Source organism: Apodemus sylvaticus, chromosome 1 (assembly GCF_947179515.1).
Source record: "Apodemus sylvaticus chromosome 1, mApoSyl1.1, whole genome shotgun sequence".
NCBI classification, from domain to species: Eukaryota; Metazoa; Chordata; class Mammalia; order Rodentia; family Muridae; genus Apodemus; species Apodemus sylvaticus.
In genome coordinates this window covers 106,741,006-106,812,429 of record NC_067472.1, presented here as the reverse complement: position 1 = coordinate 106,812,429, position 71,424 = coordinate 106,741,006, and the positions used below count along the sequence as shown (strand labels likewise).

Here is a 71,424-nt window from a genome sequence, read left to right as displayed (position 1 = left end):
GCATAACAGACTTTAAACTTTGGACTTTTAAACAAGTTTGAAACTGTTAAGAGACCATGAGGACTTTTGAAGTTGGACTGAATTCATTTCTGTATTATGTTATAGCTATAAGCCTATGGGAGCCAGGGAGTGGAATGTGGGGGTTTGATTAAGAATGGCCACATAGATTCATGTGTTTAAATGTTTGGCCCATGGGGAGGTATTAGATGTGGCCTTGTTGGAGGAAGTGTGTGAGGAGGAACTGAGGAGCAGGCTTGAGGTCTCACATGCTCAAGCCAGGCCCAGTGTGGCACACAGTCTCCTTCTGTGACCTTTAGATCAAGATGTCAAACTCAGCTCCTTCCTCAACACCATGCCTGCCTGCACGCTGCCGTGCTTCCCACCATGATGAAAATGGACTCTGAAACTGTAAGCTAACCTCAATTAAATGTTTGCCTTTATGAGAGTTACCATGGTCATGGTTTCTCTTCACAGCAAGAGAAAGCCTAAGTTCAAAGATCTAAGGATGACACAAAATTTAGATGCAATAAGAGAAAAATAAGGTACTACATAAAAAATGTTTTAAGCTGAGCAGTGGTGGCTCACGCCTTTAATCCCAGCACTTGGGAGGCAGAGGCAGTCGGATTTCTGAGTTTGAGGCCAGCCTGGTCTGCAGAGTGAGTTCCAGGATAGCCAGGGATACACAGAGAAACCCTGTCTTAAAAAAAAAAAAAAAAAGTTTTAAAGCCCAAAAAGAAACACAAACACACAAACACACACACACATACACACACATACACACACACACACACACACACACACACACACGTAAATAAAGTTTACGAAGTTTCAAAAAGGAGAAAAAAATTTAACACTTTAAAATTATACATTAAGGGGGTTGAAACTGGAGGATTGTCATGAATTAGAGGCCAACCTGTACTACACACTGAATTCAAGGCTAGCCTAGGCTACAGAGACCCTGTCTCAAAAAGTACCAAAAAAAAAAAAAAAAAAAAAAAAAAAAAAAAACGAAAAGCAACTCTATGTGACGAAATGGTCAAGTGCAAAGTCAAATAAAAAAAAAAAAAAAAAAAAAAAACCCTGAAGAAATTATTTAGATTAACACAACAAAAGCAACTTCACTGACACAGAGGTATTCCTAGAAATTCCCAGGAACTGGGAAAGGATATAAATATTAGTTCAGAGGAAATACAAAGAGTATTTAAACCTGGAAAGAACCTCATGCACAAAATAAATGCACGGAAGCTTCAGTAGGGCGCAGGTCTAAGGGGCTAAGATCAGTCGGAGGCAAACCAACCGCAAAGCAGGCACACGGCCAACAGCGGTGCAACTGGCACAAGCCTACAGGCACGGCAACCTGGCAACATCCAGACAACAAACGCCGCATCCTTCAACACAATTCCACTTCTCTGTCCGTGCTAAAAATAAGCTTGCAGGCATGCAATGCGATACACTGATTTTGGATCTTCCTTTGCAGTTGTTGGGAGCAGATAACATCTTAGGCTGGCCTTGAGCTCACTCTACAGTCCAGGCTCAAGCTCTTGATCCTCAGGCCTCAGTCGCCCCTTCAAGGTCTACAGATTTGTTCCCCACAGTGATACTTTTAAAAGGCAGTGGGACCCCGGGCCTCCCCTTCCTCTTCTGAGTCTCCAGGTAAGCAGCCTTTCCCAACAGGAAGTGCTCCCTGTCAGGATCTGTAGCATCACCACAGGACCACAGACAGAACTCGCTTGCAAAATCCTGTGACCCAGAATATTTCACTCCTCTTTGAAAGCTGGTTAAGTGTGTTACAATAACATGAAGCTACTAACACAAACAGAATAAGGTATGGTATGGCTGGTATCAGAGAAAACTACAAAGAACTTTAAATATACCCACCGGTAGTTAAGTTATGGATCCTTAACTTTCTGCTGTGAAAATTACTGCAGAGCCATGAAGAATAAAGAATTTGGTGGCGATGACACAACTGTCAAAACACCACTAGTCTTCAATAGTGTGTATGGTCCCTGTGTTGTCATTTGTGTTTCACAGAGAGAAAAGAAGACAATGATGTCATTCCTAGAAAGGCTTAAATATAAACAAAAACACTACTTGCCCCAGGAAGGGGGTGGGAACTACACACTGTAACCTTACACATTACAAAAAATCTTATACACAAGTTACATGAAAAAGCATAGGAATATATTCCCTACTCTTAAATGAAAGATACATTTACATTTAAAATAAGATGACCAAATCCAGCAATAGTGTCACTCGCCTTTAATCCCAGCACTGGGACGCTAGGGCAGGTGGATCTCTGTGGGTTCAAAGCCAGACTAACATAGGGTCCCGAGACAGCCAGGCTAAACAGAGAAAACTTGTCTTGGGGGGGAGGGCAATAAATCTTTTTTTTTTTATTTTTTATTTTTATTTTACATGCATTGATGTTTTGCCTGTGTGTCTGTGTGAGGGTGTCAAATCTTGGAAATAACAGTTGTGAGCTGCCCTGTGGAGACTGGGAACTGAACCCACAGCCTCCAGAGGAGCAGCCAGTGCTCTTAACTGCTGAGCCATCTCTCTCCAGCCCTCTTGCAATAAATCTTTAAATGCAGACATATGTGACAGCCATTCCCTGCAGAAGTGCGACACAGTGAAAGGAGCTGCAGTGACCCTGAACTTGAGGGATGCTCTATGCTCACTAGTGAGCAATCACTGTCCGTCCTGTCCCACACAGTGTAGACATGTCCATCTGAGCACCTGTGTGGCTTGTTGGAGAATAAAGCAATGAGTGTGAAAGCTCTGCAGAAACAGTGAGGAACTTTATAAAAATGAGCTGCTGGACAGAGGGGAGGGACGTGGCTGTCAGTGAGAAAGGTAAATAAAAGGACCTGGGACTGAAGGAAAGAGATAGACTAGAACTCGTCTATCTTCATACAGACGAGAAAGGGGAAGGAAAACAGACCTCAGACACCAAGACAGTCAATGACTAGAACTCCAGAACTCCAGAACCCTTAATTAACTGTGTCACCGGGTACTTCATGTTTTCAATGGGGGCAGGGAGTTAGAGCATCCAGATTCATTGTTTAATGAGAAAGCCTGGATCAAAGCAAAGGGACTACTCACTTCACTGCTGGAAAGAAGCAAAAGGGAAACTGGCCCGGAGCTCCCGCGTGGGCACCAAGCTGCCCCCAGACACCCTGCCTCAAAACCTGTGAGGCCTCTTGGCCTTTCAGGTCTCATGTATTCTACCCAATGTAACAGCCAGCCATGTCCGTCCACTGTCTTCCTAGCATCACAGACATATGGTTCCGCCTGTGTATCAACTTCCCATTCTGAAAACAAAGGTTCAGGTCCTACTATCAAGCTCTAGACGATTCCGTAAGAAGGTTCAAGGCACTGAGGCGCATTTAGCATGAACATGCTGGTCCCAGGCAGTCTACCGGAAGCCAGAACTTTGACTTCTCCTTACTCCTGTTGCACCCTTCCTTAGAAACTTAACCCATGCTCCTTTACACAACGAGGCCCTCTTGTTCCTCTCATTGGAATCAAGCTTCACTCAACAAGTGCGGGGCCCCAAACCTTCAGTGCTATCTTCAATCCCAGAGTCCCTCAGCAACCACAAACGCTCTCCACCTACATGCCATGTCTTAATAAACCAGAATATTTTATTATCTCCTAACTACTTGCGATTTGCTAGCAACTCTGTTGAATACCATTATTGCAAAAGGAAATCAAAAAGCTCCAGGTACTAGATCACAGCTGTGCACACCACGCCGAACAACCCGCAGGGTGTTTTGGGTTGTTTGGTCTTTCTCTCTCCTTCTCTCTCTCTCCCTCTCTCTCCTTCCTTCCCTCTCTCCCTTCTTCCCTCCCTCCCTCTCTCTCTGCTGGAACTGAACCCACTGTCTTCATGCAAGCTAGGTAAGAGCTTTACCCCTAAGCCACATCATCCCTGGCACTTATAAAGGCAAAGCCTGTGGTCATCCTGGATGGCAGCTGGATCCTGAACTGAAGGGAACCAGAGAGCAGGTCCAGAACCTCTCCAAAGGCCTGTGTGTTAATGACTTGGTCCCTGGCACAGCACTATTGGGAAGCGTGACAAACTTTAAGAGCTGAGATCTAGCGGGAGTCTTCAGGGCATGCGCCCTTGAAGGGATGCTGGGATCCCCAGTCAGGACGGACAGCTTTGAGCCCAGGCAGCTTCACCATAAGGGCAAGGCAATGAGGTCACGGATTGATGCCTCCTAACTCCAAATCTCCAAAAGCCAAACCTTTTCATAATTGATTGTTCTTTTCTTCCTTTTTCATTGTAACAGAACGCTAATACAAGAGATGTTCTGTAAAGGGCATGTGATCAGCTAGCTAAACTGGAATGTGAACTGCAGAGAGCTGCAAAGAACGCACAATCAACTAACTAAATTGGAATATTAGCCACGAAGAGGTTCCGCACAAAAGGACAAGGTGTGATTAGAGAGCAAGAACTTCCGACCTGCAGGAGGGGAAAGGACTGGAGGCTGGAGGAGGCATCACCGACTACACTCACTCAAGCGTGCCTGAGTAACAGAATTACTATGAACCCTGAGCAACAGACCAGGAGATTCTGAACTGAGTACAGGGGCCGCAGGGAGGGTGAGATACCCAGCAGGTCACACAGCCCAGACCCTTCCCCACGCCTTACCATTGCAGTTCTTGTGCTGTGTGCCGTATGTAAGTAAGCCAGTTTGCTGATTGCAGCAAATAACTGAACCCTGGGCAAGGGGGGTGGGAGCTCTCTTCTCACATCTGGAAATATAGGTAACCCAAGAGTTGCAACAGCAGTCTGAAGCAGAAGTTTCATAAGGATCAACCTTCAACTTCCAAGATCTAAGACTAACTCCAGATAAACAGCTGCAGAACTGAACCAGAGAGCCAGGTAAACCATCAACTGAGAGAGAATGGGTCAGAGGGGGAAAAAATCCCTCAGTCGGATCTCAGTCTTACAACCAATCAAGCAATAAACCTGGGAACAGTGGCAAAAGCCTGTCATCCCTGCACTCAGGTGACTGACACATGAAGGTTGGTAGGAATTTGAGACCACACTAAACTACATGGTAAGTTCCAGGCCAGCCTGGGCTGAAAAATGAGACCCTATCTAAAAACAAATCAAAACAAAACAAATCAAAACAAAACAAGAACTTGGGGGGGGGGAGGGGGTACAGACCTTTTTTAATCCTGGTGCTTGGGAGGCAGAGGCAGGCAGATCTTTCTGAGTTCAAGGCCAGCCTGAGCTACAGAGGCAGGCAGATCTTTCTGAGTTCAAGGCCAGCCTGAGCTACAGCGAAAGTTTCAAGGCAAAGAGAAACCTTGTCTCAAAAAACCAAAAGGGGGGAAAAATGCAAGATTGTTCTTTCCATGGAGGCTGAGAACCAGAGTCTGTCCCCATGCCTACATGGTGGAAGAGAAGTGACTCACAAAAGTGATCCTAAGACCATCAAATAGGCACAGAAATACACACATACATACATACATATATACATACGTCATTTAAAATATTTTTTAAAAGTAAAAGAAACTCTGCAGTTCTACAAATCTAATAATTAGCTGGTGTCTTCTGGCGGAGATGACTGAGTAAAGAGGCAGCTGGCTCTTTTCCTATTCGTCCTGAAAATCTTCCACACAGAATAAACTCTGTTTAGTCATTTCATAAAAAAAAGAAAAGAAAGAAAGAAAAGAAAAGAAAAAAAGAAAGCCCAAAATACCTTCCTGTGTGCACAACACACAGTAACGAGCATGGCTCTGTACCGACGACGACACGCAGCCTTCCATGAACACCCACTGACCAGCAGCCTACCAGGCTTGAGTCTGTGAAGCAAAGCTGGGCAGGCTCCTCCTGTGCCAGGAAGTTAACATTTTAGTGGTAACAATATTCCCAAGGACTTTCCTCTTTTCGAAAGGGACATTTTAAAGGTTCCTTATAAGTCTAAATAAAACTATTTTCATTTTGAAGACTTTTTAAAGGTTTTCTAGATTAGCTCTCTTACAAAGAATGTTTGGAATTGAAAAAGAAAATAATCCATATCCTCTCAAAGACACTGGCTGGCTGAGTGGAGACATTCCTCTTCAGGTCCAATGCTCACACAGTCAGAAGGCACTTCACAAATATCTACTGGAGAAAAGGCCCCAGAAGGGCTTTCACACTCAGCACGCAGAGTTGGCTAATATAAACAACTGAATTACTTAAGAGCTCAAAGTTAAACATTTATTCACACAAACTACAGTCCCAGTAAAGATCACCAAGTTTTTCATAGAAAAACAAATCCGAAGCCCAATTCCCAATTTCTGTTATTTGTTCCCTTTTTTCCCTTACTCAAAAACCTATGGACTGAAACCAAAGGCAGACAGACACTACTGTCAGCTTCCTGATATATCTTGTTATTTTAAAAGGTCTGGCCACACATCTTTTAGGATATTCTAACCACCATAACATGAAGAAATGCTACCTATTTTCATGGACCACTGAGTGCTGGGTTCTAATGCTCAACTCCAGGGTTACTATCTTAGCTTCAACAAACACATTTTGTTAGCTTTCATTTTCTTATAAAATGTCCAATAACATCACAACTAATGTCTACAGCCATCAGTGCTAAATATCACACAGAATCAAACTGCAGGCGTGGAGAGACCCGCAGTCACCAGATGTTTTCTGTTTCCGAAACTTAAGGAGGTAGAGAATTTGTTGTTCCTAAGAATACTCAAAATATTCAGAACTGGACAGGTTTGAAGAAGAACCAGGGCAGATCAGGAAGAACAGCCTGGGCGGCCGGGGCATTCTGTCAGTTTCCTCGGTTCACTCAGTGAATGGCGCAGAAGCAGAGAGTGAGAGTTCGGCCCTGCCCTTGAGAGGAAGTCTGAAACAATGCCACAGCCTAGTGTCAAACAATGCTGGGGGGGTGGAGGGCACCACGTCAAAGCCCAGAAGAGTTATAAACAGGCCCTCAGTGCACATGGACCTGCTGAGCGCAGATGCTGGAGAGGCAGCCACTCCCTAGGGCTCTGTTAAACAAAGTCCCTGAGGTCTCTGGAGCACAGTCATGGCCTGGCAAATAGTTTCACCTCTAAGAACATTAGATTTTTTTTTTATGTCTGTAAAATCCCACTACTCCAAAACTTGAATTTCCACATTAAAGTAAAGATGGACAACAATATTAACTACAAACTAGAGGGGGCAGGGGTGGGGGTAGGGCTGGAGAGAGGGTATAGTACCTAAGAGCACTTGCTCATGCAGAAGACCAAGGTCAGATTCCCAGCACCCAAATGGTAATAACTATACATGACTCCAGTTCCAGGGGGCCCATTATCTTCTAGTCTCTGGGGCACTGCATGTGTATGGTGCACAGCCATACATGCACGCAAAACACCCACACATAAAAATAAGAAATTCAGGGGCTGGAGAGATGGCTCAGTGGTTAAGAGCACTGACTGCTCTTCCAGAAGTCCTGAGTTCAATTCCCAGCAACCACATGGTGGTTCACAACCATCTATACTGGGATCTAATGCCCTCTTCAGTCATGCAGGCATACGTGCAAATAGAGCAATCGTATACATAAACAAACAAATAAATAAGGAAATAAATCAAAAACTTTTTAAAGAAATGAAATAAATAAATAAAAATGAATAGCTCTGCAACCTAAGTTCTAATGTCGTTAAACCTGAAGTATACAAATGCAATATTTCAACCATATTTTTAAAACAGATTTGTCTTTGATTTTTCTAAACTAATTCCCAATTTTATAATTCATCATATTCCAGCACACTAAAAATGACCATGATTTCTTGTTTGCTACAGCAGAAGTATGTCTTGGCTTGGAGGTAGAATTGCATAGTGTATTAAACAGCGGTAGCCCACAGTGCTGGTTGGTGATTGCCTTTAATTTCAGCACTTGGTCTCTAAGCATTCAAGGCCAGCCTGGCCTACACAGGGAGGTCCAGAAGGCCAGGAGCTGTCTTAAAGACAAATAAGTAAAAGTAAAATACACATCCGGAAACCTTGAGATGTAAATTTTGTCATCCCCTCACTGCAGACCCAACTTTCAATTCTGCCCTATTTCCAGTCAGTTTCACTTCTGGATTTTCTACCCCAGAACTAAGAAGTGTAATCCTGTGAAGAAATCTTCAGGTAAACAAAATAAGAACATAGCTTTTCCTTTTAAAGCAAAACTGAACATTCTCACAGGAAGAACAAAGAAATTGTAACACAGAAAGCACTTAAGTTCCTGATGGCATTTTCTTGTGTAAAATAATGACTTTAAGATGCAATGGGAAGCTTCCAAAGCTGCTTCCTCATGGTTTGGTTAGAAGAGCCAATCCTGCTTGGAAATTTCGATGCCTTAATTTTACAGATAACAGCTACAGACTGTGTTTCTTTCCTTTGAGTCAAAGAGGCTGGATACCTATTTATGGATGGAACAATGGCACAGGGCAGAGCACCAATACAGCCCAGCTGTCCTCTGTGCCTGCCCTGGCCTTACCAACACAACACACTGAAAAAGAAGAAGAAACAGAAATTAGCATTAAGAAGCAAGTATATACGGTCAGACATGGTGATGCACACCTCTAATCCCAGCACTTGGAAAGCAGAGGCAGTTGGATCTCCGTGAGTTCAAGGCCAGCCTGGGCTTTATAGTGAGAAGCTATCTCAAAAAAAAAAAAAAAAAAAAAGTGCATGCTAATCACAAGCATGTGGGGGAATGAGCATACCACTGGCAACCACAGCAAACATCTGTCTGCTCCGTCATTTTGTTACAGTGTTTCAGTCCTACCCAATCACCTCTCGGTAAGCTAACACATTCTTTAAGGGAAGTCACATAAATAACTAAATACTGAGTTACCGCTTCATGAGCAACAGTTACTAGGGGCAGATGCTGTTGGAGTGGGTGGCTACAGTAAATGGGAAGTGGTGGCCAAGAATGAGTCCTTAAGTGGATGCTCCCTGTGACTTTTGAGAAAGTTACCAAGGCCCTAGGTTCCTCATCTGTAAAAGGATGGGAATGTCCACTGAAGCACTGCAAATTATGTCCTCAAGGGGAGAGAAAGCAAAAACCCCGTAAGTATGGCCTTCACAGAGGGACACAGAGGATCTCAAGGACTGCAGTGGAGAGGAGTGGGGTGGCACAAGCAGGCTTCCAGCAGGGCACCCTGGTGAGCATCGCTGGGGATGCTGTGCCGAGCACCACCTGCTCACTACCTGTGGAGATGCTGTGGTGAGCACTGCTGCTGTGTGGGGAGTGGTGAGCCTCGCCTGCAGTGTGGGGGTGCAGTGGTGAGCCCCGCCTGCTGTGTGGGGATGCAGTGGTGAGCCCCGCCTGCTGTGTGGGGATGCAGTGGTGAGCACTGCTGCAGTGTGGAGATGTTGTGATGAGCACTGCTGCTGTGTGGGGGATGCAGTGGTGAGCACTGCTACAGTGTGGGGATGCAGTGGTGAGCACTGCTGCTGTGTGGGGATGCTGTGGTGAGCTCCACCTTCAGTGTGGGGATGCAGTGATGAGCACTGCTGCAGTGTGGAGATGTGGTGGTGAGCACTGCTGCTGTGTGGAGATGCTGTGGTGAGCCTCGCCTTCAGTGTGGGGATGCTGTGGTGAGCCCCGCCTTCAGTGTGGGGATGCAGTGGTGAGCCCCGCCTTCAGTGTGTGGATGCAGTGGTGAGCCCTGCCTGCTCTGTGGGGATGCTGTGGTAAGCCCCGCCTGCTCTGTGGAGATGCTATGGTGAGCCCCGCCTTCAGTGTGGGGATGCTGTGGTGAGCCCCACCTGCTCTGTGGGGATGCTGTGGTGAGCCCCGCCTGCTCATTACCTGTAGTGATGTGTAGCAAACACTCAACTTGGTATTCAGTCCCTGGCACAGTGTTTTATCTTCTAATTTTCCCCAGCAAAGAGTGCGGAGGGAAATCTTTTCAGGTTTCAGGTTTAGGTCCCTGACCCAGACCATTTCCTGGGAGCACCTTCTGTTCTGTCTAGTCCCAGGTGGCAGGATCCCAGATGGCTGGAACTATCAGCCCCACTCACTCCAGAGGCAGGTGGGTGACTGAGCAAATCACTGATGGTGTCTCAGGAAACCTGAAGGCAGGCGCCCTGAAGACACGAAGGCTCCCGTTCACCCCGTGTTCCCTAGCCAGTCTCTTCCGGCTGGCTGCTCCCCATCTCCTTTACAATAAAACCAATACACCAGAAGGTTTCCCTGGCCTTGTGAGCCACTCTAGCAGATGATCAAAACCTAGGGGACTGTAAACATCCTCCATTTACAGCCAATCGACCAGAAGTTCTGGAAGGCCCAGATTTGAGATTGGCATCAGAAGGGCAAGACGTCGGGACTGAGCCTTTAACCTGTGGACTAGATACTAACTCCAAGTAGTAAGTCTCAAGTTTAATTATAGGTCACGCTACCAGTACCCACTGGAGGACTAAATGGTTCTGGGGACATTCCCACACTTGGTATCAGAAGTGCAATGTTCAGGGGCAGGAAGGGCAAGCGGAGGAAACACCTCAGCTGGCGAGGACAAAAGTTCACATCCCTGGAGATGAACAGTGTGACAGCGTGTATATACGCATTTGCTATGGTAAAAATGGTACTTCACTCTTGAGTCTCGCTCCTCAAAGCCCAGGACTCTAGCATAACTATAAAACACTCCATACTAATGTCAGGACAGGAATATCATACAAAATATCTGCACAGTACACAAAATAACCAAGGGCATCAATAAAGAAAAAAGAGAGTGCAAGAAGCCATCGCTGCTAAAAGGAGGCAGGCCAACTAAATGTCATGTGGGATTTATGCACAGAAAATAAGCGGGTGAAAAACAAGGGTCCTTAACTAGACAGACGAGCACTTCAAACACGGGACTCGCACAGGACGACACGACGACGACGACGACGACGACAACGACGACGACAAACCTTGAAAACATTATGCTAAGGGAAATCACGCAGACACAAAAACACAATCACTGTAAGAATCCACACACCTAACGAACCCAGGCCACCAAATCCATAGAATCAGAAAGTACAAGAGAGTTTGGCTAGGCCAGGGCGAGGGGGAAGAGACGGAAAGCTGTTTTGTAAGGTTCTTGGGCTGATGAAAAAGTTCCAAGCATTTCCAAGATGTTCTTGTTGGCACTGAATTCCACACTTAAAAAATATATATTAATTTATATTTTATTATTAAATTAATAATAATAATGGACGGCTGGACGGGCGGCTCAGCGGTTAAGAGCATTTACTGTTCTTACAGAAGACCCAGGTTCAATTCTTGGCACCCACATAGCAGCTCGCCACCAACTGTAACTCCAGTTCCAGGGGGATCTGACACCCTCTCCTGTACTCTGCAAACAGCAGACACACATTTGATGTGTGTCCACACATTCCGGCAAAATATTCATATATATAAAATAAAATAAATAAATCTGTAATATGTTTTTTTTTTTTAAGTTCAAGGCCTGACTGGGCTACAGATCAAGTTCAAGGCCAGCCTGAGCAATTTAGTTACAACTTGTCTCAAAACAAACAAACAAACAAACAACAACAACAAAAACAAAAACTGAGAAAAGGGTTGGGTATGTGGTACACAACTTTAATCCCAGCACTAGGAAAACAGACACGGGTAGGTCTCTGTGAGTTCCAGGCCAATCAGGGTTATACAATAAGGTCCTGTATTAAAAAAAAAAAAAAAAAAAAAAAAAACGGTAAAGGGTTGAAGCTATAACTCAGTAGAAGAAGAAAGAGGACTTCCCTAGCTTGTGCAAGGTCCTGGGTTCAAGCCCATGATTGTAGTGGTGGTGGTGGTGGTGGTGATGGTGGTGGTGGCGGCGGCGGCAATGATGATGATGATGATGATGATGATGATGATAGCAGTGACCAAGAGAGATAGCTCAGGGGGTATTACCCTGAATCTTGAGAAGGCTTAAGTTATACCTAGAAGTCACATAAAGCCAGGCTAGGTAACCCATGTGCATGTAATCCAGAAACGCCTATAGAAATGGAGACAGGAGACTCTTTGAAGCTTACAGGCCAGCAAGATTGGCTTTCACCACAGAGAAACCAAGATTCCCCTTCTCACACAAGGTGCAAGCCAACCCCTGAGGCTGTCCCTAACACACACAGAAACAGGAGCACATACACACAAAGATAAAGATAAAGATAATAATAAGAATAATAATAATAATAATAATGGCTTAATGTCTCTAAACTCACTTCTCTCAAAAACAACAAAAAAGACAAGAAAAAAAGATTTACAAGACTATAAAAATCAAGCACAACAATTAGAAAAGTGAATTCTAAAAACACAAAAATTGTTTCACAGAAGAAATTAAAGTAGAAAAATGAACCCATAAGCAATGATATTAACATGCATAAGGCTGGGCAGGACAACTGAGAGTATGTGCTTGGTGTTCTGTCCAATAGGCAATAAATGAGGCTTTTAAAATATTAGCCAAGTAGTGGTTATGCACACCTTTAATTCCAACACTTGCAAGGCAGAGGTAGGGGGAATCTCTGTGAGTTCGAGGCCAGCTTGGTGTACAGAGTGAGTTCCAGGACAGCCAGGGCCACACAGAGAAATCCTATCTCAGGAAGTAGGGGAAGAATATATATGTATACATAAGGATGTGTGTGTGAGTGAGTGAGTGTGTGTGTGTGTGTGTGTCCATCAGCTAAAGAAATGCACATTTAAATACAAATACAGACGTGTATGCATTGTATGTATGTATGTATGTATGCATGCATGTATGCATGTGCAGCACACAATGTAGTCTGAATGAATAAAATCAGGTTAGAAAACAATGCCCAAAGCTGGCAAGAATGTAGAGAAGTAGGCTCTGTTATAATTATACAACTGGGGCTGAAGAGATGGCTCAGCGGTTAAGAGCACCAGCTGCTCTTCCAGAGGTCCTGAGTTCAATTCTCAGCAACCACATGGTTGGTGGCTCACAACCATCTGTAATGGGGCCTGGTGCCCTCTTCTGATGTGCCTGAAGAGAGCAATGGTGGTATACTCATATGTGTAAAATAAATAAGTCTTTAAAAAATAATAATAATAGTACAACTGTAAATAGGAAGGTTCCTTTGGCTTTAAACACACACACATTCGGGGAGTAGTAGTAGTACACACCTTTAATTTTACCAGCAGAGGCAAGTAGACCTCTTTGAGTTAGAGACCAACCTAGTCTATTTAGTGAGTTCCAGGCCAGCCAGGATTATATAGAGGTATCCTATCTCAAAATAAGTGCACAAACAAACAAACAGACAGACCAACACACCACCTATCCTGTGTTTTCACTGCTCTAACTTTATCATACAGAACATCACATGTATACAGAGATCCTTCAGGGTAGCCACCCAGGGCAGAGGGATAGAGAATTGCTGGGAATAGTCTAAGCCCTTCACCAAGGGGAGTCACCTGGGGCGGGGCTCCAGGCAGGCGTGACAGCACACACCTGCGACCCTAGCACTGGGAAGCTGAGACAGGGTTACAGAGCAGTGTGCACTAAGACCCTGTCCAAACGAGGGGGTAGGCAGTGTCTCAGGGATGGCGGAGAAGTTGTCCACTGCCCTCCAGACACATGTGTAGCCACATATACACAAACATACATACACTGACAGATGAAAAAGGTAGGTATTGAACATGTATATGGAAGTCCAAAAAAAAGTATGATAGCTAAATTTTGTAACTTTTTTAAATGAAAAGGATTAACCAAGTTATTAACACTCAATATGAGGTCTTCAATTTTAACATCAAAGAAGCCAAAACCTCGTTCAAGATTAGATGTTCATGTGTATTTGTAGATGTGTTTTCTAAAAGAAACCATTTATGAAATCTTTTCTTAATGTTTTATTTTCTTTATTTTTTAATTTTTATTTTTGTGCATTTGTATTTTGCTTGCATATATGTCTATTTGAGGGCGCCAGGTCCCCTGGAAGTGAGGTTACAGACAGCTGTGAGCTGCCATGTGGGGGCTCAGAATGGAACCCAGGTCCTCTGGAAGAGCAGCCAGCGTTCTTAGCTGCTGATCCTTCTCTCGGCCCCTTTTTTAACGAATCTTTAAAGGTACATGTGACCTCCAAAAAGGGTAACAACATAATCACTTAAAACTTCTAAAAAGTCTGCATTCCAACTCTCTGAGAATGGGGTTAGGAAACTTTGGAGGAGGAAAGAAATTCTCAGTTAAGCTTAATATTAAGGACATGGTAAATGTCTCTACCACAGGAGATAAATAACTTTTTTTTTATTTTATCTTTTTATCTTGAGATTCCTAAATCCAAGGGAGCCCAGCATCCTCCTCCTCAGATGAGCCTGTACTGACTCACTAAATGACAAACACCAACCAAAACTGACCGAGCAGCACCACTTCAGAGTATACCACGACTTCTTGCTTAAATAACACTTAAGCGGAGATGACCTAGAAACCAAGGTGACTAAAGATCTGTAGTACTGATCACATTGGAGGAATGGGTGGACCATAGCTAGTCACCAACCAGTGAAAGAAAGGTTCCGCATTAGGTATGTAACTTGAAATAAGGCAAACTAACCCAGGCATAGAGGCACACACCCCTAGTCCCAACCATAACTCCCAGAAGCTTGGGAGGGAAAGGCAAGGGTTTATGAGTTCAAGGCCAGCCTAGTCTACATAGTGAGTTTCAAGATACCCAAGGGCTATATAATGAGACTTTGATTTAATAATAATAACAATAATAATAATAAATATAAGGAAGACAAACCATAAATCTTACACATAATTTTGTGGACTTTCCTGGGCAAACCCAAATCTTTCCTAGAATCAGATAGGGAAGAAGGTAGAAGGAGACCTGTATTATTGGAACTTGTATTATAGAGTAAATTAATATAGTAATCAACAAAATGCTTATTTTAAAATATATGTGCTTCCTCAAACTTGTACATTTTGGCCTAGAAAGCGGAATTAATATCAACTACAGAAGGAATGTGTTTTGTCACATAGGCTGCCTCACAGTTCAAGGATGACACTCCCAGAAAAAAAAACTGTAACTAGCATGCCAAGTGCTCACGCAGCATCCAGCTGCACACTTAGGCCACTGTGCACCAATCCAGCAGCACACTCAGGACACTGTGCACCAATCCAGCTGCACACTTAGGACACTGTGCACCAATCCAGCTGCACACTTAGGACACTGTGCACCAATCCAGCTGCACACTTAGGACACTGTGCACCAATCCAGAAACTCGACAAACACTAACAAATGGAGTTGAATTGAGTCCACGGGCAGTTTGCTTGTTTTATTTCTCCTAGTTGTGAACCGTTATTACTAGAACAGGCTCTAGTCAGGAAATGATGCCTTCTCTTCTCCAACCTGCCTTGTTCTCAAAGTTCCCCTAAACTATGCCCATCTGGATGCCTGATTTCTTCAGGCGGCCTCTAACAGTGCTCACTACTGCTTCTCCCAGCAGGCCCTCACACTCCACCTCCCACACATACAAAAATTCACATTAATGCCCAAGCCACAGACTACTCTTCCAGCCACCCTCTCATCCTCTCCCACGACCTCGAAACGCAATACAAGCCTCATTCCTTTCCAACTCCTAATTTTCTCCACAACTCCTTCTCCAATGGCACTACAAAACCAGGGCACATGCCTTCTGATCTTTTAAATCCTCTCCTACCACAGAGCCTTGTTCTGCAGTTAACGCTGCTTCCCTCCCTACTCATAGGGCACCGGGTTACGGGGGAGGGGGGAGTTGCAACATCGCTCTTTCCTTTACATTCAGATCCACTCCATGTTTGGCCCTCTCTCCCATAGCCACTGCACTCCTGTGTGTCTCCTTCCTGTCTCTGGCAAGGATGGAAAGTTACAGGAAGGGTCTGAGGGCGCTTGCTTGCTCTGTCCTGTGGCCCGTGGTAGAGCAGCTTGCCCTACTCTAAAGCAAACTATTGCTGCTGCTGCTGCTGCACAGCTGGAGTCAGACTCCTGTATTCGGAAATCCAGCCCCACCAGACACACTAACAGGCAGTGGGCAAGCAAGCGTGTTCCTAGAACTGAAAAACCGGGACAATAATAGCAGCTATCTCAGGGAGGGAGTTATGACGATTCAATGATCACTTTGCACAGACCCAGCTCGGTAACCTCTCCATGACTGACAGTTTCTCCGGGTCCTCTTCAATGCAGCTAAGTCTCCCCTGCAGAGTCTCCCCTGAGGGACTGAGGGAGGGCAGTGGAATGTGTTGCCAAGAATTTTGTCAGATCCTCAAAGTCAGTGTTCTCTTGTCCTTACCGCCCCCCCCCGCGCACACACACACATACATGTGAAATCCAAGATATGAATATATACTTCAAATCCTCCTTCCAGACACTCACCCGAGGGAGTGGAGTGTGCCATGAGATCTGAGATTGGAAAGGAAACCCCGACGTCCCAAATACCTTCCTCCGGAGGAGCGGAAGGAAGGACCCGAAACGCTAAGAATAAGTGCAAAAAACAGACTCTTCGGCTCAGGAGCGAAAGGGAAAGCGCGGCGGCGGCGCAGGGCTCCCCGGCGCCTTCCTGGAGGGATGCGGGGGTCTGAGCGCGGGAACGGCCGGGGAGGAGGGTCCTCCTCCTGTCAGCCCTCCTCAGCCCCGCGAGCCCCGCCAAGCTTCTCCGCCCCCCGGCTCGCGGCCGGCTCACCTGCTGAGACGGCAGCTCCACATGCAGGGCCCGCGCGGGGGCACCCGGCGTCAGCGCGGCGGACGGGCCCGGGGGTGGCAGGGGCACCGGGCCCCCGAGCGAGGCGCAGGAGCTCATCTGGACCCCTGGGCCGCCGAGCGGCCGGGTGGGCAGTCCTCCCGCATCGGCCGCCGCCTCCCGAGCTGTGATTCGCCGAGCCCCTACAGCCTAGAAACGGGGCACCCGAGAGCCCCGGCAGCTCCGCGCCCGCGCTGGCCACCGCCGCTGGCTAAGGAAGAGCCATATTACCGCAGTGCAACCCCTCCACCCGGCCCAGAGTGGCGTGCTCATTGGTTCCTTTCCTGGGAGGGCGGGACCCGGCGGCGGCCAAGGGACGTGCTATTGGGCAGCGGGTCTGTCCATCGTCGGTCGCAATGGCTAGGGGCGGAGGGACTCTAGGATGGCCTCAATTGCGTCTGTCAAACCCGGGCTAAAGCTGGGGCGTTACTTCTCTTTGCCTCAGCCTAATTGGCCCTTTTACTATTGAGGGGTGGGGTCTCCTAGGGTAGCCTCAAGGACTATTGCTCTAGAGCGCTGTCAGTTGTTGGTGAAACAGCGACGGTGTCTTGATTAGTTAGAGCGCGCGCCTGGGATCTCGTGTCACGTGCAGAAGTCTGGAGAGTCACCTGATTAGTGAGAGTCAGTCTTCTAAGCCACTTCCGCCCTAACCTAGTTGCTATGGTAACAGAGCCTCCAGTGGAGGGCGGGGACCGCCTTGGCACCAGCTGAGTCGGGATGGATGGTCTGTCTTCCCGAAGTGTTCTCATCCACAGACAAAAAGCCGTGCTTATGACTGAGAGGGGGAGCCGCCACCGAGCAGCGATCACTGAGACCAGAGATCCATCGGGCAGTCCACCAGTGAGCCACTCAGACCTGCAAGTCCACGCCCCTTCTAGCTTCTGTAACTAGTAAGCTTAGCCACACAGTGTGCCGGCCAGCCAAGAGACTGTCTCACCTCTGCGGGTGGGATGCTTATGCTCTGCCTAGAAAGCCTTTACTGCTTCTGACTAACGCTTGCTTAGCCATCGTGTTTCAGCTGGGGCAGGAGTCCTTTCTTCCAAAAGACTTCTCTGGGACTCTGAATTAGGAAAGTTGCCTTTACCACAGACCTGCTGATTCTATTGTGTTGTCTTTGTTTACTTGCTTGGCAGAGCGGCTAGGCGGGTCGTGGGGTGGTGAGACTTGACTGACCTGCTACTCACCGTGTAGCTCCGCCTGCCTCAGCTCCCCAGGTTCTGGGATTACAAGAGTGTGCCACCACAGCAGCCTCCACTTTGTCTTTTAATAGGCGTTTAACACACACAGCAGTTACTTTGCCTCCCCGAATTCAAACACGTATACGTGAATTCCTCAACCAAAGGGCCGTGTCTGATTCATCCCTGGATCCCCATTGCTTGCAGAGAATAGAGAAATGAATATAAAGGTCTGGCTCAAATACCCTCCCTTCCCCCGAAGACTTCTTTGACCATAATAGCAGCTTCAGCCATTGCTTCTATAAGTAGCACTGAATCATTTTGCAGGATATTGATTCCCCCGTCCCCATAGAGTGTGAATTTCTCCGCCACCTGGACTGTTATAGCTGAAAGAACACAGTGTTCAGAGAGGCAGACACGACAGGAAGCAGGCAGTTTGGGATTCTGACTGCCACCTTCTAGCTTTGTCGCTGAGCAGGTCAGCTCCCCGCTGTCTCTCCGTGTGTTGAATAGTACTGGTGTCATTGTGGGGGGTAGGTGGACCAAAATATGTGCCCATGAAGACCCCAGCATATTATAGATGGATTTAAAATCTTTTACTGAATGGGAGGACTTGTGTATATAGCTCAGTAGTTGGGTAGATGCCGAGTATTCACAAGGCCTTGGGTTCAGTCCTTAGCACTATTTTAAAAATTATGTGTAGCTGGGCATGGTGGTGCATGCCTTTAATCCCAGCACTTGGGAGGCAGAGACAGGCAGATCTCTGTGTTCAGTGATCTACAGAACACTGGTCTACAGAGTAAGTTCTAGGACAGCCAGGGCTACACAAAGAAACCCTGTCTCAAACAAACAAAGTATGTACACATATCTGTGTGTGTGGACACATTTGTGTGCACAGGTATGCATGCATATATGGGTGTGTGTGCAGAGGTCAGAAGTCAACCTCAAGTGTTGTTCCTCAGGAGCCATCCATCTTGTTTTTCTAAGATGGAGGTCCCTCATTAGCCTGGAATTTACAGAGCAGGGCAGGATGGCTAGCCAGTGAGCCCTATGGGTCCTCCTGCCTGCCTCCCCAGCTCTGGGAGTAGAGGGATGCAGGCCATGCCCAGCGTTTGTAGGAGGATATCGGGGCTGCAATTCAGATCTTGGATGTTGAACAGAAAGCAGCACTTTTCCGAGCTATCTCCCAAACCCTTCGCCCTTCTTAAAATAAAAGGTAAGCATATTAACTTTCAGGGGGAAATGAGTTGCATCTGACCTTAGAAATGGATTACTTTGACATCACAGTCCCTTATTTTGAAACACTGAGCCGTTCCTCATGGCTGCAGCCTCAGTGCGGGGTCAGGTGTCTGTGGAGAAGTGAGCAGTTGGGAAATTCCCAATCATACCTAGTTCAAGCCATACAATGCCAAGATCCAGTGGAATTTCACAGAAAACATTTCTGATTCTAAACTGTGCTTGTTTGCAAAGGCTGCCATATCAAATTACCACAGGCTTGGTAGCTGAAACCGGCAGAAATGTATTCTCCCAGAGTTCAGGTGTCATCCCGCCTTGCTCTTCCAGCCTCTGGTGGCTCAGGTCCTGGCTGCATAATTGCAGTCTTTGACTCCTCCTGAGATTCCTCCTGTGTCTTCTTTCTCCTCCAGGGACATCTGACATTGGCTTTAGATGCCCTGCTCATACTTCACCTTGGGATCCTTCCTTAAGTGACATCTACAGAGCCAGACAGGGCAGCTAATGCCTGACATAGCAATACTCAGACAGTTGCTGTGAATGGAATGGACCACACAGTGAGCTCCAGGCCAGCATGGGCTACAGTTAAGACCCTATCTCAAAAAACAAAAGAGAGAAGGAAGGGAAAGGGGGCGGGGAGAAGAAAAATACCTATGTAAATACCCCTTTTTTTCCAAATATGGTTATAATCACAGGTTTAAATTCTTTGAATATCCAGGCCATCATTTTGGCCTACAACACAAGAAAAATGAAACTGTGGGCCAGTGAGATGGCTCAGAGTGTAAAGGGGCTTGCTGCCAAGCCTGGGGATCTGAGTTCTATTCCTGGAACCCACGAGGCAGAGGCAGAGAACTCACCCATAAGTGGTCCTTTGACTTGCAGGTACACATCTGTAGCACGGAGGAGCCCACACATACAGACAGACAGACTGACAGATAGATAGACATGAAAAAAGAAAAATGGACCTAGGGAGAGAACACAGGATCTTTTCATCTTCCTTGGGTTGTCACTTCTGTCATCTAGCCTTATTTATTCAGTCAACAAATGCCCAGAGAGCTCCTCTGCTAGGCGCCTGAAGTCAGCCCCTTCCCTTAGCAACTCCAAAATGAAGAGTTCCCAGCCTGTATCCTCAGTACTAGTGCTGAGCTAGACTCTGCTAGTGCTGAGGGAGACCCAAAGGCAAGCACCCGTACAAACAAACGCCACAGTGTCACAGCGGAGGGACTTTAAACCAGGGGACAGAAGAACCGATAGGATAGCAAGGGAGCGCAGGTCGGCAGAAGCTGTCCTTCCCACAGGCTTGCTCCTACCACGGGGGTCCTCACAGGCTGCCTGCTGGATGCCAGAAATACATACTTCAAATACAGGAGCCATCTCAGCCGGGTCAGCCCACAGGACTCAGACACTAGAGGCCCCTCAGGCTGCTGCTTGCAAAGTACTCAAGAGAACCCATTGGGTTCATGAGTGTTCAAGAGACACACCCTGGGATTGTTTTCATATATGCTACTTTATCTTAAGGCAGCTGATATTCTTTGGAATTTAGTCTGTAATGTGGCAGTTTCAACATTAAAAAGAAATACTTTAAATTGCTTAGAATTACCATGTTTATACAGCCCCGAGTGTATGTCCCAGAGAAACGTGGATGTATCTAAGTCCGTGGCTCTCAACCTTCCTCAAGCTTAGACCCTTTAACACAGTTCCCCAAGTTGTAGTGGCCCCACCCCCAACCACAAAAATCATTGTCATTATTGCTATTTTATAACTGTAATTTTACTTCTATTATGAATCTCAATGCAAATATCTGGTGTTCAGGATATCTGACATGTGACCCCAGTGAAAAGGTCATTCAATGTCCCCAACAGGGCCACGACCCACAGTTGAGAACCTCTGACCTAAGTGTAGACAGTGTAGATGACAAAGTGGCCAAGCACAACGCGCATGCGCTGGCTGGAAGGTTGAAGGTCAAACAGAAACAGGTGTGTGTGTGTGTGTGTGTGTGTGTGTGTGTGCGCGCGCGCGCGCTCTCTCTCTCTCTCTCTCTCTCTCCTCCCCACCCCCACCCCCACCCCCACCCCCCAGCATGAGTAGCTCTTCAGAGGCTCAAGCAGAAAGAGAAGCAGTGCAAATGCCACAAATCTCTCAACCCTCCAAGCCCGCGACACACCTCCTCCACCGAAGCTACACGCCTATCCCTTCCTATACAGTCCCACCTACTGGGGACCCGGTATGGAAATATGTGACCCTATGGAGGCCATTGTCACTCAAGCCAAACTTAGTTGAATTCAATGCATCCCTTCTTCTCAGCAGAGCCTCCTCTGTTCGTTCCCTTGTTCAACCAGACGCCCACTAGACCTTCAGCAGGTGTCCGTCCGGCGGGCCTGAGACCCATCACTCAGGACCAGGCCGGGGCTGGGGAGAGCGCCCTCGGCTCGGGTGGGGACGTGGGGACGTCACTCACTCATTCAGTCCACAGTGCTGACAGCAGTAACTGAGAGGACGCAGGAAGTACAACAAGAGCCCATGAAGGGACGTTCCTGGACAACAGGGTGTTGTCCAGGAAGGAGAGGACAGACAGAGTGTCCCAGGCAGACAGAGCACACCCCCGGCATCAGCAGAGAGAGCGTGGGGAAGGAGGCCGGAGGGAGATGGCAGAGCCAGGGAGGAACCTGACAGACTGGCTGAAGAACTTTTGTTTGCAGGTGGGGGGAGGGGATCAGGAAGTCACTTTTAGGATGATGGCTAGATAGCCCTGGAGCAGTGGGGGCGGGGGGGGGGGGGGGGGGGACAAGCCAGAGGTTTGCACAAGACCTTATCAGAATTGTGAAACCAAAAGGCAGATTCCCAAGGAGCCTGTGCGCACCAAACCTACCTGAAGGTCAGGCCTCTGCATAGCAAATAAATAAATTTATAAATAAATTTATATTTATTAAATATAAATCAATTTAATACAAGAAAGGGGTTATTCCGCCCCAGGTTTCAGCCCCTTTGTCTGGGCCTGTAGCAGCCACAGTGCATCACGGCAGGTGTGTGTGTGGCCGAGGAAGCCTGTTCTCCTCGTGACCACAAGTCACTAAGAAAGGGAAATGAGAAAGAACACGGTTCCCGAATCTGTTTCAAGGTTCCATCCCCCAGTGGCCTCACTTCCCTCACTAGGCCCTACCTCCTAACCACCTCCCCAAAGTCCTGGGGAGCACCCCTCACCACACGGGCCTCTGGGGGTTCTAGATCCAAGCTAGGACACCTCCACATCATCCCAATTGGAACTTCTCCAAATGGATCTCCCCCAGATCCACAGAGAGGAACCGAGGCTGCCCCGGCACACGGAGAGTAGTTCTGTCTGCCACTGAGGCCAAGGCTGGTGCTTGCTCCATCCCTGTAGCTTCAGATCCTGACTACAAACATGCTGATGTGTGCACAGGAGCTTGGGAACCTGCGGCAAGCCAGAGAAACAGCAAGGGGCCGGGCTTCACCGTGGGGCCTGAAGGGCACAGAGGGCTCAGCTGTGCAAAGGCTGGGGAGAGCAAGGGGAGGGGGTGGGGCAAAGGAACAGGAGCAGCAGCTTAAAGAAGTGGCACGAACCACAGAACTAAGGAGACGGCCAGGTGTGATGGGTGGGGAGCACCCAGGTGCAATGGGTGGGGAGCACTCCTTGCTAAGAAGTGGGAGATGAGAGGAGGGGATCAGTTTTTAAAGAACAAGCATGTCAAACTCAAAGTGAAACTGGACTTGTGGTTCTTTAGTTTACTATGCTCCTATTTGTAGTTTCACGAGCAGAGTCCGCTCCATCTTTTCAGGACTTATCACTGCATACTCTGTGATCTGGCCCCTCGACTGCAGGGGATGAAGCTGGAGATCTGTCAGGGGCAGTCCTCTGAGTGTTGCAGGCCACCACATCACAGGTTGGCATGTCTTCCACACGCAGACAATTTTCAAAGGGTTTAAAACAGGAGAGGGGTGTGATCTGATTTATATCTTGGACATGTTCCTCTGAGTATCAGCGAGATGGCTCCATGGTAAAGGTCACTGCCCGCAAGCCCGACCCCACCTGAGCTCCATCCCGAGTCCACATGGTAGGAGAGAGCCTATTCCTGTAAGGTGTCTCCTGATCCTCCAGGCATGAGCATGCTCACACACGCGCACACACACACACACACACACGCACATGCGCGTGCATTTCAGCACACACATTCACAAATAGGCATGGCGGTGCCGGTCTGTACTCCCAGCACTTGTAGAGAGGCAGGTAGAATCAGTTCAAAACTAGACTGGGTTATATGAGACTGTCTCAAAAAGGAGGGTGGGGGTAGAGGCACAGTGTGTGTGTGTGTGTGTGTGTGTGTGTGTGTGTGTAAAGGGGGAACACCTGGATATATAACAAAGTGATTAGAAGACTGACCCAGAAGTCTAAAGTCCAAGATCAATCTAGACATGCATTTTTTAAATTAATTTAATATATGTTTTCCTGCATGTATGTATGCATATATGTATGTTATGTATACCATGTCCATGCCTGGTGCCTACAGAGGCCAGAAGAGGGCATCAGATCCCTGGACTGGAGTTACTGACAGTTGTCCAACTGCAAGACTGACAAGAACTTGAGGTCAGTTACTAGTCCAGAGTGAGCGCCATACCAGCATGAGCAACAGAGTGAGACTTGGTCTTAAGATCCAAGCTCACTGGGCTGGAGAGATGGCTCAGTGGTTAAGAGCACTGACTTCTCTTCTGAAGGTCCTGAGTTCAAATCCCAGCAACCACATGGTGGCTCACAACCATCTTTAATAAGATCTGACACCCTCTTCTGGGGTGTCTGAAGACAGCTACGGTGTACTTACATATAATAATAACAACAACAACAACAATAATAAGATCCAAGCTCACAATTAGGAGCACTGGCTGCCCTTCTGGGGAGCTCCACCTGGCAGCTCCAACTGACTGTTGTTCCAGTTGGAGAAGCTCTTGGAACCTCTTCTGACATCCACAAGCACCAGGCAGGCACACAGTAACACTTACACACATGCAGGCAAAACAGGCGTACACATAAAGTGAAAACTCAGGCAAGAGAGATGGATCAATGGATAAGAGCGCTGGCTGCTCCTCCAGAGGACCTGGGTTCAATTCCCAGCAACCACATGGCGGCTCACAGCTGTCTGTAACTTCAGTTCCAGGTGAACCAATACTCTCACATAGAGATATACACAGGCAAAACATTAAAAGAAAATAGTGTCATCGGGCAGTGGTGGCACACGCCTTTAATCCCAGCACTTGAGAGGCAGAGGCAGGTGGATTTTTGAGTTGGAGGCCAGCCTGGTCTACAAAGTGAGTTCCAGGACAGCCAGGGCTACACAGAGAAACCGTCTCAAAAAAAACCAAAAAAAACAAAAAAACAAAAAAAAAAACAAAAAAAAAACAAAAAAACAACCCCCCCCAAAAAAAAGAAAGAAAGAAAGGAAAGAAGAAAGAAGTAAAAACAAGTAAAATATTTCTAAGATCTTTATAAAATAGAATGTTACTTAGAACTTTGAATTTCACTAGACAGTAAGAACCTCACTCCCACCAGCAACACAAATACTAAAGGTAAAACTCCCCTTTTTCTTCTAAAAAAAAAAAAAAAAAAAAGCATGCCACAAGGCGGGAGCCCCAGGACAGTGAAGGTGTCCTGTAGCTGGCTGCCTGGAGCAAGGGGACAAACTCCAAGCAGGAGGAGGCACAGCCAGGCCTGGTGGTGCACACCTGAATCCTTAGCTACTGAACTAAAGGGTGTCCTAGAGACCCTGCCCTGGGTTCAGTCTACACTGTCCACATCCAAAAAAATAAAAAATAAAAATAAAAAAATAAAAAATAAAAATAAAAGAGCAACCGTGCTGGGTAAAGGGAAAATTCAGTAACTTGCTGCCTTGAACCTGATTCACCTGGTGTAACAGACAAGGAAAAGGAAAGGAGAAGGATGCCAGCCATGGTGGTGTACGCCTCCAATCACAGACTCATGCGAGTTCCAGGACAGCCAGAGCTACAGAGAGCTAGTCTCAGAAAACGAACGGGTGACATCTGAGTCAGGCCTGAGAACCGGATGGTAGTGATGGATATATGTGGATTCCCTGGTCTCCCTGGCTTTATTGCGCCTACACTTTTCCATCTCTGCAGTGGGGGAGGAGGGAGACTAAAGCCAGGAGGAATGCTAGGCAGGAGAGAGAGGTGGGTGCTCAGTGGGCTGGGCCCCCAGCCCCTAGATAGGGTTCTGCTTAGCATCCTGAATCTGCAGCTTCCTGGTGAGATTCCCTCTTTAAAAAATCATCTTTTAACTTCCAAGAACAAAATGAAAACACGCTTTACCCTTTTCATAATATTTGGCTCCGAAAGATTTAACGTTAACCAGCATGTTAATTTACTGACCTATTAACAGTCTATCACAGTTCTCAAGGCTATTGCCTATGGCAAGGGAGTTTTGTAGCCAGGAGACAGATTTTTCTCTGGCAGCCCACTGTGTAGTAGAGGATGACCTTGAACTCTTGATCCTCACGCTTCCACTACCCAATGCTGGGATTACATATAGAGACTTCTGGCCCAGCAAGACTTAGATTTTAAGACTATTAACTTGTGAGATGTGTGGCGGACATGGTGATAAGCAGTTTTGTGTATCCTAGCAACAGCATATGAGGTTAGAAAGGTCAGGCTGTGGTCCTAAGCTCAACTTCAAGGTTTGGTTTGATTTGGTTTGGTTTTGTTTGTTTGTTTGGGTCGGTTTGATTTTTCGAGACAGGGTTTCTCTGTGTAGCCCTGGCCATCCTGGAACTCATTCTGTAGACCAGGCTGGCTGGGACTCAGAGATCTGCCTGCCCATGACTCCTAAGTGCTGGAATTAAAAGCGTATGCTGCTGCCGCTGCCACCACCACCAGGCTGTGGGCGCAACTTCTAAAGCAGTCTAACTTTGATGTTACAAATCCTACATCCCATATTCTACTTAATATATTGGATTTCTTTTCACTTTTCGGTACATTGGCTGCCTGCAGCTGTTGCTGTGCTTCTGTGACAGAATTAATTTAAAATCACAGCTACTGTTCTCTGGATAGCGCCTCTAGGCTAAGCCCTGTCTAAACATTTTCAGTTCCTGTTGGTGAGGAGCACAGATCTATGCATTTTACAGGTGCAGAGACTGAGGCACTTACAGGCCAGTGCTAACGGCATCTGCCATGACAGCCCATCCTCGGTAGTCTATAGTTTTAGGGATTTAAAAAAAAAAAGAAATAATTCAATTCTCAGAACTGTGGGGAAATTGACAGGGATCTTTTAGAAATATGAGTGTTTGGGCCATAACTTTAATGTTGCAAGTATCTAGGAAGCAAGAGCATTGAATTCAGCCATTGAAAGTTGGTTGGCTGTGGGGTGGAGGCAGGTTCAAGTTTCTGGGTGGTGGCTAAGTTTCTGTCTAGTCCTCTGAGTCCATTAATCTGTAGCTTCTAGCTTAGGACAGCTAGATACTTGTCCAAAAGTGAGGCATTCAGACAACCGGGGCACATTCACAGTGGAACCATTCTCAGCGCCCCCTTGTGGCTGTGTCTGGGATCCAAAGGAAGAATCCTGGAAATGACTCTTAGAAGGCCAAGCCTGCAATCCAAATTCATTCTAGACAGCAGAGGGTCTGATAAGGTAGTTCCTTCTAGCACAGCAAACCTCCCAGCATGCAGCTGGGGTTCCCCAACTATAGCTGAAGATCAAATCTGCCTGATGTAAGGGAACCCCCACGGGGACTCAGGATCGATTACTATCCACACTGAGGTAGCTGAGTTTCCCAGGACACAGTAGGCACTTGCTGATAAGAAATTTAATCTTTAGGAATGCCCTTCCGCTGTGACTTGGATTAGGTTAGGGCTAGGCCTTAGCCTGGAGCCAGAGGCTTTTATATCTATTGTCCGGTTAATTGCAGACTAGGGTGGCTGGGACTAGGAATTTGGTGTGGACTTGAAGTTCTCACAAGAAAATAGGCCTTGCCTCCACCAAAAGGAAATGTCAGTTTTCTGGCCTGAGCTTTCATGTTCCTGAGGACTGCCTAAAGGAACAGAAGAGGCCTCCGGTTCTTTATCCTCTGTCACCTGGAATGTGAAACTCCCTCAAAACACAAACAACCAAGCCTCGCAGACCCAGCTGTGTTCACAACCACTGGATGTGGAACAGCAGCAGTGCAGTGTGGCCCTCTCCATCTTTGCGCCTGCCCCTCCCCAACCCCCACCCCCACTGCCACCCCTGACCTCCCAGGCCTCCACCTCGGCCCCCAGGAGGCCCAGCTTAGTCTCTTCAATGAAGCTCCAGGTTGGGCTACAGAGTCTGTCACAGCCCTCAGTGTCCTCCCTTGTTCCCATGGTCTCTGCGGCCCACTAATGGCTTCAGGCAGAGGAGAGGCCCTGCGGTGTAGGGATAGCAAGCAGGCCGTGGGATGGGTATGCCGGCAGTGAGGAGGTTGGAATGAGGTCTGTGGTCGACCTGGGCGGGTTTCTGGCTGCTGAGTAGTCACCAAACTGAAGGAACAAGAACAGAGGGGCAACACCTTCTGAGACCTGTAACCACACACCAGATGACATCAGCCTGGTCCCCACCTTTTTAGTGTAGCTGACACTAAGCCAAGGGCACTGTTCAAATAGTTCTAAAGAGCCTTCTGGCTCTACTGTTCTAGGACCTGCTCAGGCATGCCGTGAGCTTACAATGAGGCTACCCGGCCCTTGCCTCTCTGAATTCACCTCAAGCCCAAGGAAAGCAAGGTTAAGATACCATTCCTGCCGGTAGTGGTGGCGCACACCTCTAATCCCAGCACTTGGAAGGCAGAGGCAGGAGGATTTCTGAGTTCGAGGCCAGCCTGATCTACAGAGTGAGTTCCAGGGCAGCCAGGGCCACACAGAGAAACCCTGTTTCAAAAAACAAACAAACAAAAAGATGTCATTCCCAAGGTCAGTTACGCAGGGCGGTGGCTTGTGCTCCTCACTGCGCCCTGGCTTCTGCGTTGCTTACTGTGAGCTACCCTGTGGAAAGGTACCCAGCAAGGAGCTGTGGGTGGCTTCTGCTAACAGGAAGGGAGAATCCTGCCGTCACCCACATCCACAGCCCCACATCCACGGCGGGAAGCGGATCTCCCTGCTCGGGCCTGGAATGCTTTTAGCACTGGCCAACACCAGCAGACAGGGGGCCCTCAAAGCACCAGTGCCTGGCTTAGGACAGAGGGGCAAACGCTTAAAGTCACTACTCTTTTCTTAAAAAAACGAAAAACAAAAACCTCATATGCATGGGTATTTCGCCTACACATGTCTATTACACCACCTATGTGCCTCATGCCCACAGAGGATATCAAAGCCCCTAGAACTGGAGTTACAGATAGTTGTAAGTTACCATGTGGATATTAGGAATCAAACCAAGGACCTAAGCAGCCAACACTCTTAACCACTGCACCATCTTTCCACCCTGTAGCCACTAAACGTTGAAGCCAGTTGTTACCCAGCCCATAAAAGCCCAGGGCTGGGGGCTGCTGAGGGGATGGACTCTGTAGTCTGTCCTGTGCAGTAGGGTAGTAGGCAGTAAGTACAGCATTAAGCAACAACTCAGTCTATTCTTGTTTTCATTTATTAGTCTAGGAATATACAAAAGTGTGACATGGCACAACAATCTCATGGAGAAAACAGAATACATAGGAGGGGTGGCTTTCTCCTAAAGGCACACACGTGAGGCTTGGTTTGTGGGGGGAGCAGGGGGCCTCCTGTCCTGGACCCAGTGTGCTGCACAGGAAGCCAGGCACCTCTGTGAAGAGAAGAGAGGCCTTTCCTCACACCAGACTTGGGGTGTGGCTCAGGAGAGCGTGCTTCAGAATAAAACTGAGCTTCATCCATGATGCTAACCTCCAGAGTAAAACCAGACAACAGCAGCGAGATAGCCCAAGACGGCACCTGTGGGACAGCCTTGTCCCTAGCACAGTAGACAGGAAGCCAGAGTAGGCTCAGATTGGAGAAGAGGGGTAGGGTGAGGAGCAGAGACTCAAGCTGGGCATTCCAGATGTTATCTACCACCCTTCCCAAACGGGGCCAACTATGCCCTCTCAGAAGAACCCGACCTGCAGTCACAGGTGGGAATAGAGGAGTTTTTAAACATGGCCTCTGCCTCTCAAGAGTCCCTGGAGCGAAGAGGATTATCTAAGTGGCCAAGTCTCTAAGGGTTGCCCTTCCCCAGTTAACCAGGGCCAAGTGTCTGTTTTGGGGAAACACTAGAAGGGGTGGATAAGAAACCATCAAGGCCCATAAATGTCAGCCACCACCTTGAGCAGGACACACTAGAAGTGAGCTTAAAATACTGACTTTTCCCTTCTTAAAAAAGATCTAACATTGCAATGGTTTAACAAATTATAATTTCTTTTAAATAACCCACAGACACCCATGTCGCTTCCAAATTTACAGAACAAAATGCACTTGAGAACTTGGTAGAAAAGGATTTGCGGTCGTTCCTTCCAGGAGCTGGCACCGTGGGCTGGGTCAGTTCACCTCCAGCACCTCAGTCTCTGGAAGGCCAAATTTGGTCTTGTGATTGTCAAAGAGCTTCACCAGGGCCTGCATGTACATGGCGTGGTACAGATCGATGTCCTTCTGGGTCGGGTGCTCCAGCTTGGGGACGGTGATGGGCTCCCCCACTGCAGGAGAGGGACAGAGGGTGACAGAGAGGTCAGTCTGTGTCACTGAGTAGCCCACGCTCTAAGCGTGCCCGGTGTGATGTGACCCTGTGCTGTGTGCTGACCATGTGCTGTGGCCTGTCCTTTTGTCCAGATGGGAATACGACGGCCTGACCACATGAGAGAGAGAGAGGAGTGTGCACACACCCATGCAGGAGTGTGACCTCTGAGTGCGGGTGGAGCCCAGCTCCACGCTCTAGTTCCCGAGTAAGGTGTGGGCCACAAGCTTCGCTTCCGCTTCACTCAGGACAAACCCTGCTACCTCTCGGAGCCTCAGTTTCCCCATCTGCCACCCTGCATCTGTCTCACAGAGCTTTTCTTCTAAGGATTCTGGGAAGAACAGAACATGCTTGAGCACAGTCCTCACAAGGTGCTTGGCTCTGTCTCCTGCTGCGCTTCCTATTCAAGCCCAGCCCAGCCCACAGGCTCTGACACTTCTCCCAGGTGCATACACGCCCCTCCCACCTCCACTCCTGCAGACCGAGCTACTGAAAACCCCAGGCTGGCCTCCTGGCCAACCTCGCCCTTTGCTCTCCCCTCGCCCTAACAGCTCCAGTGATCCCTTAAAGTTGTAGCTCTCACCCTCATCAAAGAGCTTCCCTTCACAGCAGGCGGAGATGATTACAGAAAGCCACAAGGGTCAAAAGCCCATCCTGGGGTGCTCAGCCCTAACAGATAGATCTACAATACAACCCCCACTCCCGGAGCTGGGGAGCAGCTCCGAAGAAGAGACAGAAAGATTGTAAGAATCAGAGGACTGGAAGTCTGCTGAGAGATGCGGTCTCCTAGAAATGACAGGGAAGCTAATCCCATGATATTTCAACAACATGGTACCTGAACCAGTCCTGACGATGGCCAGACAGAGATGAGGAGATGCGCTAGCACAGAAGAGAACTCTTGGGGGTGGTACTCCTCGACTAAGAACTACAAGCAACTAATGATGGCTGAGAGGAGAAATTAAGTCTTTTCCCAGGGATAAGTCCTCTTTGGAAGTCCAACACCACGAGGCTAGCCCTGAAATCTTATACATCCAGGTGACACTGGAATGACTCAATCGTGTCCGGAGCTCCCCTCCCACCCCGCGGCAGCTTCCCAGCCTGCAGAGAGGAGGCTGCACTGGCTCAAGGCCAGGCCCCTCAGGCACCCCTGGGGGCAGTGCTGCTCGGCAGAGCACAGGCAAACGCCTCCCCTCAGTGCGCAGGTACTGCCTGACCTTTGGACATCCCAGTCCACTCTTCAGAGCCTCGTGTGCCCATGAGAGCTCAGGCTCGTGAGCTTAAACATACGCCCACATGCACGCACACCCCACAGCGCTGCTCGCTGATTTTCTGAGCACTCTGACTTGTCCCCAGAACAAGCACACACTGCTAGTCCCTTCCTAAGGTCCCACGGGTCTCTCTATGTTTACTTTTCTTTCTGTTCCTCAAAAGAATCAATACCTTGTTTTCAGAACACTTGCTAGGCAGTTTTTATTTTATTTTGAGCCAGGGTCTCACTATGTAGCCCTAGCTGGCCTGGAACTTGCGATGTAAATCAGACTGGCCCCAGGCATGCAGCAATGCTGTTTGTGCGCTCCATACTGGGATCACAGGAACGCGCAACTGTGCCCGGCTCTTCCTCCCTCTTTTCTGCTTTGAATTCCCAGCCATCAGGGTAGGAGATGTCTTCTGGGCGGGCACACTATTGAGCAGAGCAGGAGCACAAGCCTATAGCTTTCCTTCTTACAGCTGCATGCCCAGCGCTGTGAGACCTTTTCCTAACAGCTTTGCAGCCCTGGATCAACCTCCTCACTCCCAGTCCCAAGCCCTCAGGCTCCTAATGACCAGGATGTTGTCTGAGCCGGTGGCTTGCCCAGGATCCTGCCATGCCAGGATGGCCTTCAGCACGTGGGTTAGGACTCACCAACGGTGGTGATGGGCTTGGAGTAGGGCACCAGCCCCCAGGTGTCAGAGGAGAAGAGGCCTCGGCCGTGGAAGATGCAGGGGGCGAAACCAATATACTTCTGGAACTTTTTCTGGACCCATCGGCCCCAGGACCCCTCCTCAAAGATCACCTGCTTGTACACCTCATTCTCTCCAAAGGAATAGGTGGGAACCAGATCAGCTCTGCAAGAGAGAGGCGCAGATTAGTCAGACCCAGCACTGGGTTCCGTCCCCACGCTCATCCTAGAGAACCTCATCATCCAGCAGGGCCTGGCTCTGCTTGTCCAGCCCAACTCAGCTCCTCAGAACCCCAGATTCACCTCATGGCACAGCCTCAGCACACTAGCTGTCCCTGTCCCCTACCTCCACCCCACCCCTTGCCATTGGTCTGGCCTGACAGAGCACACTGTCAAACAGCCTCTCCTAAAACCCAAGAGAAGAGCTCGTTCTAAGATCCGTGGGGCCTCAATGGCTTGGACTACTGGGTCAGTGCAGTGAACCGGTCTCACCCTATTCAGAGTCCCACAGCTGAGAGAGATGTGGGTGGAAAGCAATGACGGAGTACAAGGGATGACTTCAGCCCTTCAGCTCTGAGGTCATGGAGCCTCAGTCTTCTCCAGTGGGAAATGGGTACTCAAGTCTCCTCACCTGCCAAGAAGTCTAAAGGATCCTAAAAAGTGACTTTGCTTATCAGAGCACGTCCCTGGTTTTCTAGAAAGATCAGCGTTCCAAGCTGCCAGCTCTTGTCTAAAGGTCACCCTTGCAACAATGCTATCTCCTTCCTCATCTCTTACTCCATCTCTAGGTTATGAGAGAGAGAAGAGAGAGAGAGAGAGAGAGAGAGAGAGAGAGAGAGAGAGAGAGAGAGAGAGAGAGAGAGAAAGAGATAGCACCTCTGTGCTCACACCAGGGATCAAACCCAGGGCTTTATACAAACCAAGTGTCTGTTCTAGTACTGAGTCTCACATCTCTGATCCCTCATAGGAAGTCTTCTCACTTCCTACATAGAAGCCTGGCTTCTCAGACTACCTGTAAGTGCCCAGGGACAACAGCATACACATACATACATACATACACATACATACATACATACATACACATACATACATACATATACACACATACACATACATACATACACATACATACATACATACATACATACACACACATACATACACATACATACATACACATACATACATACACATACATACATACACATCTTGGCACAACCTACACCTGGACAAGACAAGCCCTGCAGAGCGGGCACTTCTTTCTTTGCCTTCCTAGGGTCTGGGCACCTCCTTCAGAGACCCAGTGTCCTGGCTAGAGGGAAACACTGGAGATGTGTGTGTGGCACTTACCCATGGCGCAGAGCCAGTTTGACAAAGCCTTTGCGGTTCCGCAGGGTGACTGCGTTCTTGCCAGGCATGGAGCTCAGGGACTCAGCTGCACCTCCCACAACGATGATGATAGCATTGCCACTCCCATTCTTGGAAAGCAAGTAGTCTATGGTGTCTCGGTTGACAGGGCAGATGCCTGGGGCGAGGGGACACACAATCAGGATTGCTCACGGATGCATTCCCTATCCTAATACACAACCAAGAATGAAATAAAACTCTCCATAGGTAGGTCCCAGACCCGTCTCCCTCTTAGAAGATATAGGATCCTTCCTTCCTATGCAATTCGCCTTTTATGATTCTCAGTTTACTGATCTATGAAATGGGGAGGGAGATACAGAGTCGTTTTGAGAAAACAATTCAGCAAGATCTAAGAAGCCCTAGCTCTGAAGTCCAGCTGGTGGGGCCACGGCAGGGGCACCGACAACAGGCAGCACAACAGCTGGTCCACCTAGGAGTGGGTGAGGGCGTGTCACCCAGGATGCAGCCTGCAGCCTAGGGCAGCTCCTGACCTAGAGTATCTGTCGCAGGCTGTCTACCTGCTGCATGGGTCCAGCACCTCACAGGAATGGTACCTTCATTCCTTGTATTTCTGTGATCAATGTGGAGGCCCAAGCCTTGACAGTGGAGCCCAGGAGGAGTAGCTGAAGTGGATCCTTACCTCCAGACATCAGGTACTCCCGAAGCACAGGCATGCGGAAGTTACCAGCCAATGTGGCCAAATAGGGCCTTATGCCAGGGAACTTCTTGCTGACTTCGGTAGCCTCTGTGCTGAAGTTACAGAAGGCACCCAGGCCCATGATGCCGTGAGGATGGTAGCCAAAGATATAGTTCCTGGTGGTCAGCAGGTTGTGTGTCTTCACCAGCTATAAGGAAATCCATGTGTTAGACTGTCTGGGAGAGGAGACTAGGGCATACCCAGGAAGGGGAAGAGACCCGATGTTTCATGCCTCGTTACTAGGCAACCAGGACAGCAGAGCCGTTCTGAACCTGTCCTCAGATTCCTATTATTTGAATCCCTGTGCCAGTAGCTAGCAGCTCCCAGGCTCTGAGTCCCTGGGTGGCTGCTGTGTTCCTTCCTTCTCCTTATTTCCCAGCCAATGACAGCCCCAAACCACTAATTCAACCAGCTTCCTGCCTTCCTGCTTCTGGGCTCCACAGCACAGTGACTTCCCTAAAACCCGTAACCAAGATGGACCACTCAGACCTAACAGGAGCGTCCCACCTCGCTGGGTGCAGCCTCGGGCCTAAGCGTGACAAGTACAGCCGTGGCTCCAGGGCTCCCACTAAGAATTCCTGGGGGCAGGGTCGGCCTGGTCCCTGCACACTGCAGGCTCTAACAGATCAAAGGACAGGCCCAAGCAGCCACCGCCCACCTCTTATACACCAGTGTGACAGAAGCACGGTACTGCCAGGCTAGTCCAAAGCTTCTGCCAAGCAGCCAGGCTCAACTCAGGTTCCGAGGCAGGACAGGACAGGGCAAACATCGGCCCTCATGCCAGGAGCCCTATGTGTGTGTGGGAGGAGCGGGAGGAGGCTGGCTGTGTGGCTGTGGCAGCTAATGATCTGAACTGCTGTTCTGTCAACAAAGTTGTCCTGAGATGCTCCGAGGGGTAAGTGCCTTCCTAAGGAGCCTGAGGTCGAACCTGTAAGACCCCAAACATCGGGGCACCAAGCCTGAGACACGGAGACAGCATCGCTTGGAGCACAGTGGGGACGGAGCTGCTGAGAGGAGGAAGAAAGGTTTTCTGTTCCTAAGACATCACTCTCTTAGATTAGAAAGATTGATTTATTTTTTTTTTTAAATTTTGGAGACAGGTTTCTTCCAGAGCCCTAGCTATCCTAGACTTACTTTGTAGACCAGGCTGCCCTCAAACTTACATAGATCTGCCTGCCTCTGCCTTCCAAGTGCTGCAATTAAAAGTGTGTAACCCCCATTATAGCCCAATATTCAGAATTTTTAAATATAGGACAATCAAAAGAAAATGAACATCTGGCATTATTACTTCCATTGAAATAAACCACTTGGTCCTTTTCCTACTTAAATAGGCACAGGTCTTTCTTCAAAAACCACAAAATTCTCTCCTTGTCTATATAGTGAGCACCAGGACAGTCAGGGGTACCCAGAGATATACTGGAAGGGATGGTGATGATGATGATGATGATGATGATGATGATGGTGATGATGATACCACCCTCTCCCCACACACACAAAGCTGGAGCATCAGTACTGTCTTCTAAGAAACATATCCCATCTGAGGTGCTTATCAAAGCCCCTCAGTATTGGTCTCCTCCATGCTGCCCTTCCCTACCCTACAGTCTTGACATATATGACAGCACCCACTCAGATCCTGACTGGTAGATATTTTAAATACATCCAAACATCCCCTCCTAGAATAACACTTTGATAAATAGCCCCCTTTTACCTGTATTTCCAACTGTTTTTGTGAGGTAAACTTCTAGAAATATAATTCCTGAGTCTGACTGTTGGTTTGGGCTGCTCTACCTCAGTGAGAGACACACCATCTTAGTGCCTAAGGGAGCATCCCTTCCTGCACAGGCTAACCGAGTCCCTGGCTATGGGCGAATATTCAATGCCCCAACTTTCCTTTACTTCAGTTACCTGAACCTCCTGGCTGAGTGAAGGCCCTCATGCTCAGTTAGGGTGGGGGGCGGGAGCTGGGGGGGGGGGCACCTGGGAAGGTGGAGGTGGGGACCGAGCAGGGTCAGGCGCTCTTCTCAGCTCTGGGGCTGTAGCATATGTAAATGTGAGCAAGCCCCGCCCCCTGCCCTGCCCCGCCCATCCTGCCCCGTTCAGCATCATCCCTGCTGGTGACTCTCACCTTCCCTTTGGCCAGCAGGTTAATGCTGCCTAGGAAACCACTCTCAGCTGTCCACTAAAGAACTTGGGAATGGCAATGGGCGCTGCCAGGGAAGGGGTGGACAGCGAGGCAGGCACTGAGGGAGGAGCAGGGGTAACTGGAACTTTGTCTGGAGCCAATGGCTGGACTGTGAAAAAGCACAGAATGGCTAGAGTACCCTGGTGATATACATGCTTTTTTTCTTTTTTCTTTTCGAGACAGGGTTTCTCTGTATAGCCCTGGCTGTCCTGGAACTCACTCTGTAGACCAGCCTGGCCTCAAACTCAGAGATCTGCCTGCCTCTGCCTCCCAGGTGCTGGGATTAAAGGTTTGTGCCACCACTGCCCTGCTGATATGTCTGTTTCTTTTCTTTCTTTCTTTCTTTTTTTTTTTTTAAAGATTTATTTATTATATGTGAGCACACTGTAGCTGTCTTCAGACACACCAGAAGAGGGCGTCGAATCTCATTACTGATGGTTGTGAGACACCATGTGGTTGCTGGGAATCGAACTCAAGACCTCCTGAAGAGCAGTCAGTGCTCTTAACCGCTGAGCCACCTCCCCAGCCCGATATGTCTGTTTCTTGATGACAAGCTAAACAAGTCTAGAGAATGACGTCACTACCTCCCCTAGGGAAGTCACAATGAAATAACTACAACACACACACACATACACACACACCCCAGTTTCATTTTTCCCTAGACCCTGTGAACCTAACTGGCCCTTTAAATAATTCCATCCCTCCCCAAGGCTCTTATCTGATAGGACACTAGGTTCTTAATGACCTTGGGCCACTGTACAGGTTAATGGCCCCATGCAGCACCAAGAAGAATAGAGACATTTGATATAGTCTTGATCTGCCTCCTGTCACACTATCCTTCCCAAGACTGGACAGAATGTCTACTCTGAAGGGAGGGCGAAGGTCACTGCTGCTGACTGCTCAGTTGACATGCCTACTGGGTGGCAAAGTCCCAGTCCAGTGGTGTTCACGACAGGCCAGGTGGTGAGCATAAGCCTGGCCACATTCCTGGCAGGTCACTCCCCACACTGCTCCCAGGACAGGCTTATCCTCCCCAGGCCCATACAGAGAAAGACACTTGGCCCCAGAGAAGTGCAGCAGCTTGCCCAGGCCTACAGCAGCATGTCAGCACAGTGACTTGTGAACTTGGAACAGTCCCTCCCCCCTGGCCTTGGTCTGCAATCTATGGAATGAGGAAATTAGACAGACAGCCCACGTGGAGCCCTGAGAGCCTTTCCTAGTTTCCAAAGGCTGTGCCTGCCCTTCAGGGAGAGGAATCCCAGGACATGGGACACTTCCATTATAGGTGGTTATAGTCCCAGTGGCTGCTCAAAGAACTAGCCCTACCACTGCCAAAAGAGATGCCCTCTGCGTCAGCTGGATGACTTTGGAGAGGGGAGTTGCAGTAAGAGAAACGCAGAGAGTGGGTCGTGGGTCTATCTAGCTGGAGCTCTCTGTTACATAACTCATGGCAGGAGCTCAGGAGAAAGAGGCGGAATGACACGTCACACATAGCTCTAGGACACAGAGTATCAGACCTGACGTAAAGCAGCAGAGGACAAAGGGTAGAGTCTGTCATACTCAGGGTGAGGCCCAGACACCCTCACAGGGCAGTTCAACAGATGCCAGAGAAGTCAATGGAGCCGAAAAATAGTGAAAACAGGCTTATTGGCTATTTTTTTAAAAAGATTTATTCATGTATTTATTTGAGACAAGGTCAGCTTTGGCTAGCTTAGAACTTTTCTATGAAGACCAGGCTGACCTGAAATCCAGCTGCCTCTGCCTAAGATTAAAGGTATGTGCTGCCACGCCCCACTAGACTTATTTTTATTTTACATATGTGGGTGTTTTACCTGCATGTATGTCTATGCACCATGAACATGCAGTGCTCTCAAAGGCCAGAAGAAGGAAGGCACTGAATCCTCTGGAACTGGAGTCATGGACAGCTAGGAGCTGCCATGTAGGTGCTGGGACTTGAACCCAGGTTATCTGGAAGAGCAGCTAGCCCTCTTAACCATGGGGCTATCTCTCCAGCCCATCATTTGGGTCTTTGAAGGGGTAGAGGAGCAGTTGGAATAGAACTGAATGCTGGGGTGGTGGGGGGAAGTAGTGGAGGGTCTGACCAACAATCATGAAGTCACTTACTGCAGGAAGGGAACCACCACCCTGCTGGGGGCCAGGGGCTGGGAAGACTGAAGAGCAGACCTAGTAGCGTCTCCCTACATTAACTCACTTTCCATCACTTAACAGCTCCTCTTGCAGTTGAGGCAAATGGCATTTGGGAAGGCTCAGAAAGCTAACACAGAGAGTAAGAGTATGACAGGACTCACTAGGCCATGTACCCAGGGCTGACTCCCCTTCATCGCCGTGCCCAAGAGCAGCACCGGACAGGCCCCAACACTGGCAGGCCGGTGAGTGGACTGGAAGAGCAAGACCTTAAACCCTGGTTCTAACAGTTAAGGAGATTCGGGAAGAGGAACTCTTCCAAGCTGTGGAGATGGCTGGAGTCAAGTCCCACACAGAGGGATGGGCAGTCAGGAGTCAGGGAGAAGGAGCCTGGATCACATGTCAGAAGGCCTGGCACTGCAGCCATGGGCCTGCTAGACATCTCTGGAAAGGCTTTGGCCTTTGAGGAGGGAAGACTAACTGCAGGGCCCTCCTGAGCAGCCCAGGGTCACTCTCACAGAGCAGTGCAGAGGAAGAAGGCCGGGCCACCTCCACCTCCCAGGGCAGCTCGAGTGGTCATCTCAGTGCCTGGCTCACAACAACTAAGGCACACCAGCCCTTTCAGGCACACTTTCACACTCACATACTGTTTTCAGTTCTCCGCCTTCTGCTGGGTGGCCTTAGCAAGGGTGTGTCAGGGCTGGGTGCTCGGAGTGCTAGCCAGACAGGTTCCCAGTGAGGGGAAACCTACAGGCCCACTCACAATCCTCTGTAACATCAGGGCCAGATCTGTCTTACGACCCGGCGTGCAGATGAGGCAGAGGCCAGGTGGAGCTGAGAAGACACCACCATTGTTCCTGATGGGGACCCAGGTCCATCTCAGAAGAGACAAATGCACCCCCCCCAAAGCAAAGAGCCCTCAAACAGCCAAAGGCACACTAGGAGGACACCCAGACAGGGGACTTCTAAACTTGCTTCATAGCAAGAGACTGCGTCCTGAAAGACAGTCCCACTGAGCACCTGGACTCCACTAGACCCTGCTCTGCCACACAGAGAGGCGCTGTGCCACCACAGGAGAAACCCGGCCTCTGAGGCAGGGCAGCAATGCAAACCGTGCAGCTGCTCCCGGCTTCACCAAGCTTCGCTGTTCGCTAACCTCCAGGATCCTCTCTGGTGGAAAGGGCAATGGAGGGAGCAGTGTGGAGAGTGATGGAGGCTTCCTTTCTCCTCAGGCCTTGCAGCTGTTTCTCACACTCTTGCTCTCCTTGCCCTCTCAGGGCCACGCCCCCTAACCTCCTAGCCCGGCTGGCTAAGGGCTTCACCTCCTGGGTCACCTCGTTTTAAGTTATAAGCTCAATCTTCACTTAAGTAGGAGAAGCAATATCACAAAACCCAGCGATGGCTGCCTGCCCCTTACATCGTGCAGTGACCACCAGGCTTCTCTCGTGGCCCTGGCTGCCAACTCTGCCTCTTATGACTGAAAATAGCAGGGTTCTGTCTTAGAGGTCTTGATTTCACTTTATCCAGTATATGTATCAAACAAACTTTTCCTCCATCTGGCATGGAGTCAGCAGAGTCTGGGCAGATGCTCCTGGTGGGAGACCCCAAACAGTTCCACCCAGCACGGCCCCTGTTCATCCTCCTGTCCTCCAGAGATGGCGCAGCACATCTTTACCTGGATAGGGAAGTAGTCTCGGAAGTAGCGCCACACGGCCCAGTTTCGCACCCACTGCGATCTCCTGCCACCTTCCAGGAAACAAAACGCAATGTTGGGAAGGAGTGGGCATGAGGGACATTTGAGCAATACCGGGGAGGCGAGACAGAGCCAGTAGGAACCCCTGAGGGACGTCTACCAGCCCACAGAGGATTTCTGTACCTGCCCAGTGGGCCCCTTCCCACATACATTCCCCCCACCATCCCTTAGGAAAGGTGAGCTCTGTGAACACACTGAGGGAGCTTGGAATTGCCCACCCCAAACCATATACAGCCTAGCCCAGGCCTTTCACGAAGTCAGTGTTTCACAAAAGAGGCAGCAACCAGGAGGAGGAGTGGGAGGAGGAGTGGGAGGAGGAGTGGGAGGAGTGGCAAGCTTGCTAGGGTGCTGGATGAATGTGGGGGTGGGGAGTGGGGGGAGCGGGGAGAGGCGGCCGGTTACCTTTCTTGGGCGTGTTCCAGTCAAATGCCAGCCAGGTGAAGTAGAGCACAGCTATCAGCCAGCAGTCAGTGCAGAAGGTGTACATAAGGATGACACTGCAGGCCACTCCTGCGGGAAGCAGAGGACAGCAGGTCAGGTGTCCGGCCTCCTGGGAAGGGATGAAGTTTCCCATGGTACTAATCTAGGCAGAGGGCCCAGCTGCCTGGGCACTGGGAGTGGTTGGTGGGGGGATGGCTCAGTGCGGAGGTGCAGAGCCAGCACAGGCCTCACTTCCTAAGACTCTGGTGAGTCCTGGTGCTAGGGGCTCCCGGCTTGAGCAGGGCAGGCAATACAGGGAGACCTCAGTCTCTTGTGAAGCAATCTTTAATGTCTCCTCCTTGCACGGTCCCTCTGCCAGTGCCCAGCAAAGGCACTGGACACAGGAAAGGAATATCTATCTCCCTTTACTTTTGGGGATGGGCTAAGCCACTGAGTCACTAAAGCAGGGTGACTTTTATTTTGCTTTAGATGAGAACCTGGCAGGAGTGACTCGCCCATGCTTACCCAGAGGAGAGCCAGGGTTTAAACCCAGACTTTGAAGTCCATGTCCATACTCGGCCTTAGGTCACCAAAGATGAGAGATCTCAGACTGTGATGGGGAGTGGGGGCTGAGGGGTGGAGTGGGGGGGAGTGAAGAGGACTATTGTCACAGGAGAGCTGTCCCCTTTAACATACCGAAGGCTAGGCAGCCCCAGGCCAGAGCCAGAGCCCACCAGGCTCCCTCTCCCCACTTAAAGGTTCTCCAGGAACACTTATTTGTGGCTTTTGTTACTTGGACCTGCCGGTAGGCCATACAACTGAACGGCCTGGCCCAAAGGGAAGGAGAGCCAGTGTCTCATGGCCACCCCTAGATCTCTTCATCACGGCTTCTCTTCCCATTTTCTACCCAGTCTTTAAGCCCTGGTCAGATCTTTGTTCCTTCTGAGTGCGCCTCAATATCAAACTATCCCACCAGACAATCTCTGGCCTTAAATCCTCTAAATCCTCCCCTGGGTGGGGGCGGGGCTCAGCTTTCATAGGCCTTTTCCATGTACAAGGTTAAGCCTGTCTGAGAGTTGTTTCCATGAGAAAGTCTAGATGCAGATCTCTGTGAACAGGGAAATTGCGGTTCTCACCCTCTTCCTCCTGAGCCTTTCCCTAGGAGAACTAAAACCAGATGACAGTTTCTGGAGAGCAGGCCTCATGGTTTCTTAAGACAATTTAGCAGTGGTACACACATAGGAGGTTGAGTCTTGGGAAGCATCTGCAGCCCACACACCCTGTTGAAGATAATGTGGGTCCTAAGGCAGCTGGGAAGAGTACTACTTATATTCAGGCTGCATTGAGTACCCTGTTCCAACAGTTTGCCTCTGCCCCCCTTCCGTGGTCCCAGGAAAAGGTTCCTCCAGCGCCCGCCTCTGCAGTCTCCAAAACAAAGAAAGGCTCAGTTCATTCCCGGGCCTGGCCAGGCTCATGGAGTTCAGAAAGGGTGTAATGAAAACATCCTAAAGCCCTTGCTGCTGGGGTGCTGGTTGCTATGGGAAGGAAGGTTATCACTTCATACCTGTCCTTTCTGCATGACTAAGCGACAGAAGCCCAAAGTTGGTATTCCAGTCCTGGCTCTTTCACAGCTGGGGCAGCCCCACCCTCTCAGGATGTGCATTTTCTCTCCACCGCCCTGTCCGACAGAGCTAAGTCCATGAGCAACTTTGGAGCTAGAACAGGTGAGATTAATCTCTCCAGTCCCAGCCAGCAATATAGAAAGGGTTTTTTGTTTGTTTTGTTTTTGTTTTTTTGAGACAGGGTTTCTCTGTGTAGCCCTGGCTGTCCTGGAACTCACTCTGTAGACCAGGCTGGCCTCGAACTCAGAAATCCACCTGCCTCTGCCTCCCAAGTGCTGGGATTACAGGTATGCACCACCACTGCCCAGCTAGAAAGGTTTTTTAAGTAAAAAGAATGAGCTACCCTCTGAGCACGGTGGCACACAACTTTATTCCCAGCTCTCTGGAGGCAGAGGAAGGTGTATCTCTGTAAGTTGAGGCCAGCCTGGACTATATATATATATATATATATATATATATATGCTATACATATACATCATACATACATATACATACACATACACACATACATACATACATACATACATAGATACATACACACACATACATACATACATACATACATACATAGATACATACACACACATACATAAACACACACACACATACACACACACACACACACACACACACACACACACACACACACACACACACGCCAATCAGGGCTACATAATAAGATCCTGTATCCAAAAACCTTACAGAGGGAGGTTTGGGAAGACAACTATGAGCTAGCCCATAAAATGACCCCCCTCTTGGAGACCCTACAACAGCTGCCGGTGCCATGTCCTCGGGTGATGAGGCTGAAGGCCCCCAATGCCGCTGGGCCCAGGACATGATAGCACGGTGATTGACTCGGCCTGCTTGTTCCACCCAGAGACTGCTCAGAGCTACCTGCAGCCATCCCTTCCTGTGCATGGCAGCCACCAGCAGCTCGCCCTGCAGAGCTCTGGCCCCCAGCTGGTGGCACAGGGCAGTGTGTGGATGCTCTTCGGCAGGAGACAGCCACAGGGCTGTGGAGAGCAGGGACTCTAGGACCAAGTAGACTCAGTGACTTGGCCCTGCCATGTATTGGCCACTGCCCACACCTGAGCCTTTACTTTCTTACAGAGGGTTGGCAAGATACAATGACTGACGTGCTGTTGGAACTTAACACGTGATCTGGACCACAGAAAGAGCCTATGGACTTGTATGGGGAGCAGAGTGACATCTAAGTTTTCAGCTGGAGGATGCACGTGGACATTTAGCATTTCCTTCCCTAAACCACAGAAGTATTAGCAAAGCCTGTTGACATCACACCTACAGATGATAAGGGTGTGTTCATATCGAATTATAGCAGTCTCAGCAATCTTGATGATGCTCCATTGATTACTACTTAAGATTAGTAATTATTATAGTTGCTGCTACATTCTAATTCAACAAGTAATAAAAGAGCACATATTACTAAATGTCCAACTGTGTTTCAAACATTAACATATTTATAGTCCAGCATTATTAGTTGCTCTAAAACCCAATGTGCTTTATTTATACAATTAAAAGCACCAAGAAGGGCCTCAGCGTTCACCAGAGTCCTAGTGGACTAGGTGGCACATTTGAAAAACAAACCAAAAAACCTGTTTAAGAGAAACATGCCGGGGATCCACGGCAGCCTCACAGGAGAGCAAGCCTCCACCAGCAGGCTTGGGACCCAGTGGGAGGGAGTGGCTGCGACTGCCCATGTAGTCATCAACAGCAGCTTAAGCAGGGCTGTCATCTGCCCAGGTCTAGCTCTCACCTACACTAAGCGGCATGTTGGAAAGACACGCTGAGCCAGTTTCTGGGCTGTGGCTGGGCCTCACAGATCATTAACCTACAGCTTGGGGCCAGTCCCTAGTCCCTATCACATGCTCTCTGGGCCAGGATTGCACAATGTACTCAGTGCCCTGCAGTCAAGCTCTGACCCACTAAGGCAAGTGGTGGCTTCCAGTTTAAACAGAGACCACAGGAGCTGGCAAAGCAGACTAGGCAAAGGACCGAGTGGCTGGGGCCGCTGAATTCTTGTCTTGGCTCCTTCTAGTTTTCTTCTGTAGCTCTGGACAGGGCTGTGCCCCCACTAGATTCTTCCTTTCTGTCTGATCAAAGATGAGGTTGCATTGTCTTCTACCCTGGTATTCTAAGAAGAGGCCGAATGCAAGCTACACTCAGGGTCTAAGCCCTGAACTCACACCTGTTTCTTCACCTTTCTGGGGCCACGTGACCCTGTAAGGATCTAAGGACAGCTACAGTCTTTCTAGCAATAAAAATCTATACATGGTCTTGTGTTTTATCTTAGGAGTTCAATGAATCTAAAGTCCACCGTGGTCTCTGGCCATTCATTCTAGACCTCATGGTAAGGGAATACACTGGACTGTGACTCAAACTCCAACCTGCCACTTAACGTGTGTCATGATCTGTCACTGAAGCTCTCCGTTTCCATATCCCCCCCTAATTAGGAGGAACTTGACAAAAGACATTCCAAGACCCTGCCCAGGTGGGATTTGTTCCCATTGGTCTATGCTGTGGGCTGAGGCCCCATGCCTGCCTCCAGATAGCTGCTCTCTATCTTCTGAGGTCTGCTCAGCTCACCCTACCATCTCGGGCAGTTTGGAGAGAGAGTGCCTGAAGGCCTAGCTCCAAGAGCAGACAGGTGATGCTCTGCAGCAGGTCTGTCCGATGTGCTCAGACACTAGAGAGTGCTGAGGACCCAAGACCTGGGCACGAGGAGAAGGTCCCAAGAGAGCAGTGTTTGCCCTTGTCCCAGATGATTCTAGCCAGCAGGCAGTGACAGTGTCACAAAGCCACCTCGGGCAGGGCAGCAGCTGGGGAGTTCATTCAGCAAAGGAGATTAGGACTGACATTGGGATCGCAGGACCTTCTAAGTACAGCATCCGTGCAATGGGACTGGCAGCAGGCTCTGTGAGGCAGCTTTCAACCTTTATCTTCAATCCCCACGATGTCTACAGAAGCCATGTGAGGTGAGCAGGAGCGCCCTGACTGTAAGAAGGGCACAAGCTCTGGGCATCCCATAGAACCAGAGTCAAGTAAGTCGGGCAAGTTAAGCCGCAAAATGAAGCCATACTACATCTATGGACTATGGCATGCCCAATGGTAGAATGCTCGACCTAAAGCATGGGAGTAAATGGAAAGAGGCCGGGGAAGAAGATGACCTCACTGGGTGCAACCGTGCCCTCTCCACCCCCATTCACCACCACCCTAGGTGAGCTTACCTAGCACCAGGAAGGATAGGACCCATTGTAGTACTGAGATGACCTGTAGCTGTTTCTCCACCTTGGATCTGTTGAGCCAGGTGACAGAGAAGATGTCTTGAAGGGCCGAGAGGATGCTGGAGCCAGTGCCTGAAGGAGAAGATGTCTGTTTGTTATAAGCCTGCTCCCCAGCCTAAGACACCTCAATGTAACACCCCTCCCACAGATGCCTTACTAGACAGGTGAATGTGGGCCACAGAATTGGAAATAACTAAACCATCACTGGGCCACCAAATGTCTTCCTAATGGCTGCTTTACAGCCTTCTCCATTTCAGTTTCTACATAGAAAACAAGGGAATATGGCACTGGGGATGTGGGATGGGGTAGCTGAGAGCTAGCCTTGGATTTGGGCCATATATGAGGCCAGATCTCTTCCATCTGCTATGCCCCAAACATATATCTTCCTTTATCTGGGTCTAGTACAAATATTTAATCTTTGGTATCTGTGGCTATGGGGCCAAGGACAGAAGTTCAACATCCAATTTGCAATATTTTGTTTTGATTTTTGTCCAAGTGAACTTTGAGCATCCTGGATCCCTGCCCCACTCCATTTATTCTGGACACCCTTCTTTCCATGAAGTTGACCTCATCCCCACCCCTATGGCCAATCCTATGCTGCTACCAGCTTAAGAGGGATTTACATTCATCTTCACTGCAGTTCCCAAGGCTTGGGGAATAGGGAGGATGGGAGCGGGTCTTACTTCCCCTAAAGTGGGGAGCTGTGCTCCCCAGCACTGCAGATAAAACTCAAGCTGGTGTTTGGAGTAGTGTTTAAGCAAAGCCACACAGGACACATGGGAGCACCTGATCCAGGGCTGTTCCCATGTTTGCTTCTAAGCAAGTGCCAAGACAGGAAATCAGGACAAAATGTGCTCAATTAATTGGCTCTGTAGCCATACCCAGGATGACCCCTGGACTCCAACAGCTGACAGCTAGTGCAGCCAGGCAGCCTGGTACCTACAGGAGAGGTGGCACTAGGGAAGACAAATGACTCTGTCACAATTATATCCTTAAAGGTCTTAAAACCTTTCATTCCCTGGACTATATGTAGAGATAAGTCTCAAGCATATGTATGAGAGAAATGAACCTCCAAGACATAGTCTAAACTCCTGACGTAAGGCTGGTTGGCTATTTCACCGTCATCAACAATGGCTGCGAGGGCTAAGCATAGGTGCCCATCGGGCAAGGCCAGGTACCCCGCTGGCAGAAGGGCAAAAGGTGCTAAGGCAATGTCATGTCCTAAGCATTGTCTGGGGACACATAATCATATCGCCTGTTGAGCAGGTTAGAAATGCCAGGGTCCACTGAGTCAACTGTGCAGTTGAATATACCCCAAGGTGCTAAATTTGAGAAACAACTAGAAGCATCTAAGTCTCACATGGAGTGAGTGAACGAACCAGGGTTCAGCCTTCTGCTAGACAGGAAATAAATACATGACAAATGCCTTCTGTTACCAGCCCCACCACTACCGTAGGCAGAACCTCAGGCTAGCGTTTGGAGGAATGGTCAAGGAAAGGCACATAGGGTGCTGGAAAACACCTTGAGCCTGCTGGGAAGTGAGGCCCAAGCCCAGGCCTGAACCCCTCACCCTATACTGGCAGGCCTTGCATCTCAGTCAGCACAATCAGCTGTAGCTGGGGCAGCACTCAGTGTGGGGAGTCATGCAGAAACTCCTAACTGGTTATATGCCCCCCAAAAACACCCAAAGTCCCAAATCTCCCTAATCTTTCAAAACTGCTTACAAGTAAACAAAGGAGTATTCCATTTTGTTCAACCCTCATCCCATTATACAGACAAAACCAAAGGGCCTAAAAGACTCTGCAGGCCCGTATCCAAGCAGGCCAGAGCCCATCCGTCTGTTCTCACCCTGCCTCACTGGACCAACCACCTACTGCCCGCCCTGTCAGCAAAACGGGAATGTAGTCCGGCGAGGACCAGCTGCATTTCTGCGAGAGGAAATGGCAGATGCCTGAAAAGGCTGAGGTGAAGCGCAGGACCACATTCCTCAGATCCACTCCCTCATCCCCACCTGCCAGACCTGCCTCTAGTCCGGGCTCCAGTGGAAGCCCTAAGGGGCCTAGCAGACAGTGGCTGCCCCTCAGAGGTGACACCTTGCTTGACACACTATGCCTTCCCGATGGAGAGGGCCATATGGCCTCCAAGGAGGTACAGTCTTTCCTTCCCTGGGAACCACCTGAGCCTGGAGCCTGACAGGCTTTCTAGACACCCTGGGGAGTGATGTGAGGAGAGAGCAGCAGGGGATGGACAAGGAAGTTCTCCATCCCAGCTCCCACACCCTCTTCCTTGAGCAAAGGACATAGTTCAAGATGATTGTCACGTGAGACCAGACACTGCCTGAGGCCAGGTCAGTTCTGATCCACATCTGGGTCCCCAGATCACCAGTGCCCTGACACAGCCTGGCTAGTATGAGAGAAAGGCACTCAACTCCACTGATTCCGGGCCCTAGGGCTCCTTCCATGCAGGGCAGAGCAGCAGGCATGGTGCCTGAGGAGATCTTGAAGCTTGGAATCCTGGGAGTCTGTCATCATCACCCCCATGTGAGGCTGATCATGGCAGGGCCTCTCAGAGTGTGGGTCTCTCTTCAGACCCAAATCCAGGCTCACATCTGCCCCTATGCTGCTGGTCTCGTGTCCCTGGTTTTCTCCCCCAGGACAGCTAGGGAACGCTGGGAAGTGATGGAAATTAATCAGAGGGCAGAACAGGAACGGTTTCATGCTCTTGTCTGCATTTTGTGTTTTACTGATTAGCTTTGGTTTTGTTGAGTCTCATATAGCTCAGGATGGCTTCAAACTTGCAATTCTGCTGCGGCTTCCTGGGTCCTGAATGACAGGCATGCTACAGAAGGCTTCTTAAAGAGCAAAGAGAGGCTTGCAGGCCTTCGGGGCTCCAGTCCTAGCTATGCCAATTCCTGGATCCGCTTGGCCAGATGACTTTCCCTCTCTGGAGTACAGTGTCCCCATCTCTAAAATGGAATGAGTTAGAGAAAGCTCATGGTCCCTGGTGTCTGCCTCCTGGTCAGAATTTGGGCCCTCAAGTTCACCAGTTTGCAGCAGCCCTGGGACGGTTACCTTGGGAACCCGGAAGTGAGGGTTCCCTTGTAAATCCCCAGGGCATAACTAGCCTTTGCCATCAGGTTGTTAACACTTCCCCTACTCCAGCTTGGTTGGCAGAAGTTCAGCTGGTGAGGAAGCTAATCAAACGCCACCATCTCCACACCCAACTTGTTTGACTCAGAGGTAGGGCGGAAAGAGAGTCTTAGCATCCAGCCCAATCCAGCTTCCTTATCCCAAGCCTCCCTGGGCACACCCACTCTTCTCTGCTCTTAAACAGCTCCAGTCTTACAGCACACCATGCATAGTTACTTGGCCACCCGCCTCTATCAGTGAATTGTGAGTGCCAGGACTGGACCCGACTCATCTGTGTGTGTAGAGCCTCACACAGGGTCATGGCAGCGGGGTGGGGGGTGGGGAGGCCATATAAAGATCCTGCCCACAAATCCAACATGGCTGACCCCAGGAGACTGGATGCCCAATTGTACCAGGCTGCTTTCAAGCCAGCCCTGCTCTGAAAACGCTGAGCCTCTCCGGCCATCTATAAGAGCAGGCTCCCTGACTCAGGAGGGAACAGAATCTCCTCTTGTAAACATCTTTTTCACAGAAGAGATGAAGTGTGTATAGTGTAAATAGACTCCTGTGAAGCCAAGGCTGCGCCGGGCCGCTGGGGAGGCTGACCCCTGCACACGGCTCATGTACTACTCCGTGTCTGCAGGACAGAGGGAAGAGAATGCCAGAGAGGCCCAGAGCAGATGGCTTACCACCCTGCGCCATGTCTCTGTCTCATAGTACTCCTTAGGAGGGCACAAGACAAGGAGGAAACCAGCATGATCCAACTGAAGAGTTAACCTCAGGAGAGGGCACAGGAAGCTGGACTCCAAGTCCCTTCAGTCACTTGAACCATACAGAGGGCGGGTTCCCCTACTAAACACGACAAGTCTACATCCAAACCCCAAGAGAACACCTGGATGGGAAGGGCCTGCTCCGCCTACACCCTGCCTTGCTGTCATGGGGACGGTTGTGTGCAGACAGGCTGTGCAAGGGAGAACTGCAACCAGCGGCTCCCGTAGTCAAGTTCCTGCTGAGGTCACAAGAGCTGCCTGCCAGTGGACCCAACAGCCTCCATTTCAGGGCCCAGGAATGGGAATGACGTGAACTATGTCAGACACTCCCCACCCTTGTTCAATACCTAATATCAGAGCGAGTGAGGAGGCTGCTTCCCAGGGCCTCCTGGCTTTCTCTCACCCTTGCCTACAGGTGGCAGAGTGCACTTAAGCCCCCTCTGAGGAAGGGCCAGCTCTGCCCTGTCTGGCTCTGTGACATGGATGAGTGATTAAGCTCTCTAAGCATAAGAATAACCTCACAGGGTTGTTGGAAAAGACGAAATGAAAAAATAGACGGGAGCCCGATGCGTAAGGTAGCTGCTTCCAGGCATGATAAGCAGAGTCCCGATCCGGGGACACACGTGGACAGCACCAGGTCCTTCAAGCTGTCTTCTGCCCTCCACACGGGGACTGTAGCATGTATGTGTGTGGGTAGGTGTGCATACAGGTAACAAATTGTTTTTTATGTACGTAAGGTGCATGTGGCCAGTTAGGCGAGAGGTTGCTGCTTTCATCTTACAGTGGAAAGGCTATACATGGTGAGCAGACAGCTTTTCACACAGTGTGCTAATGGTGGGCCAAGGCTGTGCACTAGGAGATGGTACAAAGCGGGCTTTGGAGGAAGGAGAGCAGACTGTCGGTGGTAGAGCAGCCAAAACACAGGGGGTTCCAATAAGACAGGGTCAAGGCACAGCATCAACAATCCAGAAAGGGGGAGGGGCAATCAGAAGGTCCCAAAGAGAAGCTGAAAACAGAGGACTGCCTAGTCAAAGCGATATGACCAATAGGACCCAAACATGAGCTCTCAGAAGGGCTGCCACGGATGGAAGTGTTTGGGGTTGGGAATCAGCCTCACTGGCCTGGAAGTTCAAGGCACTGCTGAGGGAGAGAATGTGCTATCAGGTGGAGACAAGCTACAAAGGAAAGGAATTCCGGGCAATGAGCCAGAGGCAGAGGTAGAGGGTCTCGGGCCTGAGGACGGGAGGTGGGAACACAGGTAGCGAAGCCCGTGCTACACAGTAGCTAGGAGACCATGTCCCAGGGCAGCCCCCATGGCTCCACCGCCACCGCCATCCCAAGGCAGCCCCCATGGCTCCACCACCACCGCCACAAGTATCTGTGGAGAAGCTGCACCCAGGAGAAGTCCACAGAAGCGCAGTAAGGAAAACTGGCCTCTAACCTACAGGAAGTGTGGCTTGGATGAGTCACTGCCTACACAAGCCTCGGTTTCTTCACCTGTACAGCGGGGCTAATACCTACCTCGGGGAGACTGAGAGGGAATTAGGTGGGATCAGGGTTAGGCGGGAGCCCTATAAAGAGCAGGGATTTACATGAGTGGCAGCTAATTATCAAGTGAGCATCAGTAACCTTTCAATGGATGTAACCACACCTGCCTCTCCTTAAAGCAATACAAACCAGGGATCTAACGCTTCTTGCAATCTAAGGCTTCTTGCAAATCGCCACCCTCCTTGGGACCCAAAGTCTGTAGTTATGACCCAGAGGTCCTGCAAGGAATCCAAATAACTTGTGAAAAGAGCCAATCAGAACTGGCCCAGGTATTGGAGCTGGCAAGATCTAGAAATCAGAGGCACCGAGGGCCCCTGGAGCTCCCTAGGCAGAAAGGCATCCTACCCACGTTCTCAGGTCCCAAGGATGCCACATCTGGGCCACTGGACTGAAACTTTACCTTGGTTTGAAGAGGAGGAAACTACTCTTAAGTTGCTCCTAAAGACTGTGCACACGGTGCACGGTTATGAGGGGCTGGGAGGTCAGGGCACCCAGTCAAGTGCCACGGTGATGCAACGTCTTTGAGGCCAGAGGCGAGCTAGCTGTCTTCTGGGTGGCCTCAGGAAGGGACTTTCGGCCAGAGTCCACACATGTGATGGTGACAGGGTCAACATGGTGGAACTATCAGCTCTGGAGGATCAGGCCTGCTGTGGTCCTGCTGTAGGGCTGGGCTCTGCCAATCTCTGCACACAGAGCTGTCCCCAACCTCCGCCTCACATGCCCTTGACCCAGCCTGCAGTGCCACCAAGCATTGTCCTCTTGCTTCTGCGTCTGGTCAGTTGTTTAGCACATACTTTGGGGGTCCCTGTCAGGCACTGGCTCTTTGCCAACTGGCCTATCACCCTCCCCCAGGGAAGTCTTCCTGTGCCCATCTGAGGACGGCCTGCCCACGCTGACAGGTTGCCTCTCACTCCTACATTCAAAGCCCTTTAGACTATGAGGCGTGTGTTCATTTGCAAGAACCATGTCTCACTCTGTCTGGGTCCCTGTGCCCACAATGGAGCCATACAAAGACAAGATACCTGGTCAATGCCTGAATGCTTGAAAGGACTGCAATAAATAATAAGGGTTAGGGCAAGAACAGAAATCAGTTGACCTGCGCCATACAGAAAAGGTTTTTTCCTAAGAGGAAGGGTGGACTAATGTCAGGGACAACAGGAAGGCTCCAGAGAGAAACGTCCTTCCTAAGGACCCCAAACCAAGAGAGAAGCTTCCGGTCCCCACCTCCCTTCTGCTTCTCAGGCACCTGCCAGAGGTGGCAATTCTTGTACCACCCACCCTAGACATAGCTGGGGAGAAAAGGTTATGAATGGTGTACAGAGGGCTTGAAAGGACCAGGCTCAGAGGGATGTCCCCAGACTAGCCCGGAGAGGGGATGGAACAGCTCAGATGAGGTCAGCCTAACATAAGGAAGTCATGGGGCCCTGCGAATGGCATCTGCAAAGAGAGCACACAAACTTGAGGACTTGAGTATAAAAGTCTAGTCCAGCTGCAGCAGAGACTGAATCTGAAATAACAGAGAGGCAGGCAGGCAGGGGGGACTAGAAGGCCATGAAGTGCTGGCCTCTCACCTGGACACCAGAAAAAGCCCATCAAGTTCCTTTCCTTCCAACAACTCTGGACAGGCAGCAAGCGAGCCATTTACCTGCCAACTCTCTGGTGAGTTCTTTCCCAGAAAGATGAACAATCTCCTTTGAGAGCTATTATGGAAATTATGTGTCCCAAAACAGTGCCCATAGTGACACCCGGCCCAAAGGGAAGGCCAAATCACCACAGATCCATGCTGTGCTGGGAGAAGGACCTGCCCATGCCATCAGGAGCCTGCTACAGGGAGCCCAGCATCCCAGTCTCCTCAGATTCTGGGACCCTCCTCCTCTCTAGGTTTCCCTCGAGCACTACCTAAGGTGTAAGAACAGAGCAGAGGAGGCCTGAGGTCTTGCCAACTCGACCTTCTGCCCTCTGCTACAATTCCTAATGGCTTATTAATCTACAAGTGATCTTTCTAATGGGAGCATTGGCTCCTACAAGGGTTATTCTAGAGGGCTAGGGTTTAACATATTTAGTTTTCATTAACTACAGCAGAGTCCTGAGAGGTAAAGGCAAAAAAGGAAGTCTTTTTAGGATGCTAGGTTCTCAACAGCCAACCAGGACTTCGATACAAGAGACACGAGACCCTAGTGCCTGCTTTCTCACACTCCCCCCCCACCTGCCCGCCCCCACTCTCTGACCTAGCACATGCAGTCCTGGAGTAGGAGGGGCTGCTATGGCAACACCACCAGTTTGCATGTGCGTCACCAAGGAGTCCCCAGAATAGGTCCTTATGACAATCCACAGGATGGCCCATTCCTCTGGGGTCCCCAAGGAGAATGCAAGCCCCATTTTCTGGGATGACAAAGAGTAAGAACGGAGGAGCTGGCACTGTGTGGAAGGCAGAAGCAGAATGAGGTTCCTGCCCTGGCTCCGAATTACCAGCTGCTCTGAGAGCAGACCCTCAGGCTTCCTGCTCCTGTGGGGTTGGCACAGGGTCTCACAGGCTCTGCACCACAACAGTGAAAATACTTTTACCCTGTCCATTTCACACAGGAAAGGACTAACAATCAGCAAGAGACAGTGGCTTGCTGAGACAGTCAGGCCACCAGACTGCAAGCTCATACCCAGGAGAGTCCGCACCAGGAACGTCTTCACATATCCAGTTTTTATGAAGGTCATCGCCTTTGGTGATGAGGCCAAGGAAGTATGCCACTTAGGATACCAGGTTCCCAACAGCCTGGCTGTCTTGGCACTCAGAGATCCACCTGCCTCTGCCTGAGTGCTGGGATTAAAGGTGTGTGCCACCACACCCAGCTTTGACTCTTATTTCAAAACAGGAAGACGAAATCTTCAGAGACAGTAAACCCATCGGGTCCCAGAGGTGGGGAAGGAATAAAGGCAGGATAGGAATCCTGGCTTTGGCCTTCTCTAGTCTGAAAGTATGAGTGGATCACGGTACACCTGGCTCTACCCACTGGGCACTCAACCCCCGAGACAAGCTCTTAACCAGACTGAGTATCCCTACGACTCTCAGCACATACACGGAACGTTCTGGGGACAGCTCAGGAATGACACTGAAAACAGGGCCTTCTGCCTAGAGGACCTAGAAGCCCCACGAATGATTCTTTTACTCAACAAATATGGCCAGGGCTTCTACCACCTGCCTGCACAGGGTCAGACATGAGGGACACAGTACTGAGGAAGACAAATGAAGTCCTTGTCCCCAAGGGCCGACAATTACTCAAACAATATATACGTCATAACTAGGTAATAATAAAGACTGCCAAAGTACAAGATTTGGGAGCCGGGAATGCGGTGGCAATCTAGGCAGGCAGAAGGTGAGCGAGTGCAGAGACCCTGAGAGAGAGCTAACTTGTGCTCAACAATGGAGGGTCAGAAAGGCCACCAGCACCTGGCTTGGCAGCCAGGAGGCCCTGAGGCGGTGGGAGGTGGTCAGGCAGCCTCAGGAGATCTAAGGTGTGAAGTACTGGGGGGGGGGGGGGGAGAGGCAATTTATCTACCCAGACAAAAGTTCTGTGCACTGGTGGTATCCCTCCACCAAGTCGAGGGGAGCCTCCTCACAAAGCTTGGGAAGGAGACACCAGTCCCAGCATGGAGTAAGTATTCATTTGGCAACTGCACGGTACACATTATGGGCAGCTCTCAGTGTTCCTGTCCCCACACCTCTCTGGCTGAAGGAGGCTGATAGGCACAGAGATGAATCAGGGTTCTAGCTTTTGCCTTTTCTACACCTGGATCAGTCCTTCTTGGGGATCTCAGTTTCTAATCTGTACTATGAAGGTTGGGCCAGACCCAGCACCGGGGTTGACTGTGGTTTGATAACTCACGGACTTGCTGCCAGAGTTTAGGAGCAGGAGGAGAGAGGCAGAGCAGAATTTCCACACTTGCAACTGAGTCACTTCCCTGCTAATAATGCAGTGCGTTTGGCCCTCCTTTCCTGGCCGAGGTGAGCCTTGGCAGCAGACGTAACTCAAAAGTGGGAAAAGCTACACGGAACTGAGGGAGTGGGGACAAGAGTGAGGTTTTCGTTCTGCCACCACAGGACTACAGGACTGTGTCAGATGACTGCCAACCCTCGGTTCCAGAATCACCCCAACAACCTGGCCTCGTAGTTTTACCCTCCACCTAGCATATGCCTGGGGGGTGGGGGGGAGTTCTCCATCTCCACCATCCAAGCTATGCAGTCAGCATAAACAGCTGTTGGGATTCTTCTATTAAAATCCCAACTATGACTCCACCCCTGTCCTAGGCTTTGGAGCCACACAGTGTCCCAGCTCAGAACTGTACTGCCACTACCTCACACTGGGTCATGGACTAAACTAAGAATAGCCACAAGCAGCCAAGGGCTCTACTCAGAGAAGCTCCCTCCCCAGGAGCAAAGGCAGAGATGTACCTGCAGGTACCTATTGGCCTCTAAGCCACAGGCTAAGCCAGTCTTTCAGAGATCAGAAAACACCAACGTGAACCAGGGGTGGTACATGCCTTTAATCCCGGCACTCAGGAGGTAGGCAGGGAGTTCTTTAAGGCTAACCTGATCTACAGAGGAAGTTATAGGACAGCCAGCAATAAACAAATAAAACAAAACAAATCCTGTCTTGAGAAACCATACACACACACACACAATAAATAAATGAAAAACAGACTCCCCCTCTTCCAACAAATTCACATCATCCAAGCTTCAACAAAAAAGCAAGTCACCAAGTTATCAGTGCGATCTCTCACCCGTTAACGAAAGTCCCTTCACAGAGTCCATATTCTTCCCTCCTTCCTAGAACACTGCCTCTAACAGGGTGGTTGGTGGGAACTGATCCTCGGAGAGACTAACTAGGCCACTAGGGAGTGTCCATGAGGACCAAGGAGGAACAAGGAGGCCTCCAGGAGATGTCAAGATAACAGGACATTTGCTTGAGCACCCGCCCCACCCCACCTGTCTTTCACCGAAGTAGATCCCAGAGAGCTAAACTGACAAGTTTGCATTTCATAGCCCTGGCTGCAGTCTATGAGGTAATCACACCCACTTTTCTCCCATTGTATTTTCCACATTGAACAACAACATGGAGAAAATCTCTTGATATGACAGTAAAGAACTGCTCAAGAGCTGATGGGAGTACAAATTCTCCTGAGTAAAAAAAAAAAAAAAAAAAAAAAAAAAAAAAAAAAAAACTGTCCAAAAGAAATTAATTTACCAGGCATCGTGCTCTGGGAAGACAGAGAGCCCAGGAAGTGTACCTCCAGGAGGGGCCACTGCAGACGGCAGACCCATCCCTTACCCAGAGACGGAGAATATTTAAAAGCATTAACGCGGGCAAGTCACATCCTTCTTCTCGGTTAAGGGTATGAAGAGAGAAGCACTGAGAAGAGGCCATTAGAAGCTTCAGGCTGGGGCTGGAGAGATGGCTCAGTGGGTAAGAGCACCGACTGCTCTTCCGAAGGTCATGAGTTCAAATCCCAGCACCCACATGGTGGCTCACAACCATCTGTAAAGAGATCTGACACCCTGTTCTGGTGTTTGAAGACAACTACAGTGTACTTACATATAATAAATAAATAAATCTCTAAAAAAAAAAAAGTCACTCATTTAAAAAAAAAAAAAAAGAAGAAGAAGCTTCAGGCTGTGTGTGGGGCAGCTCCCGGGCTTGCCCGTAGGATGGAAACACTTCAGGACTTCTCCAGGAACAGATAACTACAGTCAGTAGCACTGGTGCCAATGCCAGGTGGAACTGCTGTGATGGCGCTCCAGCATGGGTTAGTTTGCAGCCACCGGCATGAGAGAACGGCAGACACACAAGTGACAAGAAATACTCATGCTGCACCATAAAGACTGAATCCAGAGCTGTATACATATATATATTGTTCTTGACTTCATGATAGTTGGTTTACTAGCAATCTTATTTTTCTTCCTGATTGCTTGTACTTTCAAGATTACCATAATTAGCATGTCCTGGAACTCATCCTGTAAACCAGGCTGGAGATCTGCCTGCTTCTGCCTCCCAAATGCTGGGATTGAAGGTGTGCACCCGCATGCCTTTAATCCCAGCACTTGGGAAGCAGAGGCAGGAGGATTTCTGAGTTCAAGGCCAGCCTGGTCTACAGAGTGAGTTCCAGGACAGCCAAGGCTACACAGAGAAACCCTGTCTCAAAAAACCAAAAAAAAAAGAAGAAGAAGAAGAAGAAGAAGAAGAAGAAGAAGAAGAAGAAGAAGAAGAAGAAGAAGAAGAAGAAGAAGAAGAAGAAGAAGGTGTGCACCACTGCCGCCCTTCTAAGGATAACTTGAGTAGCATTTTCCTCCTCCTTCAGTTTCTACAACTTCAGCTAAGCAATGTGGGGTGCTTTACCTTGTATGGGAAAGGCTGTGGTGTGATTTCACTGAAGGCCTCAGTTCTACCTTGAAGGCAGACCTTCTAGAAGGAAAATCAACTTAGGTGGATCTCTATGAGTTCAAGGCCAGCCTGGTCTATAGAATACCAGGACAAACAGAGCTCTTACACAGAGACCAACTAAACAAACGAGAAAACCCAAGGGTCTCCCACCCCATTTCTAAGTATGTCAGACTCGGGGTTGTGCTGAGAGGGCTTCATGGTCAGGGTTGGCACACAAAAGCTGGGTAGAGGACAGTTGGGGGCACGCCTGTTCCAGGCAGGCATGTTCTCCATCCAGTGGCTGTTTCAGGGGATTGCAAAACTCTACACACCACCCTGCCCCATCCAGTTCCTCCCAGCCAAATCCTGCTCCACCTTGTGAGGGTAGAACAATACTGGGGACTGGAGAGAGGAATATCACTAATAATTGAGCTGAGTGGGTGGTGTCGCCCTCATCAGTTGGGGGATGGGAAGTGATGTAACACATGTTGCAACATTGGTGAGTACCAGGATGGAGAATGAACCCAGGCTAGACTAGGATACCAGGTTGCCTGGCGCAAACTGGGTAACCAGACTAGCTAAGCATGAGTCTTGCCCCATCCTTAACCAAAATGACAGGATGCAGAAGTGTCAGGTTCCCCTAAAGAGAAGCCAGTTGTGGTGGCACACACGAGAAATCCCAGCACCTGGGATGCCTAGCCAGAAGGATTGAGAGTTGGAAGCCAGCCTAGGCTACAAGGTGAGACCTTTTAAGAACTGGAAGTAATTGTCTGGGACGCCAACCTGAACTAGCGAGCCGTCCGTCCAGCACAGGGCAGCACGCCTTGGCCGGAGTCCCTTCCTGAAAGTCCTCTCGCTGTGGGTACCGTCAGGATGACTGACACTCACCCCATCGCCCAGACCCCTCGCGTGACAGGGCAGATCCTTTATTCTGGTTCTCGCTGCGGGCAGCTTCGGCCCGACGCTCACCCCGCAGGACCCCGGAGTAGGCAGCGATGAGGGTCTTCATGCTGAAGCCGGTGCACGTCACGGCCGTGCAGAAAGCCGCCTCACGCCGCGCCCCTGACCCATGCCCCGGCCGCCGGGGCCAGGGCTTCGCGCTGAGCTCCGGGAGCCGAGGGACAGCGCCCAGGCCGTGGCGGCAGCAGGGCGAGAGCCGAGGTAGGTAGCCGCTGCCACCCTAGGCAAGCCGAAAGCCACCGAAGCGCGGCCGCGGCGCCTAGCGCCGCCTCGCGCGCGCTTTATAACCTCACAACGGGGCGGGTCGTGACGCTATAGGGCGGGGCAAAGGGTCCGCCCCGGACCGTACCACGTTCTTTTGTGTGTGGGTGAGGCTCCCGGGGATAACCTAAGCACAGAGCCCAGGACAACAGCACGGCCTGACCTGTATGGGTCAGAGTTTATACGGTACAGAAAAGGGAGCCGGAGTCCCGATGTAGGAAAGCACGCCTGGTCGTCCCAGCAGCCTCCGTGTCCTTCTCCCAAGTCTCTCTCGCAGACGCTAGTACGGTCCAGCAGCTGGAACGTGGGCAGGGAATCTGAGCACGTGCGGGACGGTCGGGACCCTGCGGGTGCCTGTGTTCTTATTTGGCTGCGCTTGCCTTGGGCTGCAGATGGGCAAGCCTGGCCTGCAGTCAGTAGTGTTGGAATTAGTTAGGTTACAGCTGGACTTGACAGTTACCCAACTGCCGCAGCCTTTCCTTTTACCAGTAAGAACATGAGAGTGATGGAGTCTTATCAGAAAGAATCTAGAGCGATGGAGTCTACTACCTGTAATCCTAGAATCCTCCTGTGTGTGTGTGTGTGTGGTGTGTGTGTGTGTGTGTGTGTAGGCAGGAAGAACAAGAGTTTGAAGCCAGCCCTGGCTACATAGTGACCTTGTCTCCAAACACAGGGACAGAGGCAATACTAATATTACAAACAGTGAGTGATGGACTTACTTCAAGTCCAGTTCCAGACCTCTCTTCCTCTCTTTTCCTCAACTTCAGGGTGCTTTTGTTTGGCTTGGTTTCGGGGTGGGGATTTGAGGGTTGTTTTGTTTTGTTTTTTTTCGTGTTGGCGTTTTGTTTTATTTTTTTCCTTTTCTTTTTTTAGAGATAGGGTTTCTCCTTGTAGCCCTGGCTGTCCTGGCACTCACTATTGTAGACCAGGCTGGCCTGAACTTAGAGATGCACCTTTGTCTTACTCTAGTGCTGGGTTAAAGGCATGTGCCACCATGTGCAGTTTGCAACTTCAGTTTTCTTTCACACCTGTAAGAAATGGGAACACACGATTGTTTTGTGAGAGGCTTGAGAACTAAGGAACTGAGGTATGAACTTAGCTCACTACAGGCATGTAAGGTGAGGAGTCATTTCCACTGCTCACAGAGGAGGAGGAGTTTTACAGAATGAGGATGTGAGCACAGGCGGAAGGGCAGCATCAAGTCTGAGCAGTCAGCATGTCTGGATTGGGTCAGGACCATACAGACTGTAGTCCTGGCAGCCGTGGGAGATGGGGGCTGCAGAGACATGGCTGACTTGGTCTTAGAGGATCCTCCAGTGTCTCTCTTCAGACACTGGGGTGGGATTGGGTTCTGGGAGAGCCTTAAAGGACATGACAGGGTAAGATGAGTTCTAGGATCCCTCTAGACAGTGTATGAGAAAGCGAGGGCAGGTTATGGTGGGGAGCTGGGTGAGCGGAAGAGCCTCAAGCCAAGGCAGTGGTTAAGGGTATGCCCTGCAGATAAAAGATAGGGCTGGCCTGAGGCTCACCCTCGACTTGCATATGTAAGGTCTGGGGCAATACAGCCTTGGGGGAGAGTGGAAAAAGAAAGGAGGTGAGTTCTAACAGAAGAGGAGAGAAGGATATCCTCAGTCCCAGGGCATGTGACAAATGCCATTAGTGAAACCTAGAAACGTTTGTGTGGTGGGGTTGGGGCACAAATCTCACTGAGAAAATGCTACCAAACCCTGAGAACTGAGTCAAGCATAAATAGAAGGAAAAGGATGCTAGGGTGAAGGGGCCATCGTGACACGGGTCTTTATGGAAGTAAGGGAAGGCTAGTGGCTTGCCACGTTCATGGGAGACTCGAGATGGATGGATGCAATGCAGCAACTACAGGGAGAGAACAGGTATATATATATATATATATATATATATATATATATATGGGGGCTCAGCCATGTGGGTGCTACAGTGCCAGGGAATTAGTGGAGGCAAGCCTCCTTCCTGCTGGCTGTTTAGCATAAAAAAGGCTCTGGGTTCAGAACCTAGCAACACATACACACACACACACAGTCTCATGTTGGCATGGGAGACCCCAGGTCACTGTATGGCACACTTCTGCTCTAAGATTGTCTTCTGTGGAGGAGGCCTTGTGCATGGACCCATAATCCATTCACTTACCTCTACTACTGTCTGATGGGCAGAGATTAATCTGGAAGGTTATAAGTCTGGGGTACAGTCTCTCCTTTATCAGAGACTTGTCAAGTGTCTTGGATAAGTCGATAGTTGTTCATCACAAAGTGGAGTTGGGAAGCAGGTCATACCCATTATAATCTGAGCACAGGGTCAGTGAGGAGAAGGATAGCTCCTGAGTGAAAGGATGTCTCCTGGAGTTCAAGGTCATTTTTGACTATGTAATGAGTTGGAAGCTAGCCTGAGTTAGATGATACCCTGTCTCAAAACAGAAACAACGGAAACAGGAGGAAGGAGGGAAGGAGGAAAAGAGGAAGACAGAAAGGAGTGACAGTTCCTATCTTGACCACTTATGGATCAACTAAAATAATATGCATAAGGGTGTTACCATTATGCAATGAGACTAAGATACCATTATCTTAATGATAACTAATGGTAAGACTTTGGGTAAACAAGGCCCATTGAAAACATTCAGATCCCAAGTTCATGGACTTCAGCATGTTCCTGTGCACCTTCTCTGGGCCAGGTATTAACTGGAACTCACAGAACCAGAACTTTGTGGAGACTCAACCAAGAGATGAGACCAGTGGTCAAGGGATGGCCAGGCTGTTATGCAGGGAAGCATAGGTCGAGCCGAGGCCAGCCCTCCCCTCCTGGCTGCCATTGCCTGCCTCTGCTGAGCTCGGAATTTACCCAAGCCCAGGAGCCCTTGGTCTGTGCCCATTGTGAGTCTAACTTAGCCAAGAGGCTCAGTGGACAGCAGATTGGCCAATACACATGTCATTTGTCAGGGAAAGATAAGCAAGAAAATCAAGATGAGGCAATATTGCTGCTGGCTATGAGATGAATCTGGTTCTGTTAGTCAGAGAGGAAGAGCATATATTCAGAGGCTCCAGCATGGGCAGATGTCCAGCAGTGGAACCCCAGTATGGCTGGAAAGTGGATGTGGGTGCTAAGTTGAAGGGAAGAGAGGAGGCAGAGTTGAAAAGTTGACAATAGGAGCCAAATCTGGGTTGAGAAGGTTGGGAAACGGCCAATCTATTTGTCCCTAATGCCAGGCTTGATGGTATATACTTTTAATTCCAGCACTCAAGCAGCAGAAGCTAGGTTTGAAGCTAGGCTGATCTACAGAGAGAGTTCCAGGACTGCCAGAGCTACACAAAGAAACCCTGTCTTGAAAAAAAAAAAAAAAAAAAAAAAAAGTCCCTAGTTTAGACCCTTCAGTGTGGGAACATGTACCATGGACTTCAGAGGGAGTCCAAGAGCTCCCTCATCACCTGGCTTCCAGAGCTGTGCTCACCGCTTATGGCCATCGGTTCAGATTGGCTCTAAGTGGAAAACCAGATGCGCAGTTAGAACTTTAAAAGAAGGCATGGAGAGAGGCTGGAGAGATGGCTCAGCTGACCTTCTAAAAGAATTAGCTGGGTTAAATTCCCAGCGTCTCCATGACAGCTCACAGATGAGCAGAACTCCAGTCCTAGGGGATCAGATCCACTCTTCTGGCTTCATTCAAGCGTCTACACGGTGCACAGACACACATTTGGGCAAGACATCCACACACATTAAAATAAAATAAGTAAGAGAGAATGCTGACTTGGGATTTCTCCGCTGTAGGACAGTGGGTGTTGGGGCTCATAGTGGGTATTAACTCCCGTTTTCTCTGCACACATCTAAGCAACCTTAGAATTTTATGATAGCCAGTCTGCTCTTTACAAGGACAAAAAAGTTAGCTGTAAGATATGTTCTAGACCTGTGTCGCCTTCATTACTATACATCCCAGCTCAGGAACACTTTGAACAACCAGACACGGTTCAAGACACTCATCCAAGGGCTTGCCCGGGGTAAGCGTTACTAAGTGTGTGGTCCGAATACTCCATACAGTCACCAGTGCCAGGATGCTATAAGGTTTTGGTTTTTGTTTTCCAAAACAGGATTTCTCTGTGTAGCAGCCCTGACTGTCCTGCTTGCTATATAGACCAGGCTGGACTCATACTCACAGAGATCCAGCTGCCCCTGCCTCCAGAGTGCTGGGATTAAAGGTATGTGCCACCACTGCCTGGCAGCTTGCTATTGGAAACGGTGTACATAGCCTTGTGTTTCTATGGATGTGTGTACAGACTGGATGGGCGACAGGAATTAATGGGGATTCACAGGCATAGAGGATGCCTGCGCTAGAGGCATAGGAAGAAAAAGAACATTTAAAAGCATTCTGCTCTGTGCTAGGTCCCTATCCAATCTCAAAACCACTGCAAGAGTGATTTCACCGCACTCTGCAACTGAGATGCAGAGAGCTAAAGAAACACCCAGGGCACACATGTACTCAGGCAGAACCTCCCTAATCAGAAATCTAAAATGCTTCTGGTTTTGCTTCTGGTCCAGAGTGTTTCAGCTGATGGGTGGTTGCTCAGCCTGTGGGAAAGCTGAATTTATATCCCAGCCTCTCCAGCCTACGACCCACATGCCTTCCCTGCTCTCCCATCCCCAGGGACTGCCAGAGGAGCCACCTTCAACACAGCACTCTTTGGTGGAAGGGGATTCTCATCCATCAAACCCTTTAAGCACCTCCCATAGCCCCGTGAGATTGTTCCTATCTTGTCATTGAAAAGACAAAGGAAATCTCAGGGAGCTGATGGATATCAGGGATTGGGTAGGATTTAAACCAGTTACACTCATGGTATAGGGCCTTTGAGGTTCACCTCAGGACAGGCTCACCTCACTTGCAGAGAGAAGGAGGGCAGAGGTTTGGGCAAGGGAAAGGCAGCCTGGCATGGCTCACTGGCTCGGAACTCATCATCTCTAGGCAGGAATTTGCCAGCTGGAGCTGCTATGTGGCAGGGCTGCACCCTCTCCGGCTTCCTCCCATGTCTAAGCCTTCGCTGTCCTTCCAGACATCCCTACGTGCCAGTTGGTCATTGGGGGCCAGAGAGGGTGCAGTCTTAATTCCCAGCCTATAGAATGTGGACTTTGTCCCCAGAGCAATGGGGATCCCTGGAGGACTTTAGCAGAGGCGAGGCATGCTCATTTTCATGTTCTGAAGGGTCACAAACAAGAGCACCTTTACAAGCCACCTTTATGGCGCTGTTCCTGATCACCTCTGCCTTAAATTAGATTCCCTACAGGGTTCGGCCCTCACAAATTGGGTAATTTGAGGAAAGTTTAATAACAAAGACTGTTTTCAAAGATGAGGGCATGAATATGGGAGACTTTCTCCAAAACTATTGACATTCAAGGCCCATGGACAGAAGAGCCAAAGGGAGAAGGCTCTACAGAGAGGGAGTGAGGGGACACGGCTGCCCAATAGGAGCTGTGGGCAAAGACAACCCAGGGTAACCTGGCAGGGTTATTCTCTGCCCTTCTCTTCTTCCCCCAGGGTTAATAGCAGGACTTCTTGCCATCCAGGCAGGGATGTAAGCCCCTTGATGTCACCTATGCTGAACACCCAAGAGTGCAGAAGAGACAAAGGTGGAGACTCGGGCTGAGAACAAATGGAGGTATGCAGCTTGTGGGCCTAGGAAGACCCCATCCCCTCACCGTGCCCAATCAGATCCTTAGCTTCTGTCCTTCATGGGCCTGTAACAGCCAGTGCCTACATGTTTGTCTTCCCCCATGGAGAGCCTGCTGTGAAGCAGGAGGGTCACAGACCTCTCTGTGTCCCAGTGTCCAACTCTGGGACTGGTGTGTGCACAAAGGGGACTTGGGTGATGAGTGGGAAGAGTAGAGGGATGGAGGAGTGAAGGATGGTGACACAGTGGGAACAAAATGAAGGGGATACAGGACCATGAAGGGTGTTTGGAGAGATGCTAAGGCTTGGAATTGTCAAGACTCAGTGACACGGGTAGAGGCCAGAGGAAGGGAAAAGGCTGAGTGAGACTCTGGGTTTCAACCCCGAGCCAAGAGCACATCCACAGTGACACCATCCCTTAGGGGGCTCAGACGTGGCCTGTGGTCCTCTCTTGTCTGGCAGGTTTGATGGACACCAGAGCTGATCCCCTTGGGAACCGGCTATCAGAGTAGCCCCGGGCCCCTTTTAGAATGTTCTGTTGCAATATGTACAGAGAGCCCCTTGCATCATCCTGTCTGCAACATTCTTACTCAACTCACCCAAGGCCTTTCCCCCACAGGCATGGGGGTAGAAGGCTTACACACTTTGCTGAGAACTCACAATGCATGCAGCTTCTGTCTGCCCTTCTAGCTGCCACCTTTTCTGAGACCCCCTAATCACATGCTCTTCCAGAACTTTGATCCTAGAGAAGCATGCTACTGTTGAGAACTAGCTCTTGTTTTATTGTTGTTTATCTAAACTCAGACTGCCCTTGACTCCCAGTAATCCTCCTGCCTCACTCTCCCGAGTTCTGAGATCACAGGCAGCAGCCGCTACACCAGACTTCTTTTTGGTTTCTTTGAGATAGAGTCTCACAGTGTAGCTCTGGCTGCTCTCAAGCCCATTCTAATACTCCTACTTCAGCCTCTCAAGTGCTGGGTCGCCCCCCTAGGCCTGGCTACCCCAGCACTTTGCTACTGACACCCTTTATTCAAGTACAGCTTTATTCAGAAGCCCATGAGGTGACATGGGTGACAGGGATGGTCTAGCTTAGCAAGGGTGACCCCAAGGTTCCATTTTGTCATTCCATACATGTTTAACCCTCTTGCTCGAGTCTTCAAGGGGTCTGGGAAGCACCATCTGAAAACTCCTATGGTATGGGCAGTAAGTATTGCACCAGAGACATGCAGAAGGCAGAGGGTGAGGCCCGTTGGTCAAACAGACAGAATATACTATTCGGATGCACGAGGCTCCTCTTAGACCCATAGTACCAGGTAAGTTCTCCAGACAGGGCCATCAGATTATTTATGGTAGTTCTGAGTATTGCCTAGTCAAAGCATTTCTAATCTACACACACCCAGACCTTCACAACAACAAGGGCCCTGACCTTGCCGTGCATTGCTGTTCATGCCTCAGTTTCCTAGGCTCCACTCACTGGGAGGAAGTACAGTGGTCCCTGCTCCTTGAGCTGTGATAAGGAGCGAAGTTATAAACACAGTGCGTACCACAGAGCCTGGGGCACGGTTCTTGACCGCCATCCATAGAAGGACCAGAGCTGAAGCCGGAGTGAGCAGGACAGGGCTTCCTGCCTGCAGATGCAGCAATGTGTGTGTCCAAAAGGGTTTCCACTCAAACGTGACAGGAATAGAAATGGAGAACATGTCCAGAGAAGCCAGTATAACTGGAGAAGACCAGAAATGGCAGAAATGCTGCCCTCAGCCCAGGAGAGGACCACCATTCGGTAGGATCAATACACAGTAGGAGAGAACCGCTACTCACAAAAGAGAACACTGAGTTGGACCTAGAAAGAACAGATGCCACAACAGCCTCAGACTTCTTTCCCAAACAGACTCTTCTAGTAAGTCCTGCGCCGCCCAGTGTCACACAGAGATGGGTAAGATTCACCCTGCTTGCACCCTAGGGAAGCACCTCTACGTGCAGATGACATAAGCAGATAGAGGAAGTTAGAAATACCAGTAAAAGGTAGGGAGGGGTGGCCTTGGGAAACCTGTATTTCGTGGAAGAAGAGCAAATTGAGTCAATCTCAGTGCGCCCATAATTACTGCTGCACTGTACTCTGAATCCCAACCTTTAGGGTACATCACAAACATCCTTAAATTGGGCCAAGGAGATGCCTCACCTGATAAAGTACTTGCCATGCTAGCATGAGGACCCAGGACCCACATAAAAAGCCAGGAATGATGGTGCCTGCTTATAACCCCCGGCACTGTGGAGGCAGAGGCAGGAGGACCGACCCCTGGAGTGAGTGGTCTGGCCGGCCAGCTTCGTCAAATCAGTGAGCTCCAGGCCACTTAACCATATTGTTGAGTTGTCAAGTAACAGCAATAAGAGGGAGAGCAGTTGAAGATGACAACTTCTAGCTTTTACCGATACACACACAACACATGTTCCCCATCCCCGACACACACATGTTCTACACAGTCCATCAGATGCCTGGACCCACTCCCAGAGTTTCTGACTGTGTAGCTCTGGATTGAGAGCTCATAATTTGTATTTCTAACAAGTCCCTGGGAATTGCTGATGATGGCTTGCAGTTCACCCTGTGAGAACAGGCCGCCCCCCCCCCAACTATGCTGGTGAGAGACCACAGAGGAGAGTGAACTTGCTCTGTGTTACGCTGCTCAAGCAGGCCTGCTTATAGACCTTGTGTTTAGCATGCCCTGAGATCTATTCCTAGCACTACAAAAGAATGTTTTACGCCATGAATCCTGCCTCCAGAAATCTGTGGTCTTGTGGAGAGCTGGGTATTCATCTGCAGAAGCACTGAGAGCCTGGAGGTGATGACCTGCCCCAAGGAAGTACGACAGTAAGATTCCTCACCACCACCACCCAACCCAAGACCCGACAGAAGGTGGACATCACAGACACTTGTTGCCTGAAGGATGAATCATAATTAGTTGGCCCCTCCTACTTCAGCAGTTATGTACACTCCGTGGACATGGACCACACAGTTTTAAATCTTAGAACTTAGTACAGCGGATGCTGTTCATTCATCCATTGATGAATCGATGATCGCTCATTCAATACCATCTATCACGACCATGTTCTTTGCCAAGTTCTGTGTGTGAACTAGGGAAGAGACAGACTCCATCTCTGCCCTCCTGGAGCTTCTAAAGTTCAAGGTCAAATAAGTGTGTAGTCTGCACTGGAGTTTTCTATGAAGAATCCTTCAGGGAAGATGCTAACGGCTGATAGAAATTTAGATCTAGCCTTGTGCTGAGCACAGGCATGCATCGTGCTCTGTGACCATCGTGACAGCGTTGAAGGTGACTTCATGACAACCTTAAAGCAGAGCTGAGGACACTGAGGCTCAGGAAGGAGATGAGCAGGCAGTAGAGGAGCCGGGCCTTAAACCCTGGTCAGCAGCCCAAAGCTAAGGCAATGCTTGGGACCGGGTGGGCAGGGTGAAGAGAGTAAAGGAAGGGGCGGAGGGAAGGATTCTCGGATTTTTACATTATTGCCATTGGGCAATGCCCAGAATTAAGTCCGCCACTACAGCTGTCATTTCTTGTGTACCTGATATTGAGAAATAGATTCAGACCCAAGATAAACTCAGGGGAATTTGAACTCAGTTAGTTATCCCAGTTTGTTCTCAGAGAGGTTAGCCTCACCCCACTTGGGACCAGAGGTTCCTTGTTCGCCCAGTGAACACTCTGCAGTCCTCCCCTCTCCTCTCGCATGGCCTCAGACGCACTATTATACAACGAACCGTTGTGGACGAAATGGCCTGGCTACTTCTGAGGCCCTCCACCAAGAGATTTAGTCTTAAATATCAAGTACACTGCCACGCAGCTCTCTGTAATAGTCACTTGCTCTGCTTTTACTCCTTAGGAGATGGGATAATTCTTTTTCCTCTTTTCTTTTCTTTCCTTCCTTTCTTTCATTCAGAGAAATGGTTTATTTTGGCTACCATTTCAGGTTATAGTTTGTCATCACAAAGAAGTCGAGGTGGAAATTCACAGCAGCAGGTCGCATATGCATCAAGAGCAGAGATTAAAAAAAAAAAAAAAAAGGCCAGCCTGGTCTACAGAGTGACCAGGACAGCCTGGGCTATACAGAGAAACCCCGTCTCAAAAAACCAAGAGAGAGAGAGAGAGAGAGAGAGAGAGAGAGAGAGAGAGAGACATCCTTAGCTCACTTTTGGCCCTTTCAGATCGCCCAGGAAACCACTCTACCGCTCTAGGCTAGTGTGCTGTCACCATTAGACTTTCTGGAGCCAGTCTAGAGGGAATTTTACAGAGGAATGAGATGCACAGTCGATTTTATTATCCAGCTGTGTGAATCTCAAGGTGATACATTTTTAAGTAGAGAAGATATGAAGAGAAGGAGGAAAACATGAGTCTTCGTTTGAATCCGGATCTCAGCATAAGCAGACAAGTCCATCACTGATGAAGTCCCGTAAGTGGGTAACTGCCATGACTAAATGCCAGCTAGAGAGTGAATACTGGAACAGAGACAGGAGCGTAAGTATTGGGAAGAGATCCTCATCACCGGAGGCAGAGAGATAAAACATCTTCAGTACTCTAGATCATATTTTATTGTGTCATAAATTATTAGTTTCTCAATGTAACTGAAGTAACTCAAATATCATTAGATACCAATTACTATACATTCTGCACAACTATACTATTGCCTCTGGGTCGCCTCTCTTCTTGGCACAAAAGATCCGTTATGTTAGCTCAAATCTTAACGTGAAAGCCTTAATTTGACTTCTGGTTTAATTGTGTCGGGAAGCAAAGGCTTTTTCAGTCCTCACACTGCCGGCCTGTGCACCTCTACTCCTTTTTTCCTGACCAGCCCCATCCTCTCAGCCTGTCTTCCATTCCTGTCACCTCTGCCTTTATCTCACTGCCTGTCATCTGCTTAGCTTGGCTACAATTGGCTCTTTCCTCAGTTTATTGATTCCAAGCCTTCTTGATTTCTTGTTACTATTGCTTTGTTTGTTTGTTGTGGTGATGTGGGGAGTGTGTGTGTGTGTGTGTGTGTGTGTGTGTGTGTGTATGGCATTTTTTGGTTTTTGGGTTTCTTTTCTTTTTTTTCTTTTTCTTTTTCTTTTCTTTTCTTTTCTTTCTTTCTTTCTTTCTTTCTTTCTTTCTTTCTTTCTTTCTTTCTTTCTTTCTTTCTTTCTTTCTTTCTTTCTTTCTTTCTTTCTTTCTTTCTTTCTTTTTTTGAGATACAGTCTCACTATATAGACCTGGCTGCTCTAGAATTTGCTCTGTGGACCAGGCTGACCTCAAACTCACAGCGATCCATCCGCCTCTGCCTTCCAAGAGCTGGGATTAATGTAAGCATTTAATCCGCTCTAAAAACTGCTCTAGCTACACCCCATAAAATTTGATATGTTGTGTTTACATTTTCACGCATTAAAAATGTTGAAGTTTTTCCTGTGGAATTTCTTCCTTGAGGTTGTTTATTGAGAACTGTGTTGTTTCAGAGCACTTGGGAGGGAATTCAGTCTCACCTCTACTAGCTTCGTCCCATTTTTGTTATAAGTGATAATTTGTATGACTTCAGTTTGCTCGATTGATCTTTAAGAGAAATCTGCCTGTCAAACTTGTCTCCAGCTGTGGGCCTCACATCAAGGCACCAGCGAAATCCACCACTTCTCTTGCTCTTGTATGATTTCTCTATATAACATTTAAGAATCCTTTTCCCGTTTTTCATGCCTTCTTTTGGATTACTTTAGTGCTCTGTTTACCTCTTTTAAACATTTAAAGCTAGCCTGATGCTATAGCTCGTTGGGAGGCTAAGTCTGAAATATCACAAGTTCAAAGCTGCGCGGGTTACAGAGAGGGTTTAGGGACAGCTTGGGTAACTCAGTGAGACCCTGTTTCAAAAGAAAAAGAGCCAGGCATGGTGGCGCACGCCTTTGATCCCAGCACTTGGGAGGCAGAAGCAGGTGGATTTCTGAGTTTGAGGCCAGCCTGGTCTACAGAGTGAGTTCTAGGACAGCCAGGGCTATATAGAATATATAGAGAAACCCTGTCTCGAAAAGCAAAAAAAAAAAAAAAAAAAAAAAAAAAAGGAAAGAAAGGAAAAGAAAAATTTAAAAGAGGAGTGGAACTATCACTCTGTGGAATGCTTGTCTCATTTGCATAATGTTCTAGGTTTAATCCCCAGCACTGACAATAGAGTTAGTAATCTGCGGTTTATACCACACACCGTAAGCTTATTAATCTACCTTTGAGTAATATTGTAAGAAAATATTTTCCCATTTCCTCCTTCCTCTCCTTTGTACTATGTTTTTGCATTTATTCCTCTACAGATACTATAAACACTACAATATGTCATTATTGACTTTAGTAATTGTCTTTTTTTAATGTTAGAAATTGTACCTAATGCTTCACATATCCTTAGTAAGGGCTGTACCACTGAGACAACTGTACCAGATTCCCAGTTGTCTCTTAAGGAGCTTTAAAATTAAAACAGTTATTTACTCTTCTTCCTGCTATTGTAACAGAACATCTGGAGCTGGATAATTTATTACAAAAAGAGGGTTATTTGGGTTAATGATTCTGGATTCTGGGAAGTCCAAGGTCAAGCGTCCACCGTCAGTGAGATCCACCGTGAGTGAGATCCACCGTGAGTGAGATCCACCGTGAGTGAGATCCACCGTGAGTGAGATCCACCGTGAGTGAGATCCACCGTAAGTGGAGATCCACCGTGAGTGGAGAGCCACCGTGAGATCCACCATGAGTGAGAGCCACCGTGAGTGAGATCCACCGTGAGTGGAGATCCACTGTGAGTGGAGAGCCACCGTGAGTGAGAGCCACCGTGAGTGAGAGCCACCGTGAGTGAGGTCTAAACTCATGTCATAAACCGGAAGTGTAAGCAAGTGTGATCTAGAGACATAGCTAGCTATTCCCTCAACACAAGCATTTCATCCATGACGGCGCCACATCTGTGACCCAGACACATCCCAATGCTGCTGCATTGAGGAATCACAGTTCCAACTTGGATCTGGGTGGTGGGAGGCACTTGAACAATAACAATGGTCTTTTATACTTCTTGCTTTATTTTGGAGTTGGCAGGAATCTTCGTTTCTTTTCTTTTCTTTTGGTTTTTTGAGTTTCTCTGAGGAACCCTCATTTCTTTGTGTAAATCTAGATTTCCATCTGTGGGTCATATATATGTAGCCATGCTTAACCTTTGTCTTTCAAAATGTTGCCATTGTTCTTGTTGTTTTGAGACTGGGTTTCTATGTAGCCCTGGCTGTCCTAGAACTAGATATGTAAACCAGGCTAATCTCAAACTTAGAGATGCCTCTCTCCCTTTCCCTCTCCCTCTTCCTCCCCTTTCCCCCCTCCCTCTCCCTCCCCTTTCCCCCTCCCTCTCCCCCCT

At 49.1% G+C, this 71,424-nt stretch overlaps 2 protein-coding genes across 3 annotated transcripts in view; both read right to left on the bottom strand.

Annotated features, from left to right (window-relative positions):
- The window catches only part of Uvrag (UV radiation resistance associated), a 257,422-nt gene extending 240,458 nt beyond the window's left edge, over positions 1-16,964 (bottom strand). Inside the window, exon 1 of one of the 2 annotated variants that reach the window (XM_052158118.1) lies at positions 16,641-16,964. In XM_052158118.1, coding sequence (XP_052014078.1) covers positions 16,641-16,757 — 117 coding nt within the window. In that variant the 5' untranslated portion in view covers positions 16,758-16,964. The remainder of the gene's footprint in view (positions 1-16,640) is intronic. The other variant, XM_052158124.1, reaches the window with a different exon arrangement.
- An 11,727-nt stretch (positions 16,965-28,691) lies between these two features.
- Dgat2 (diacylglycerol O-acyltransferase 2) lies at positions 28,692-58,344 on the bottom strand. The gene is made up of 8 exons (XM_052157937.1): positions 58,014-58,344; positions 45,213-45,341; positions 40,328-40,435; positions 39,848-39,918; positions 33,789-33,993; positions 33,092-33,266; positions 31,705-31,907; positions 28,692-29,763 (listed from the first exon to the last, which is right to left on the bottom strand). Exons 1-8 carry the CDS (start codon positions 58,132-58,134, stop codon positions 29,609-29,611), a joined length of 1,167 nt encoding a protein of 388 aa, XP_052013897.1. The 5' UTR covers positions 58,135-58,344; the 3' UTR covers positions 28,692-29,608.
- Between the last annotated feature and the right edge of the window lie 13,080 nt (positions 58,345-71,424).

Coding starts and splice junctions, on each gene's coding strand:
- Dgat2 (XM_052157937.1), bottom strand. CDS start 58,134: ATGAAGACCCTCATCGCTGCCTACTCCGGGGTCCTGCGGGGTGAGCGT. Junction 33,267..33,788: donor GGAGTACCTGATGTCTGGAG/GTAAGGATCCAC, acceptor CCCTCGCCCCAG/GCATCTGCCCTGTCAACCGA. Junction 31,908..33,091: donor AAACTGGCTCTGCGCCATGG/GTAAGTGCCACA, acceptor TCTCTCTTGCAG/AGCTGATCTGGTTCCCACCT.